Source organism: Podarcis filfolensis, assembly GCF_964270895.1.
Source record: "Podarcis filfolensis genome assembly, chromosome: 2".
Taxonomy (NCBI): domain Eukaryota; kingdom Metazoa; phylum Chordata; class Lepidosauria; order Squamata; family Lacertidae; genus Podarcis; species Podarcis filfolensis.
The window spans coordinates 68,542,198-68,600,914 of NC_139605.1; the positions used below are offsets into that span (position 1 = coordinate 68,542,198).

Here is a 58,717-nt window from a genome sequence, read left to right on the forward strand (position 1 = left end):
AATATAGAGTTATAATATGTTAAGATATAGAGTTAAGATAAATGAAAGAGGGTAAGGATTTGCTGATTTGATTATTTAAATGGGAATACAAAAAGGGGAGGTGTGAGGTGGTCAAGGAAACAAGCTAATGAGTTTAAAGTTACAAAAAACGGATTTGTTTTTAATTCTTTTTTATCTATTTGTTTTTTGTATTTTGTATTTTTATTCATCCTTTTTCTTTTTTATGTATCTTTCTATGTCTTCTTTTTTGTATTTTTTTCTTTCTATGTGACTTTTTTCTATTTTGTAAACTTATGTTTTTGTAAAATCTCAATAAACATTTTTTTAAAAAAACAACAACAAGATCTCCGAGATCTCAAGTGCTTCTGCCCATGGGCACCACATTAGTGAGCCCTGCTGAACTGCACAGGTACCACCAGAAACTTAGCACTTTGAGATGCTCGACCACATAAGGCTCCTAACTCTGCATAAGAGGAATAATTCTACTTTTAAGGCATTGTAGCGCCCAGGCCCGATCTTCTTCGTTACTCCTTTGCAGGTTCAATGTTACAGAAATGATAAAACTGAAGATACAAGCAACTTTTGTGACTAAAGAAATGCACACCACCCACGCCACATCTTTAAAAAGAGCACTTTGTATTTTTTTGGTTAAAACTGCACGCCCTAGAAATACAATAAAATTAATTTTTTTTACATTTAGAATAAAAAATATGGTTCGATGACAAATCTTTTAACATCTTAAAATAAAATATGGTGGAAGTTCAGAAGGCACGTGGCCAAAGTGCCCAAACACTTAAAGCATGAGCAGGGAAGTTTGGGTGGTTCTTTCAGAAACTGAAAGAGAGCAGGGAAACGAGAAACGGAGAAACAGGCACTGAGCACCAATAGTAAAAAGAGCTCCCTTCTTCCATCGATAGCCACTGCCTTTATTTATTTAAATAAATAGTGCCATCACTGTGTTTCATAGTAGAGTAGGAGTCATTTCTTAGAAATGAACTGGACGATGCACAAAGTTGTGGTGAGATGGGGAAACCAGCTGACTAATGCCCGGGATGGTTTCAGTCGACTTCTGTTGTCCCACATGGCCTTAAGAACTCATTTCCTCTTTCATGAAACCACTTGTTTGATACTGCAAACAATAAAAGTTTTTGTTAGAACTGGGGCACCAGGCCCGTATGCAACCGTCTCACATTGGGCACCGCGGAACAACATTTAGCTGAAGCAGCAAGGGGGAAAAAACTGGTTGAATTGCACACATTCCTCCATTTATTTCCCCTTTGCCACATAATATAGACAGTAAAAACGAGATAAACACACTGGAACCAACCCCAAATCTAGATCTTGTGATGCTTCAAAATTAAAGGTCTGATCCATCCCACATGTGCATGCAGGATGGGGACTGGGAAAGGACTCGACTGAGCTCTCTCTTTCCCTTGCTGCCTGGCCCTTGGCCACAAAAAACCATGGGCACTCATGGGAGTAACTTGTGCTCATGACCCTGGGGGTGAAGAGGGAGAGCTGGGTGCATCTATGGATCTTCTGTTATGATGGCACGCCACACCCAAGGGCCAGCGGAAGGGACAAAGGTTCCCCACTCCTGCCTAGTGCTTAGTGAGCCTGTCCTAAAACCAAGGACCTGGAAGTCCTACTTACCCCACTTGCACCCTACTAACACCGGACATGCTGCATGCCTTGTCCGGTAATCACCTTCTCCACTTCTGAAGAGGTTATACCAAAATACCGCAGTCCCCTGAAAGTAAAAGAAAAGTCTTCACTGAAATAAAAAGTACTATTTGTGCATGTTTCTGTGGGCATTTGCCACCAAACCTATAGCTTACATTAATAAAAGAAGACCACAATCACTTCCAGTCACCTCCTTGCTTATAAATTTCCCTGTTGACGCTTTTAACAAGCTTGCAAAGGTAGGATGTTTGGCCCAGTTCCCATGTCACACCAATCCACCTTTTAAAACAAACTATGGTTTACTGTGAACAAGTAGCATTCTGGTGCATGCCGAGTGCAGCCAATACTAAAGGGGACTGATGTCAGCACCAATCACTGGACAAGTGTCATGGGAACATCTGTGCAGCATGCACCAGAATGCTATTTGTTCACAGTAAACCATAGCTTGCTTTAAATGATGGTTCGGTGTGGCATGGGAACTGGGCCAATGTCTAGAAAGTTCCTGAAACAGTGAACATCATTCAGGCAGGGAATGATTTTAAAATTCAGGCAGATGCTTCCTGAATCAGATTTAGCAGAAGGCCTGATTGTATTTTTTAATTACGGTAGTAGTGCTGGAATGTGCTTACTTTTAATCATTTTGCATTGCAAATCTAAGCCCAGAAATCACTATCACATTTGTTAATCAAGCCAGTTGCCACACCATATGGTCAACTGGGCAGGAGGGGTGCGGAACACAAACAAGACTGGGAAATATTTAGAGCGAAAACAGTGGTCATAGCAGTTTTAGTGGGAAAACATGAGTAATAGACAAGTTCAGCTGTTACCTTCTTGGGCCAAATTGCTGCTCCAAAGTCTGGGAAAACTGTGGCACCTCCAGCTTCTACATCACTCATCTGGGGGGGGGGGGGAGAGAATATCCATAAAAGTCATTGATGATTTGTAAGACTGCACAGATTAATGTATCGTTTCCTCTATAGAAATGTTAAGTCAGTTACTGCTGTCTGACTTTTAAAAGCTTATAAATATGAGATGCCTAAAATCAATGGCTAACAAGGGAGTCTTAAAATGCTTGACAAACCACAATCCATAATCTAATTAATCAGAGCAAAGGGTCAATTAGATTATGGGTTGTGGATTGATCTGGATAAATAAAAGACCCCCCCTTGTTAGCCAGTGATTTTAGTTATCTCATATTTACAGGGTTTCAAAAGCCAGACAGCGGTAACTGACTTACAATCTGGCTTAAAAATAGGTATGGTGCCTGCTTTCAATTGAAATTAATAGTGGAATCCTAATCATATTGAAAGTCTCACTGTGATCAGCAGAGCTTATTCCCTAGCATGTGCGTTTAGGATTGTAGCCTAAATCCCTTCCAATTTTTTTTTTTATGGTACTCATTTGGTGAGAAAAAGCAACACTGCCATTTAGCCACATGTTTCCTTAGCAAATTTGAAGCATACCTTGGCACTGATAACACTGCTCAATTATACATGTCTCAGAGTGAGTCATTTATAGGTCTGACATGCAGCAATAAAACAGACACTGCTCTATTTCTGTGTTAGAGTAATTTCAGGTCAGTGAGCCACCGACTTGTACTGTAATGGAGTGACACTTATTTCCATGCAATGATTTGAATCCTAAGTTACCATTCTGTTTATGCAAGGATTTGGGGGGGGGGGGATAACCATTTTTGCCAACTACCCCCTCCATCTGCACTATAACTCATACCATTTCCAAGGTCCACCAACCCTCAGGAACAGATTTACAGGAGTGCAGTTGGTGCAGAGTGAAGTGGGAAACAGAAAATCACTGTTCTGCAAACAGAACTCTGTTCTGTTGATGGAGGTAAGTTAGGACCCAAGCCATTGTGTTTAATTAAGGCAAGGAAGTAAGAGGTATGAATCAGATTCAGCTCATTTCAAAGACGAATCCAAAGCCAGTGGCAGCAGTGAGAAGGAAAGTATTGTGGCTCTGTCTAGTCAGTGCTATGTGGAATAGCTGATGTGGAGATGAGAATTTTTGAACAAAACAGGTTTGAAGATTCGTATGACCCATTAAAGACTACTAGGTCATTAAAACACTTTCTAAAGTATACGGACTCCTCCTAGACTGTGAAGTCAAGGAGGAGGAGGTTACAGCGGCTATGATTAAGTGGTCACAAGATTTTGGGTACTCAATAAATATGAAGCAGTGGGAAAACCTGTGGAAAATAAACTGGAATTTCACAACCTGTTACTCTCAGAGAGAATTTTCTTAAAATGCAGCATCGGTGGTATTTACCCCCTTGGAAACTGTCCAAGATGTTCAAAACTGTCCCAAATAACTGCTGGAGGTGTAAAGAAAAGCCAGGTACTCTATTCCATATGTGGTGGCAGCGTAAAGAAATCAAGATGTTTTGGGAGGATATCCACAGAGAATTGGAAAAAATGTTAAAAATATATTTCAACAGGAAACCAGAAGCTTTCCTTTTGGGAATCACAGATTCAGATATTCTAAAAAGGTTAAAGAGATCTTCTTATATGCTACGGTTGCAGCAAGAGTTCTCATTGCAGCAAATTGGAAAAGTGATACAGTCCCATCAAGATTCAAATGGATTCAAAAATTGGCTGAATATGCGGAATTAGATAGCATGTCAGAAAAAAATAAAAATAAACCAAAACAGGTATTTATCTAAAAATGGGAAGTTTTTAAAATATACTTGAAAAATAATAATTGTAATCTAAGGTCATTTGCAGCATTCGAATAATTTCAGTAGCAGTGTTAAGAATGTTGTAAAACCTATGAATGGATCAAGGGATATTAAACTTGAACAAAACTAGTTATGCAATGGCAGTGAACAAAAATATTTTTTTAAAAAAAAATATATACTCCTAGGTTACCATATAGTGGCCGTTTTGATATATGCACAGGTATGCACAGCAAATTCAAAATGACAATGGCAACATAACACCAGGAACCAGCAGCAGCCCTCCGCAAACCCAAAGTCTTGAAAATATGCTCACTTGATTTAACTGGATATTACACAAACACAGAGAATCCCTATACCTGCAGACTAATTATAGCTATACCTGTTGAACACATTTTTATAATACACAAAGATACTGTGGTGGTCCCCAATCCTTTGGAACTCCCATTCCTCAGTAGTGCACATGCCCTTTACATTGCTGATTTTAAAACATTTTTATAAATATGTAGATATATTATAATTTATAAATAAATAGTACCTAAATCACAGCTCTTACTGAAACCACAACTATAGCAGTTAGCTCAGCAGAGCAGATTGAATTCTTTGACAAACAAGAAGAAGCACAATGAATTCTCTGTCGCAGATATTGTGACTATGTGTTATGCTGAAAAGGACCAAGGAAATCTCCACATTCAAGGTCTACATTGGATGGCCACAGGACTGAGACCAGGACCAGCTCAACATGTTCTTGAATCACCAGGGTCAGAGCAGACCTTCTCATAGTGAGACAGGTAGGCACCCAGTGCTCTCTTCTCCTAAAAAACCCCCTGAACTACATGGGTTGGTTGTGCCTGTCATGTAGAACATGTCGGACTTGCGTTCGACCAAGCGACTCTTCTGGAATCACCCTCCGACAATAATTAACGACCTGAGCCTTTGATGAGGCTCCAAGCATGTTCCCATTACGCGGAGTATCCAGCACAGGGAAGGAGCCGAGATAGTATGAGCTACATGGCTAAAGAGTTTTATTTCTAATTACGCAGACAGAAAAGAAACATCCTCTCTCTGTGAGAGCAGAGAGCAACTGAAAAACAAAGGAACAGGAAACCAGTAATGTTATATCCGTCTCCTGTCTTCCGTGAGACTTCCAACAGTATGGAATCTCTGGAATGTAAACAGAGTCTTGTGACTCCAAAGCACTGCACAGTGGCAACAAACAGAAACTAACGGAACAGAGGCATGGAAGTGTGATCTGGATCTGTCTGGTATGTGAGCATGTGGACCTGCTAAGCCCACTTTGGCTACATCCAATGCTATTGCTGCAAAGCTGACCCAGGCAGAAGGTGGCTCTTGGGCTGCAAAAAGGTTTAGTCTCCCCTGGTCTACAGCCTAGTAAATAACTACATTTCATGCAGTAAGTTGTATTTATGCCAGTGGCATGACAAAGAGGTCTCACTCCACATATACAGGATTGGTCATACTTACATAGCTTAAAAAAGTGGCCACGCGATTCCCAGTCCCTAAATGCTTGAAAACATCAGGTTCCTCTTTCTATAAAATTAAATGAAAGTGAACTGCAAACTTCAAGCACGCATAGAAGGACACAGAGGTACTTACATAGTTAAGAAACGTCGCTAGCCTATTTCCATCCGATTTGAGTGTGTTGTCAAAGGGTCGCTGAAACAAACAAGAACTTTAACCCAACTTCCAAGGTTCCCTGTTTGTAGCTTTGGAAAGCGGGGAGCGCAGCCCTGATCCTATGTGCATCTATAGTGTTTGAGAGGAAGTTGTCCAATGGGTGTTATCCTAAGGCACTGAATTGCAGCCTTTAAAATCCCAGGCTAAATAGTGGGCTAGCTCATTTATTAATGTGACATAGCATACAAGGCCAATATAGCAGCTACACAAAGCCAAAGCTTTGTGTTTCATCCTGTGACCAAACAAGGTTTATTCCACACAGGCACCATGCATGTTGGCAAGGTGTGAGAGAATTCTTTAGCTGCCCAGTCAGCATGTATGGTAAATTTATGGCTGACATCCTTGACACTATACAGGTAAGTGTTAACTTGGGACATCACTGCAATTGGCTGTGCTTTATTCCTCAGATCACAGGTAGCTGGATCACAACGTTTCAAAAATGTGGAAATAAACTGAACTGCAGAGAAACCTGTGGCTGATCCAACAGACCTGTGATGGAGACTAGAGAGGGTTGTGTGAGTGTGCGCATGTGGCTGCGTACTACTGGCTGGAGAGAGAATGAGCAGTGCTTGTAGCCCTGATCCAAAATCAGCCATGCCCGCACGGCTGCTCCTGAGTGCATAAAAATATGTCAGATCTCATTAGGAATCTCTCTTATCTCTAGTTTGACCCTTAAAGATTATGTATGCTTAGCAGGAACACAGAACAACTTTGAAATTGAAATCTTACCCGTGAGAAGTCAAAGTGTGGTTCGTACTGTCCTCCCATGCCGTAATTAGCAACCTAAGGTAGGAAGAAAATGACAAAAGAAAATGTAATGAAATAGAAATAAAAGATTTCTTCTGTAGGTTAAAAGAAGAAACCTAGGTGATCAGTTGTATTCAGCGCTGCTGCTCCACTTAAGCAACAGAAATCCACTTGCGTAACAAACTTGTCCCTCCTCTCCTTTCCTTTTCAGCCCCCAGCGCACACCCTCAAAATTTCCTCCAGAGAGCAGTTCGGTCTTGGACATATAGAGCAATGGTTGATTAAGTCATTCTCATTGAGCAGACTCATTGAAACCAATGGACTTCCAAGTAATTTAAGCTTACTGATTTCAATATATATCTCAGTTGGACATCACTCAAAAGTCTCAGATGATAATGCTGACATAATGGAAATATCAGACAGTTAGTTGGAGATGTAGGATGTGAAGAGGGAGAAAGGATTATGAAGTGAAACTGGCTTGTTCATGACTGAATTCCACAATTTTGTCCTGGATGGAGTTCAAAAAACAGCAGCTGGAGGAGACATGGTCTCCATCCACTACTGCATTCACAGTTCCCATTGGCACACTCTGCCCCATGAATCCATAACCTCCACTCTTCAGCCTGCTCTATCTGCCAGAAACTACAGCATTCCCTAGTATCTGGTACTCCAACACACTGAACTGAGATGAACCAAACCAATATGGAAACACCTCAGTGCTGAAAATCTCTACTGATTCAGATAAGGGCCATAATCAAAAGTGGTAATTTATATGTCAGGCTGCTGTGGGGGGTTGCTGATGCAGCACTCCTGGGTGCACATGTGCATTCAGAAACATCTTGGCGCCCACACGGTCCCTTGGCACCTGCGAAATTAAGCCTTGAAAGAAGCATTCTGTTGCAGCCGATAGACTAGGCTGCAGTGTGTGCTTGGTTGCAGGGGACATGTGGTTCCCACAACACTTTCTCCAAATTGCAAATGGGCCCATAGCTCCCCAAAGTTTGGTGACCTCCTGGCTACGACCTGCGCAGCAGGGGGCTTGTGGAATGAACATAATATTATCTTTCCCTTCCCTCGCCTCCTTTTTCGATTCTATTTCTGTAAGTTATGGTCCCACAGAATTAACAAATGCCCCTGCTTCATAAATTGCAGCATGGAGATTGCGGTACTGATTGTTTCCCATGCCTATGGAAGAATAACTGGCAGTGTGCTTTTGTACTTACCTGCAATAATTCAGCTGTTTTCGCTGTTAATCCTGTGATCTGCTCCATTCGATGATTCACTTTGGCGATAACAAGATCATCATTTTCCTCCAGCCATGAACTTGCAGAGGAGAAGATTTCACAGAGAAATTAGACAGTTCTCTCCAATCACTGTAAAACGAAGTATATTCCCCCCCCCCCAAATCCGCAGCTCCCTGCATTTTTGGCTATTCTGGCTGGGGTTGGTGGAAGCTGGAACCCAACAACACCAGGAGATGTTCCCCATTCCTATCTTTATCCTATTGCTAATCTTTAAAGAGAAGTTGACAAATTGCTTCTGTGAATGCTCAGTATGTGTTCAGTTTACAAAAAATAAAACCCCCAACTTCTCAAACTTTCACCTTTCATCAACAGTACTTGGAAATGACTCCGACAGCAATGAGAATGAGAATGATCCTCGGACAGCTTACCTTTTAGATACTCGGTAGTTTGCCGTAGTTAATACGCCCGTCTTGGGGTCACGTACGGTAGCTCTTGCCAACTGTTTTCAAAAGAAAGGCAAGGTTTAATAACTTCAGCAGCACACATACACACAAAAATTACTGACAAAATTAATACAAGTTGCACCTCCTGTCCTTCATTCACAGCCTTCCCATTTCTGCATCGGATAAAACTCTGTGTAAAAATGTTATGGGTAGATGATTTTATCATGTATACTGAGAAAGATGATATACTGCATTACTGGCAATGATAAATTTATCTCATATGAATTTTAAGCTCCATCAGAAGATTTATATAAACCATACTGTCTAAGAAACAGGTTTCGGAGAACAAAACAAGAGCCCCCAACCTTCAGCGGTGATAAACTCTTGAAGATTACATCTTGCATTAGTCAATGCAACGCAGAAACAAACAGAAAGTGACTATGTAAGAGGAAAGGAGTCCCTCTTTTTGTTTACGGGCAGGGTTGGGTAAGGGCTGATTGCAGAGAAGCCTCCATAACAAGCCTTCCAATGTTTTGTACTGAAACACCCCTCAGCTCTAGCTAGCATGGAGTTGCTGTCCCAAACCTCTGGAGGGCACCAGATTGGGGAAGGCTGCTCTAATGGAAGTGCCAGACACAATGAATGAACACACATTATATCTGCCAATAGGTCTGTACCAATCCTGGTGCCAACTGCTACTGACTGAAACAGACCAGTAAAACCAGGATGGGTGGTACAGTCACGGCACCTGACCAAGCATCACTGCACCAACGCCTGTGATAGGAATGGCTTCTTCTTTGAGGCAAATGCACTTAAAAGATGCTTCTGGAGGGCTGCTAGAGTTGGAAGCATCTTTAGTTTTAGATCAGGGGTGGGGAACCTTTTTTCAACCCAAGGGTCATATCCCCTTCTGGGAAACCTTCCGGAGGTCCTACCTCAGCGGCTGGTGACTCAGTAACAGGGCCTTGTTCATATTTGTACTGTATTCATATTTGTGCTATTTGTTTCTCATTAACAGATGCTGCCTGAACAGTTAAAACTGCATACGACAAGAAATATTAAATGCATTCGCAAGACTAGTGTAGCTCAGTGAAGCTGAGGATTAATTATCCTCAAAAAAAAAAAAGGGAGAGGATTCCTAGTATTTCTAATATATCAACGCAAAGGACTTAACTGGGAAAAACAGAGATTGTACAAAGATTTGGCACATAATTGCTCTGAAAGGCAGCAAATTCTAATAAGGAACAGCAGCCTGAGCCAGAACTGGGCTTTGAAGGATAGCATGGGGCCCTCAGTTGCTAACCCAGAAACAAGAGAAATAAGTGGAGGGAATGGTATTTATGAAGATGGAACTTGCCAGCAATCCATTTTGGGCAACAGTGAGGGGCCCTGGCCCACTAGCCTCCATCATTTCTCGAAGTGACCCTCCAGTAAAACTTGTTTCTGTTCAGCAGTTATGATGCTGCCACATTTATTTAAATCAAACTTAGGCTAAGATTTACTGTGTCCATTACAATCTACACAGCAATAGCTGTTTTCCACCTTATCATTCCCCCCCCCCCCGCCTTCAGTGTTTGATAATGTTTTCCTCCAGATTCTCTCATATGCTCTGAAATCCGCCTATTAATTTTCTTGTCTTGGCATGCAGTTTTTGGCACAACGAAGTGCCAGAATTCTGACTCATCTGCTAGTCTGTTGCAGGCTCTTGCTCCACAAATTATGGCCAGAAATTTGATCTGTTGAACTTTAATTGTACAATGAAGTTTTGCTTACAGTGATTAAAATTCTGAGCTCTATATTTATGCCTGCAATTGTCTTATCCTTGCCATACGGTTCCTATCTGAATGCTTCAGTTGCCATAAACAAGCAAGAAAAGAAAATATACAGCCTACATCCTAATATTAACTAGTGATGTGATATAGCTCCTCAGCAAAATTTGGAATCAAGTAAGCGGTCACAAGCATCACTGGATTACTGTTGCAGAAAATGTTCACTTCCCCCCTCGAGTTCTGCACTGACCTGTAGAGTCAATTACACCTTCTCATATTAAAATGTCATTGTCTTTATCCAAATGGTGGATGCTAATTTTACCACAAACAGAGCTAAGCAGAAGCCACCAAAGGCTTCAGGAATGATTGGGGAAGGCATTTACAGATCCTAAGCATTGGAGAATTGTGTAGTCCATGAACATTATTATGAACTCGGCAATTACATATTGAACTTCAGCAACATCACAATAGGCACTGGCATTCCTTTCAGTTGATGGTAGACGGTTGCCTCTGCAGTAAACACTTCTCTACACTCTACCGTATAGTACAACAAGTGGTTATCCAATGAGTACAAGAGCTAGATGAGAAATAAAATTTCCTAACCCAATCACATCTGCATTTGATAAATGTTTTGCAGAGATGATGCAATTAACATTAACGCCAAAAGATTTGTTCCACTATAAATCTTCATTTTTAGCTCACTTATACTACAGTAAAACGACTTTATTTTAAGTAAAAATATCCAATTTGTTTAGTCTTTTCCCCACAGGCTGAAATCACCATGGTTTCAAAGTAAAACACTTTGTACAGTCTAGAAGTAATGTGATCAGAGTGCATCTCAATTTCTTGCCTAAATACATCAAAGCAAAGTATGAAGAAGCTGTGCATTTTTTAAGACCTACACATCTTTCAATATCGAACACCCTGATGATTCTTAAAAATAAACCTTTCTCAAAACTAGATGTGCCTTCATTTAAAAACTAAAGTTGACTCACAAGTAAAATTCCATGTGATTAGGAAGTATCTTGGCAATACTGAGTGACTGTGACTTTATTGAACTGTACTAATTGTTTTGATGAATTTGTTGTTGTTTGCTTTATATGCTATTGTCTTTGACAGTATAGTGATTGCAATGTTTGTTGTTCTTTAATGCTATTGTGATTATTGTAGGCCACTTTGAGCTCAACATTTGTTTTTGGTAAAGCAGAATACAAAAATTAAACCTACTAAATCAACTCAAATATCATGCCAAAGACGGTCATTCTGGAAAAGTGTTGTGCTTCCAAATGCACCTAGAAATACACCTGGGAAGGATTTTTTTTAAACAACATACATAGAAAACATGCCTGCTGCTTTTCAACTATTTGGGTTTATTCAAAGCTAGGCTAAGTTGCTGTTTTCTAAGTATGAGGTAATGATGAACCATCAGGAAAACACCCCAAAGTTTACAGAGGTGAAAGCCGTGAGGCAGATAGAAGAATTTCAGCCAAGGCAAACTGGCTGATGAACAAAGAGTTATTACTTTAAAAGCATCTCAAAAAAAAAATCATGCTCTCCAAAAGGTATCTGTTTCTTATTCCATCTCCAGGGGGTTACATTCATTTAGCAATAAAGGTAGAAAAGTTATACTGACCCTGTGCTACCGACTTTCTTTTCTGTTACAGCTGCATGAGCAATAAATGCAATTATAATTTCAGTACCAGAGTCTTGTAGAATGCCACATTATGAAAGAGCTATTTTTTAAAAATTTCATACGAAGGGCCATAGCTCTTGGAAGAGAACATGCTTCAATGAAAGAGAACCTAGGATCATAGGGTTCAATTCCTGCTATCTTAAGTTAAACGGATTTCAGGTTAACGGGTGATATGAAAGACATCTGAAAGAAACTCTGCAGTGTGTCTCAGTCAAAGTAGACAATACCAAGCTAGACAGGGCAATCATCTCACTCAACGGTTTTCTTAGAATCTTATGATAAGGTATGGTTTAACATGAAGTCAGTGAGTCTCAGGCACTCTCTCCTTTCCTCTCTTTCTCTGGAATGGCTGCAAGGATGAGACTGGAAGTTTTCACTTCCATTAAAAAAAACCTATCCAAAATTCACCATTATGTTCTCATGTGAGAGGCCAGAGCAGAGTGTAACAAAAAATGATGGTTTATTGAAACAAGTCAACTTCAAACCATAGTGTATGAAGTTGGCTTGTTTCCTTAAAAGTTTAGGGTTGGCCTTAAACCAGAATTAATATTAACCTGTTTAGGGTTTGGACATAGCACTGAAAATGGAAGTGGCATCTTCCTTGGGACAGGGGTAGGCCGTGAGGGTATGCCTTGAAGAAGCGTTAGGCCATGAGGATGACTTCAGTGTTATGCCCAAACCAGGCCAATACAAGGCAGCTTCATATGTTCTATCAATTCAGTTTTCACTTCTTATTAGAATGGCTTTAAAACTATATGCAAGGGAGCTCAATAAACAACATAAAAAACAATGTCGCTGCAACAGTTATAAAAATGGTTGGGAAAGGAAGAAAAGGGGTCAGAGACTGAAAAAGGTCAATATCAAGTGGTCCAATAGAAATATTTCTTATTTCAGTTTTGTGCCAGGCAGCACAAATTATAATGAATAAAACATTCAAGTCAACATCACTGGTCTAGCGCTGCCACAAATCTCGTACTGTGTGTTTTAACGACTAAAGGGATAAAATATTAGCACCCAGGCCTACTAACTATGGCCTAAAATCTCCTTAACTTGTGCTGTCTGTGTCATTCAGACATAGTTTGGAGCCAAGAATGAAATATAGACAGCTATAAAAAGAAAAGGATAAGAAAAGAGTAAGGAGGAGTTTGTGCCTGGGACGAAAAATACACTTAGAAATGATTCTGCTGATGGGTCAAGGAAAGATGCTCCCTATTCCACAATGGAGCTCCAATGAAGTGGTTTGATTTGACTATGGGTTCACTGGCATATTGCAACTACAATATGATTGCATCCTACATGGTGGGGATTCTGCATATACAGGTGGCAACCATTTTAGGCATGCCCAATGGATGCACAATCACCAACACATGAATCCTTTTGGACCCGGAAAAGGGCAAAATGAAGGTGGAATGGGGTGGGGCGCACTTATGCATGGCCCGCTGACATGTGCGGGGGCCGGGAACAGAACCCTCATGCAAAATGGTCACCACGTGTACCTGAAAATTGCACAACCCAAACCCTTTGGAGACACCCTGCAGATAGCGGAGGAAGGGAAGAGAGCAAAAGAATCCCTAGTACTCCCAGAACCAGTGCGGTGAGCGGGCCTTGTCCCCCAACAAAGGTGGACCTCCTTATGTGCCTGCTAACTCCAAACAGACTCAGTGCGAAAAGAGCTTTTAAGCTCTCTGTCTTGCTTGGGTTTAACTTGTGCAACTTCAACCAGCTCACCTCCAAACACGTATGGCAGAAATTGCTCAAGATAAATGTGTGTAAGATGAGATTATCCTGTAACTTGTTACAACCACTCCTGATGTAGCTGGGACGAACTTTGCTTCATCATAGTAAATCACACTCTTGGAACTAAGACAATGGGTTCTTGACAACTCTAAGTCACCCAAGCTCACTATTTCAATCAAAATATCACATTAGCCCAGTGAAAGACTGACAAAGACTTGAAACACTTACTTTTGGTTTAGCCAGCTCCTTAATCTTCTCTATTTCTTCATCAGATAACACGTCATAGTATCTGACAATGTGAGGGCTGTCCCATTCATCTTCTTCTTTAAAAGGTGCTATAAGGAGGTGGGGATTTTGGTTCCCATTGTGGTACCTACAGAACAACCTCTTCTGTCTTCGAGGTGTCTATGAACAAATTCAGATAAATGTACTATTTTGAATGTTGAGTTTAGGTTCAGTCAAGGTTAATTAATCTCTACATATAAATAGACTTCAGTTTTATGTCGAATATTAATTGAGCAGTTATGCACTTATAATTTGTTGGGAAACCATCTTCAAGAGTACTCATCTGAGAAAGGTTTCAAGGGGAGCTTCAAGAACAGCTTGACAATTCAACTAATGACCAAGGAGTTTGGTGGGATCTCCCTGACTGGGGATACCATACCTCTGAGTATCCTGCACTGAGCAGGATGCTGAGGAGATGACCCACAAAGGGACCCTCCAACTCTTATTATTCTATATACCATGTTTGGTAGTTATGTCCCCAAAAATCAAATAAAGCAACATGATACTTCAACAGTTCTTCTTAATCATTTCTCACTAGTTAAACTCTTGCTTCTGGGGGAAAAAAAGGTCTTATCTTACAACTGGAGTCTCCACTGATACGAGCAGCAGCAGACAATCTGGCTTTAAAAGGGTTTGAGATTATGATTATGAATAAATTGTCGGGTATGATTCAAAGGATCATACTGGTTTGGGGGGATACAGATGACACCTATTCAGAAATAGCAACTTTGTGATTTCCAGTCTGATACTGGGTTTAGAATTTTGACTCAGAAAGATTGTTTTGCTTTTGTTTTTATTTGTTTTCATTAAAAAATGACTTAATGTTTAAACTAAAATATTCTGCAATCCTGAAATTCCCTGTGGACTTTTTCAGAAGCCAAAGGGTAGTGTCAGTTTGTTTGGGGGATGCATTCTCAGAAGATTTACTGCAGCACGATAGGTTAAATCTGCCTTTGGAATGGTCTTTCTCTCACCATTTTCACACCTTCTCCTCTGCAAAGAGCCTCATAGATTTCACGCTCTGGCAGGTAGTCCTGGGGCCTTTCATATATCCCACCCTGCGTTGTTGGCTCTATCATATCTGAGGTCTCATTGATTGCCTTGGCTTCTTTTTCTTTCTCCAGCAGCCTCTCAAAGTACCGCATGTTGCTGCCTGCCCTCTCGTGACTGGGATCTTGGTTGGGAAAGAAAGGCAAGAGAGAGAGAGAGGAGACAGATAAAGTGATACTATCTGAGGAATCTGATCAAAGGGGGACTTCAAGCCTACAACATTACACCAATTATTTTGTGCAGTCAAGTGTACTCTCCCCTCCTCCCAACACTACTTGAAAAATAAAACCACGGAAACCGAGCTCTCTGGAGTCAATTAAAGTTAAGATCTTGATTCTGGTTAAAAGTAAAAAAGCACACCAAGGGAAGACGCAGTTCAACTGACTCTTTCAGTTTGATAAAGAATACTATTCCGGCTGTACCACATATGGCAGAGGGAGCAAACATGGTCCCTCTAGGTGTTATTGGACTCCATTATCCACCACCATTGGCCATGCTGGCTAGGGCTGATGGGAGCTATAGTTCAATGCCACCTGGAAGACACAACATTATCTACCCCTGACATATAGCATCTCTTTACCTTTAAAAGGAGCACAAGCTGTACAGTAGAATAAAGGAAGCATCTATTTTCATGATGATCTACCCAACAGAACATGCCAATCAAGTAATGGAATGAGAAATTCTTTGCATTGCCTCCAAAACAAGGTAAATCTCTCTTTCTAGTATGTGGATGGTGGAGAGCAATACAAAGATTGACTCTAAGGTTCAGGATATTTTAGAGATCACTTGCAGAAAAAACTTCAGAACAGACTAGGGCAGGGGGTTGAAATGACAAGAAGTCATTCATTCTCCCCCACTCAAAATCTGCTTTCTGGGTTTAACTTTTTCTCTTGGAGAGGTTGCAATAGCTTTGTGGGATGGGAGAATCAGTGCTTAAAAATAAAAAGGCTGCCACAACAAAAACGGTATTTTGCTACTCATGGCTTAGCCATGTCACTCACTGTTTGTTTTGCACCGTTAGCCAGAAAAAGAATCCTTGCTGTCATTTAAAACAAAATCAACCCCTCAATCCACATAAATCTTCATCCCTTATAGAACCAGAGATACAAAGCAAAGTATGCATGTACCATTCTTCAGTGCAAGCACATGGGTTTGTAAGGGTGCCTGCATTGGGGGACATTGCAAATATCTTGCTTTAAATTTCCTGTGGATACAGAAGCAGTGAGAACATGGGTGTGAGCATTCCTTCTGTTGTTCAGTGATCTTTTCCAGTATTAGTTGCTGATGCCTAAGCAACCAGCCAAGGCAGCTAAGCTTTTGCCTCACCCAGAGTCCCTTCTCAAGCTGTTAGCCATGCCCCCAAACACTCTTTGTGAGCTGGGATAGAAATAGAGACTACCACGAAATTGAAGTGAAATGATGTTACTGAAATAATGCATCTTGAACTGTTACACATTGCTCCTCACCAGCCCTACAACAGACTAGACTGATTAAAAGGAATATGCCTAAATCAGCATTTCAGCGCTATCTCCCCTACTTCAATGCCAAATTTAACACCAGCATGTCATCATTCCTATAGGAATCACAAGTGAAGGCTGGTCCATTATGTCAAATGGAGCACTGCCCCCATCAACCTCAGCCAGCCCCCACCTGCCTGCCTTCTTACAACCAGTCCAGGGGGTGACATAATCTGTCAGCCTCTTCTTCCTCTGCCTGTGTTGCCCTGTTAGAACTCAGCAGGGGAAAGGGTGGGTACAGAGTTAGTTGGATCTGCCTGTCATTGGCTCTGGCTCCCTCTACTGTTGGTCTCCCTGCTTTCCTACCTATCACCGCCCCCACCCCCCGCAATGGCTTTCAAAATTTTGCCTGCTAAAAAAATTCCAGAACAATGTTCAAGTTTTCATTGTTGGTGTAAGTCAAGGAATACCTAATGTGGTTCCTCCAGAAGTTGCTAGACTTCAATTCCCATCAGCTCTAGCCAGTATGGCCAATGGTCAGATGTGGAGGGAACTGTGGTCCAACAACATATTGAGGGCACCATGTTGGCTACCCCAGTTTAAGGGATTGCTGAGAGAAATAGAGTGGATTATTGTTCCAGGTTAGATAAACTGAACTTTAATCCAAGTGACTGACTGATGCCAGATGTCACGAGGCAAAGGAGTGACTCAGAAACCTTCTATGTCTGCTAGTTTGCCAACACCACCATATGTTTCTGAAAGGAATTTATCAAATCTGTCCAAATGTGTGGGGATGTTGATGAATTATGCTCTCTAGACAATTCAGAAATCCTGCTGCAGGCAATGGTATTGCGTTTCCATTTTATATTCAGTGTAAAACATTAACATTTGATACAACATGACACCTCAGAGGGTTTTTAAAAGTTAAAAGTAAGTCAAGGATCATTTAATCATACATTTAGAGTGAAGCTGTAACAGCCAGCAACTAGCAAATGGCATGCAAAATGCATGAAATACCAGGAAAGGGATGGGGTACAGAGCATATAGGAGTGGAAGATTAAGGGAAAGGAGCCATTTCAGGTCCAGTAACTTAACTTTAAATGCCTGGCCTTGTGAAGCATAAGGAAATAGAAGCTGAACTATTGTGAGCTAAGTTGAATAGTTAGTCTAAGTGTTTATGTACCCGAGGAGACAGATTCTACTCTATGGGGACAAAAGACTTTTCACTTGGCAGAAAATACCCAAACAACTTGGGCAATCCTATAGTAAAGTATGCTAAATTCAACAGGACTTCATTCCAAGTACAGTGGTACCTCAGTTGTCAAATATAATCTGTCCCAGAAAACCGTTCAACAACTGAGGCGCAAATGGCAGTGGGCAAAGTCAATGGAGAAAAGCACACAGCAGAAACCATTCGACTTCCGAGGCGTGTTCGAAAACGGAAGCAATTACTTCTGGGTTTTCAGCGTTCAAAAACCAAAACGTTCGGTTTCTGAGACGCTCGAAAACCAAGGTACCACCATCTAGGCATATAACAGGGATGAGAAACACCTAGCTCGCCAGATGTTGTTGATTTCCACCTCCCATCAGTCCCAGTCAGCATCACCATTGGTCAGGGATGATGGGAGCTGGTAGTCCAGTCACAGGTTCCCCCTCCCTGGCACACAGCGGTGAGGCATCAGGAAAGAAGTGAAAATCTTGGCAGGATTTCAACACAGAAAGCAGGATGACTCTATGCAAGTTGGTCGGTTGTCTCCCACTCCCTCCCACTTATGGAAACCTTTACCGGATTAAAGCTGGTTCCATGCCCTCTCTGACTGCTTTTGTCTGTATAGAATGTGCCCTCCAAATGTGATGTCTCCTGTGTACATCACATGTGTACTGTAGTGGGGCTGGAATGTAGCACTGTCCCGCCCACTTTCAATTTAGGCCACGCCCACCTCTGGCACATGATCCCTGGAAGGTTCTCCAGGAAGGAATGCAGTCCTTAGGCTGGAACGCAGTTCCTCCACCCTGGTCCTAAATCTTTACCATATCACAAAAAGCAGAGCTTTATCCTACTTTGGCTTCTCCACTTGAGGTGCAGGTAGCTTTCCAGCGTGCTAGAAGAATGCATGATTTGTCCTTCTTACCAAGAGACACCAACCGCCTCGTGAGCTCCATAGCCCTTTGTATGTCGCCAAGTTGGAAGACGCCATAGCTGAGATAATCCAGGATCTCCGCCTTCGTGATGGCTGCCTCTTCACCATCATCGTGCTTTTTCAATGCCTGCTGCATCCAGAGCACGGTGTGGTAATAATCCGCATCATTATACGCTGTTTTGCCCATGCTAAAGCAGTCGTCCACTGTCAGGACTGATCTGTACTTTGTTCCTGAATTGAGAGACGCAAATGTTAAGTAAGACCTAGTGACTTCTACTCACATTTACAACTTTCCTGAATGTTAAAGCCATCTGGAATTATTCTGTTCCATTTATCACCCCCATGTTTTCAAATGGACACACTGAGCCGATGTCCCTGTTTCTCTGTCAGGTACAGGTCTTCAGCTCCAAAGGCTGCTCTTGCTGCTGAAGGCACCTAGAGACCATCCAGTTTTGAGTCCTGTAAAACCTGGCCTCAGCTTCTCTGGCTCATTTCCACCTGGCCTAGTCCAGACTAGCTTTGGGGTTGTAGCTGGGGGCAATGCCTTGCATTTGATATGTTGTACTGTTTTGCTGCTATTTGTAACACTGCGTTTGCAATTCCATGAGTGGATCATTTAATCTTCCTATATATTTATTAACAGGAGGAGTTTGGCCTATAAACATTTGTATTTCAATTTTATCATACTTATGTTCTTGAAATGTTGCTATATGTTATTATGCAAAACACTCCCGACTTTGTTGTGAGCTGTTTTGAGCATGGTTGAGCAATACTGAAAAGCGGCACACTAATAAAATGATGATGACAATCCAAGAAAACAATGGATTTCTTAAATGACCTCACCTGCCTACCCACAACACCTATAGAACCAACAATGTCTGTGCATGTTCACTGCTCTGATGCTGTCTTGGCACACTGCAGAATATTGAAAAAGCAAACCCAGAGAAAACTGACTTGGAAGTTGGATCACTCACTTGATTTCAGCCTCTCACTCACTTTCCTTCCAGTTGGGGCCTAAAGGGGGATGGCTGGAGCCAGGAGGACACATTCCATCCAGGACACAACCTCTGACCACAATCCGCCCCGCCCCCCCCCCTTTAGGATCCTTTAAGCTGCTAGGCAGGCCACTTGCAGTTGAAAGGACTGGGGTGGGGGTGGTTGAAGAAACTTATTTCCTTTTTTGCTGTGCAGCTGAAAGTGAGGAACCAAGCACTCCATTGAAGAGGACGTCATTCTTTCCCTTTTTCTAACTCTTGGCTGACATACATTAAATAACTTGAAAATGAAAAGCAGTGATGTGTTTTAATAATGCAGTGCTTGTTGCCACCAGTGGAGAAGAGGGAACATGAAGAACATTCAGAGCCCAAATTCCTCCTTCACAAAGGACCCTTTAAACTACAATGAAAGCCCTTCTGCTTTTAAAAAAGATGCAGGATGAACAGAAGAATGCAAAGAAAGAGTGTCCTGAAACATGCCTTCTCTGAGCCCAGCGCTTCCACCCACCCACCCACCAGGCCCTTTTTAACTTCAATGGGAGGGCTGCCTTTTTGCAGCTCAGAGCCTAGGCATGGTATGTCATTTGTGGTTTGTTTCTCTCCAAACCAGGCTCCCTCAAACTCGGCCCTCCAGATATTTTTGGCCTACAACTCCCATGATCCCTAGCTAGCAGGACCAGTGGTCAGGGATGATGGGAATTGTAGTCTCAAAACATCTGGAGGAAGCCTGCTCCAAACCATGAGGGATAGTGAAGGTTTGTTCTTCACTACTCACGCTTTGTTTGTTTCACTCAAACAAAGTAAACAAGTATGGATGTGCCCAAGTGGCTTGCCTGGCGAGGTAGAGCTGTAATGCTGGCTTTCCCAGCAGCAATGCCACTGCTTCTAACCAGGACGGAGATGGCACACTATGGAAGCCAGCCACTTCTGCGCACATGGATTTGGATGACACAACAAGTAAAGCTACCTGTGGTTTGTTGCTCCCAACACGGCCAGGAGCAAGGAAGGAGTGAAGCAGGGACTTCTGAGCAGTGTGCACAAGTACACTCCTCATTCAGACTTAAACAACAGTTAAACATTACTATGGCTTAATGTGATGTGCAAACACAGGCTGTATGTTCAAGTACTGAGTGCAAAGTATTATCCAAATAGCCTGGAGAACCTCACAGAACTGTTGTGAATCTAGATTTTGTCCACAAATGGAACAACATACCCCTACTCTAAGCTTCAGTGCCCTGATTTGGAGAATTAACAGATTGTGGGCATAATTCTTTGATGGTGAAACTATATTTATATACATTTGCCTGCGGACATTCATAGTCACTACTTTCCAAATAAACTGATCCATGTGAGAAACCAGAATGAGTTAATGCGATTTAAAGCCAAACATGTTTATACTCAACACGAAGCCTATGTGAGTTACTTTTCTTGCTTAAAAAATGTTCAAATGCATGAGAATCTCAATTATCACCAGAGTGTTAATACAGTTTGCCAAGTTCTTGTTCTGCTTGAAAATCCTACGTGGTGACCTTAAAATGCCCTCTAGTCCAGAAATACTGAGCTAACATACCAGTCTTAAGGAGAATAGCTCTACTTAAGCAGTGCCTGCATTTGCAAAAAGAATTCAGCCAACAATTTAGATTCTGTATTCTTGTTGGAAACATAAGCAAATTGCAACAAACTATGACGAGAGTATTATAAATCTCCAGGCTTGTTTCTGTGGTTTCATGTTGATGCTCTAGATATGGCTTAGTAGGCTTTTCCAAAATCTGGTGAAGATTACAAGACTTTCATGGCTGACCACAGGTCTGGAAATGCAGAAATACTGGCACGGTACCACCACCAGCAATTGTGTTTGAGAGGAAACTCACCATAGAAGAAAACTTTGCTTCACCACTTACTCAACTGTTATTGAACATATATATTGAGAAACTAAAACACAAGAATCAGTGTGTTTAATGAAGTCAACAAGTAGCTTCTGACCATCACCTGGAAATGCTCCTTTTGATATTGTTTCCGGGTCAAGCTTGTAGGTGTCCTGCAAACGCATTAATGCCTTGGCAGCTCCCGTCTCATCTTCTTCATTTGGGAAGAACTGACGATGAATTGTGAGATTTGCAATAAAACCTTTATTTGAACAAGACGGAAATGGTTAGCACTATGGGTCTCAGATGCATATAAGTGATACCAGATTGGTTGGCAATTGGAAACATTTATTCTATCTACAACAATCCCTTGTGGGATTCCAACAGATGAAATTTAAACATGAACTATCAATGTTCTCATCGGGCTCTGTAAAACTATAAATATATATATACACCGTAGCTTTTGCTATTTGGCATGAAGATAAAAATTCATGAACTAAACACGCAAGAGATATTAAGGGGGGAAATCTGAATAAGCAAGCAATTAAAAGTGGGTTTAGGCAACAGGGAAGGAATATTTGGAGCTTTCTAATGAAGTGTTCCATGTTCAGCAGGAATTGAGAGCCTGCATCCATTCAGTTGTTCTTAAGACTCCAACTGCCATCTACTCCTGCCAGCATGGTCAATGGTCAGGAATGAGGGGAGCTGGAGTCTAACAACATCTGGAGTGATACAGGCTCATCCCATCCAGAGTAATGGGGTCCAATACATGATGCACTCAATGGCTATCATGCTTTCCCAGTACCCAATGGTTCAGCTCGGATGTAGCAACAAAACTATGGATTGGTTATTGGAAATAAGCCTCAGATTTGCACATTGATCCTCCTGCTTTTCCTCACATGTTCCAAATCCCAACCTCACCACCTGGTTTAGACAAACCATACCATGCTATAGTTTCCAATTCTGGTTTGAAGGCTAACTGTGATTTGCACAAACCGTTGTTAGACCAATCTGGATATACGCAATGAGAAATCATGGCTTGCCCAAATCAAGAAATGATGCAGAGAATGAAGAAAGAAGAAACAAAGGTGGGGAGAAGAGGACACATGAGTCCAAGGCTCAACTCTGATGGCCAGACTATGGTTTCATTTTTGCACCTGAAATGGAGCGGTGACTTGCTGAGAGCATGGTTTCCAACCATCACACATAGCTGCCAAACCGATCCCACATGGAAGGAAAAATGCAGGTCATCTGAATCCATCTTAAATATGTATTCTAATTGTATCTCCTGTTTACAGATCTAATAACACCTCAAATAAAAACAAGTACAAAAGTTCAACATTCAGCTAAGGGCCACCAACCTAATGCAAGGGCGATGTATTCATTAACATGGCTTTATACATACAGCACACCTTCTCTTATGGGACTATCAGAAGCAATGGTTCTCCAGAAGCTAGTAGACATCATTTCAAGAAAATTCCAGGAATGGAAACAGTTGATAAAAATTGTGACCCAAAGAAAGAAACCAACAAGGTTTCCCAACAATGAGTGCTCCCTGAAAGGAATGATTCCAGAGCAGCCTGTCTAGCCATCACGGCTAATAGCCAAGAATGATGCGAGTTGTAGTTCACCAAAACATCTGGAGAGTACCAGGTTGCAGAAGTCTGCTGTAGACCAATTGAATTATGAGAAGATTTGACAACAAAAAGAGTTTGAGAGAAGATATAGTGGGGTAAGCTCAAACTGCCCAGCCTTTTCAACGGATCCGGTACCAGAAATAACTGGAGGAAAAGAAGCTTATGACTGGCTTTTTCCTTAGCTGTAAAAGACAGTTCCAAACCACCCACCCTGTTCCAATAGCTGTGATCCAGCAAACAATGTACAGAGCCAGATTTCACTGTCAGCTATAGAAGGCAAAGAGCTTCAAGCACAAGCCATTCTGCAGCAGGATGTGAGATAGGCCTGGCTGCACTCCCAGTACTCAGTCACATATGGCCAATATCTTAGAAACAAAGGAAACACGAAGCACCAACTGTGAAGCAACCATCATCCATTATCAGTTTTGCACAAATCCTTCATCAATAAAGATAGCCATCTTCTGTCGCTCTCAGAAGGCTGCAGAAGTTCGATTTTATTTGGAAAACCGCTGCAACATGTGCTATACCTCCTGGCTGAAAAGAGCATGTTTCAAAGTCTTTCCCCTTTAGCCTGAGTGCATGCACGCACGCCCAAAACATATGTGGTTGATTTCTGAGAAACAGCATTTCCTCCTTTATAGTCAAGCATTAGCAAAGTCTTTCTTGTCCCAAAAGCTGTCTTGCAAAATAGGTAAGCTTTAGTATATGGGACAGTTCTAGAAGAACAATGAAATAGTATTACAGATAGCTTCCCTTAACATGGTGTTTTAGAAAACAGCTTCCACAAGCTTTTGGTTCGCAGCAAACTCAAGAACTTCTGCAATTCACAGCTGGAGAAGAGAATTTAATTGCCATGCGCCACTGCGACCCAACAAAGCCAGCGACTAAAAGCATTGAAGCCTGTATATGAAAGGAAAAGTGATCCATAGAAGATTCAAGCATTACGTTCCAATGACAACGTATATTCTACAAGACCAGATTTGAAAGGGGATGGGGATGGGAAAACCTTCGCTTGGTTAAACCTGCTCTGGGTGAGTATCACAGCCATAATACCATACACACATGACCGAGAGGGTAGGAATATCAGTTGATTTGGTTGGAATGGGCCTTCTAGATTAGCATACAAACCCACTCACCTTGTGGATTCTGCCCTCTGCCCTCTAACTCTCTTGCTGAATTGTGCAGATCTTATTCCCTGAATACTTCTGACATTGTTTATGTCATGTGCTTTTGAACCTTTTGGAGAATGAAGACTTGGTGGGCACATGATTCCTATTTGTTATGGAACGCACTCACCAGTTGTGGGTGGTTTGCCAGGTGGCAAATAATGATTTTTAAGGACAGTTCAACACAGCTATCACTTGCTGGAGAGGCAGCAAAAGCAACATATTTTTGACCAAACATCTGATTAATGATACCCTGAGGGAAACATTTGGGACTTCTTTCCTGTAGAAACATCTGGAGTTGTTTCATTAGTTTTGAATAAAACATTGTTGCTGTGGTGCCAAGTGCTTATTTCTAAAACCTTGCTTTTATTGATGTCTTCTACTGTGATTTGCTGTATTATTATTTTTGTTGTTTTAATGAATCTATTTGCAACTATATGCATATGCATATGCATTTATAAGGAAGGGTGGTATACAAATATTTCAAATAAATGAATAAAAAGGAGAGAAAGGTTTTGGGCCACTCAGCACCACTCCACCTTACTGAATATGGCAGAAGCAGTCAAGCTGGAATGGTGTGGCTTGTGAGCCATCTATTCCAATCCCCTTGGACGATGGACGATATCAAGAGCAAGAGCATCCCCAGCAGAAGGCTGTCCACCAGCCCTGCTTGAAGACGACGAGTGAGGAAGATAGGGAGCCTACATACACATTAGTGAACACTCATGACTATAGTTTAGGACCGATTGGGAAGAGTTTAATGGCGATTCCTGGTTAGTGAATATTTCTGTCGCTGAATGGAATTAAAAACAAACCCAATGTTCTTGTGAATGGGGCAAGGAACTGAACTCATTGACACAAACATGGGTGCCCGTTGACACTTTTTTGAAAACAAACACAGATGAGGAGAGGAGGCTTCTTGAACAGACACTGTGGCATTAAAGAAGAAAAGGCATGTTGCTTTCCACACTGATTATTTCAAAAGCTTGGTTTCTTTGAGATCCTCACCTTTGGTTGCATCCTCAAGAACCAGATTCTCCAGCTGCAGCCATTCTGTGTTGAGACGCTTTACCAGTTTATATGCATTGACTGGGTGGGCAAGATAACCTTCTGGATCCGAAGTCGATTTAACAGTTAGGGATTCCATCTTCTCAGCCCAACTGGAAAACACGAGTATATGCCTCAAGTGCAGTTTTGATTTTATTTTTAGCCCAGGCATATGATATGCTCTGGGAGGGTTGTGATAGAGATACAAAAGCCCCAATTGCCTTCCTCTGTCCCTGTATCCTTTTTCTTTCTTGAGCTGTGTGAATTGCTTAGCTATCGTCGTGCCTCTTGCACTTTGCTAGTTAAACAATCAAATTGCAAAGTGAATCGCCACAGGGAAATTTATTTTAAAACACTTTTGTCATTGCTTTCTTACAGCCTGGTTTTTAAGCCTTTGCACTGACACAGCATCTGAGAAGGTGGAGTGCTAGAGCCAGTGTTTCTCAAACCTTGAGCCACTTTCACCTGAGGCTCAGTGCTGCAACCTCCTCTGTGCTTCCTCACTTACTCTTCTGGCTCAGATCCCAAAGACAAACATAGGGGCAACAATCTCCAGTGACAAGGAAGAGCAGAGGTGCTATGTTAAAATGGCAAAGTATCACTTTGTCTAATCTCACTTTACCTCTTGATTTTAGCAAGCTTAGATTCTTCTTCTTGAATATATGCCTTTAATGACTGAACCAGATCTTTTTCTGCATAAATGAGGTCTGTCATCTGGCCTTAAATGAAAAAAGGAAAGAAAAGTATTATTAGATACCCAAGAAGCCATCTGTATCCAGAAAGATAGGTTGAGAGCAAATAAATACTGCAGATCAAGGAAAAGACACAGGGAGACTATCACAGCAGGCTGGAATTTATAACGTCACTAAAGCATTTGTTCTAGTTCAGAACATGTATTCTGCCAATGTTACTGCAGCTCCATTTCTAACAATCTAAGGGTGGAATTCAACATCACATTCAGGCAATTATTCTACCAGCGCAAACGCTTCTGCTTGCCATATGGAATGATGCCTCCTTCTCTTCTCCCATGGGCAGTTCTAGGGGTTCTCCTGACCCACCTGAGCAGATCTGTGGAGGGTGAGGAGGGAGGAGAGGGGAGAAGTCCCATTGCACCAGCTTCCACTAGCGCAACAACTAAGCTGAATCTGGCCTTCAGAATCTAGGGAAGGGAGTTTTTGTTGCATTCCTTTTGCCATGGTTATTTTATTTCACAACAGCTTTAAGAGTATATATGTATATATATTTCATATATTTCATAGAGAGGAAAATGAAATTAATTCATGCATGAGGAATGGGAAACAGAAAACTATTTGGCCAAGGCATAGAACATTCATTGTAATCATTCACAGAACCATGCATATTAGCTTTCTCGATAGTCGAGGGAGTGCTGTTTTATCAGCACCACTTATCCATTCTACCTTTGTCTGCTCAAACACAGAGTTACTTTAAACAGTTTGTTCGGTTTAGGCCACTGTATCCTGAAGAAAAGGAACATGCAAGAGTAAGTTGGCCTTTTAAACTTGATATGGTGACACAGAGTCACAGAGCTTCAGACTAACTGTATTGAGTTACAAGCTTAATACTAGCTCAAGAGCAAGACTTGCCAATTAATCTAGCAATCAATCCTCAGCATGGCCTATTACGTTTAATGTGATGTTTTTGTTTACAACAGCAATTTGATCCTTCATGGCCTTTATAAAGCTGCCACAGTTCATGCAAAATCTGCAAAATTATATTTTAATCTGAAGTCACGCTGTATTTTATTTTATTGCAAAATGCAGTAATAAAATCTGAAAATGCCAAAGGCGTAACCAGTGCAATGCTCCAGAAAGGTTTTAAGTAGTGGTTGTCTCCCTCCCTCCTCCTGTCAAATCTGAGTTTCTAGAATTATTATGCTTACAACAGCTAATTAGTTCACGAAAATGAACTGATGCACACACCTCACACCAGTTATTTGGAATGGCATAACATCGTAAGCATATTTCCACAGATATTCTTCTAATGCAATTACAGCCCAACTCTCTTGGGACATTGTAAAAAAAAAAAATGGAACAATTAAAAACAGAAATTCTGGGACATTCTCAGAATTGCCAGGGGAGCATTCATAAGCACCCTCCACAACTGCAGCAATTTGTTCAGAGTGGGATAAATGAGGTGATTTTACAAGGAGGAACGTATAGCGGCAATTCTAATCTACAGCGGTGATAATGCGAGGTGTTTTTAAAGACAATGTCACATGTTTTTTCAAGTTAGCCCATAGCAGAACACTACTAATACCTAGCAATGGCCAGAATACATATAAGCCCCATGCACCCACATGCAGCCCCATCGTGTAAGCAGTGAAACAAACCAGAAAGCCACATAGAGTTTCCTGTTGTGCACCAACTGCAAAAGATGGTTAATGGGTTGCAAAGAATCCAGGATGAGAAAACCACCATTAAACCATTCTAAAGAGAGGAGTGGCAATTCTCATGTTGGAAATGGAAAGAGTAAAACACAACCAAAGAGTGGAGTCTATTCCAGATGATTGAATTAATAATATTGATTATGATCACACATTGATTGATATAAACTATGTTTCACTATTTTCCTATTTTGCCTGAGCTTTTTCATACCTATAGAAGTGAAAAATTCAGCTCTTGTCAGGCTGGTGCAAATAATGCAGGTTAGCAGTAATGGAATCATCCACGGCGTCATTCTGAATCAATGAAATGTCTGCAAGGTATTTAAAAATAAATAAATTAATGACAACTGAAGAAAAAAGGAAAATACAAGCCCCAAATTCCACAATCTGTAGTAAAAAATCAGCCACGTTTTTCGACTTTATTGAATTCAAATGTTCAGCCATACCAAAAGAAACCTACACTGCAATTCAGGCCCCTTTTTCCAATTCGGCCTAAAATGGGGAGGCTGCCATTCACAGCAAATCTCATGCAAACCAAATGCCCCTACTTAGTGTGCAGAAATCTGACACAATGAAAACACTGTGCCAAAGAAGTTAACCATTTCCAAAGATGAATTAGTAGAAAGTGATGAGCGGAATTCAACATCATGCTGTCACGATCGTTCAATCCATGCAAATATTTTTTGCTTTCTAGATAGAATGATTCCCCCCTCTTCCATCCCTGTGTTCTAGGAAATCTCCCAACCCTCCAGAGCAGATTTGGAGTCAGGAGAGAGAGGAAAGCCCTGTTAAACTAACAGGAGTCCTTGCACTGGCATCCAGGTTAGTTGAATCCAGCCCTTTGGGTTGTAGTTGACTAACTTTTGCTCAGAGTATATCCCATGAACCACTTCTTTCCCCTACTAAAGGAAACTTACTCAGATGTACCTGGCTTGGGAGTGGGATGGCAACGGTCCTGTGAAATGCACAGGAATACACACTTCCCACCCCCTTGTACCCATCACCACCAGGATTCCAGCAGCTGTTGGGCAAGCAAAGAGTGCTGTCACTCCCAGTTCTTGAACCAAGAGAAATATCCCCAGCTGCGCTCTGTCTCTTAAGCTATGCTGGCACTTGTTTGCTGATCCACAGGCCTTTCCCTACAGCCTCCTCCTGCCCATTATAATCATGGACTCTTTGCTAGTCCATAAAACGCTAAATGATGTCACACTGAAATATTTGCCCAGTGCCACTTAACAAGAGCTCCCTTAGGGGAGAGAGAAAAGAAAGAAGTTTCAGCTCCTAAACCAATTCACAGGTAATCTGAGACTTTTGTAAAGCTGAGTGACAAGTACCATGAAGGGGTCTGCCAAGAGCAATAACACAATAAGCGATATAACAGAACAGGGGAGCCAGCCAAAAGAATTCCGGAGGCACATATATTTGGATATATTATGCCATTGCAGCCCATCTGAAGTGCTTGTTCTTGTTTCCTGGAGACATTACACACATCTTGGCAAAGCGACACTGAAGGAATTTTCCAGCTAAAACGAGCAAACGCCGCTCTCATTCCCCTCCCCACCTCCTGCCTCACATGCTTCGGAGTTCAGGGTACCTGCCAAGTCCAAGAACATTATTTACTTCATCCAGTGGTCTGAATCTTTTGCAGCTTTGCCATGGTACACAAGAGTTATGAGCGTCAATAAGCGAAAAGTAAACACAAAAGATGGATTTCGCTGGGAAGAAGGAAGACACCTGGCAATGGAATTTTATATTCTTTCCATATTGTGCAGCTGTTTAACTTCAAACAAAAGCAAACAACTCTTTATCATCCCAGCATGGCTATAGCTTGGTGAAGAAGAGCAAAAGCATACATGTGCAGAGAGCCTGTTCAACTCCTGCTTATGTGTCCCCACATCTTCCTAGAGTCTAAAGTGGAAGGGAAGCTTATGAGGGATTTTATAAGTGTGTGAATGACAAAAACACACACACACAACTTGTTCAGTCAGGCAGAGAAATAAATGTTTTGGATTAGCAGATGGAGGTGGGGGAGGAGAAAATTAAAAGTCACTATTTTGCCTTTGTATGATACGTTTCGCTTGTGTTGGCCAGAAGACAGAAAGGAAAATGCCATGTTCTGACAGGTTGATTTAGAAGATCATTTTACATGCTGAAAAATTCCAAGTGCTTCATTATAATTTGAAAGCACGGGGACCCCTGGCTGGCTGAGACAGCAAAAAGAATTTGCTTCCCCAAACATGCAAGGGAGTCTTACTTCAGGAGGAATGTATGGGCGTTCTTCAGGGCTCCTGGCAGCATGAAAGAAAAGGTATGCAGCTTAATACCGGAGAAACAGTCCAAGATATCAAAAGAGGATAGGTATTCTCTCCAGCCCACCTGCAGTATCATTATTTTTCCAGCTGCTAAAATGCCTGTCTGCTGCATTAGTGACTCACTTGGGTGTCTAAGCATGTTATGGTTTTGCAAACCTCTATATTCTTATTCACAAAATGTATCACCCTGCTCATTCAGACTGTGCTTTGTTAAGAAATTAGCCTTTCACAGAGCATTGCACACAAACCTAAGAAAAAGTCTGGCCTTTTTTTATTTCTTCACATTCCAGAAAGCACTGATGATCTGGCACAGGAACACCAAGACACACACAACAACTTGACTTTGAGATACATGTGTCCCAAAATGGCAAATGCCTTAAATTACAATGGGTTTAGGGTTGCCTTGTATTTTTATATTTTTCCAAGCCAGAAATTAACCACTGTGCAAGGAAAAAATATCTCTTAATAATATTTGAAGAGTGGTAGAAAATCAGCCCATATTCCCATCAAATGATCTGAAATCCACTTGGACTAAAGGTAAAAGGTAAGGGACCCCTGGAAGGTTAAGTCCAGTCAAAGGCGACTATGGGGTTGTGGTGCTCATGTCACTTCAGGTTGAGGGAGCTGGTGTTTGTCCACAGACAGCTTTCTGGGTCATGTGGCCAGCATGACTAAATTGCTTCTGGCACAACGGAACACTGTGATGGAAACAAGAGCGCATGGAAATGACGTTTACCTTCCCACCACAGCAGTACCTATTTACCTACTTGCACTGGCGTGCTTTTGAACTGTTTTGGGACAGAACAACGGGAGCTCACTCCGTCGTGGTGAGGGACGCAGGTGGCGCTGTGGTCTAAGCCACTGGGCCTCTTGGGCTTGCCACTCGCACTACCCACCATGTAGCCATGATTCTTACTCAGAGTGCCAACATTTCTTCCTTCACAGAGTCAAATCTCTGCACAGGGATAAGCTAATCTTTGTTGCCTATACTCTGGTAACTTTTAGGTTAGATTACTGCAATGCATTATATGTGGGGCTGCCTTTGAAGATGGTTCAGAAAATGCAGCTGGTGCAGAATTCAGCAGCCAGGTTGTTCACTGGGGCAAGACAGTCTGAGCACATAACACAAATCCAGACCCAATTACATTGGCTACCCATTAGTTTCTGGGCTCAATTCAAAGCACTGGTTTTTGACCTATAAAACCTTATACTCCAATACCACATGGACTTACCTGGATCCTGCAATTGTCACCTGAGGCCCTTCTTCATTGTGCCCTCTCCACAAGAGGTCTGAAGGTTTGAAACTCGAGAACAGGCCTTTTTCAGTGGAGCCTCTCTGATTGTGAAACACTCTCCTCAGGGAGGCTCCCCTGGTGCCATCATTACGAATGTTTAGGCACCCAGGATAAAGTGTTTATTTTTCATCAGGCTTTCCGCCTTTACTCGTCTGAGGCCTCCTTGAGTGGGTGAGCTGGTTTAAATCCTGCCTTTTAAAAACAGGTTTGTATTTTAGTTTTTTTCTGTTTGTTTTATGATTGTTTTAATGTATGTATGTATTATGTTTGTTTACAGTAAGCTGCTTTGAGTTACTTTTGTAAAAAGTGACTAACAATTTTAATAAATAATAATAATAATGAAGGTAAAGAGAAATTAAGGGCTGTGGAAAAGGGACCAGCCGATGTGGTTTACTGATCCACCAGCAAAATAAATACTGCTACATTGCATCTGCTGCTCCAGGTGTCTGGTTTGTAACCACTTAATAGGATTACTCCCAGACTGGGGAAATCTGAGCAAAAACTTTCATGGATCAGAGTCCACATTGTTATATGAACGAAATGTAAACAGGAAGGTTAGAGGCAAATGAAATGCAGAATGTATAGACAGGGACAATGACATTCTATTTAAAATATGTTTAGTCTTGTTATGTTAACAGCAGCATTTAATTTAGTTGTTACATTCAATTATTCCTAATATTCCACATGTGCTCCCTGTGGCCACAATTCTAATGCATACAAAAGTGGCTAATAATCATAATATTTTCCTGTTAATCTTGTGGGTTAATCCATCAAGTCCCTTTGTGTCATCTTGCTCTTTACAGCATCTTTACAGCACATACAGTATTAGTTTAAGCCAGCATTTCTCAAACTGTGTTCCATAAAGCCGTCTAAGGGGTTCCGTGATTTCCACTGAGCTACAGCTATCAGGAATAAATGCACTGCTCAAGCAATTTCCCTGGAAACCCCTTCCCCTCCTTTCCTTCTCCCACTGTTAATTCAGGTGAGCAACACTGCCCAGCCCATACTGCCCTGCTATACTTGGGTGAAAAGTGCTGTTCAAGCTCTTGTCATGTCACTCCCTCATCCCCCTCTTAGCCTCTTCTATTGAGCTGCAGCCTAGAGGCAAGGGTAACGCTGCAGTGAGATTAGCAGGCTTCCTCAAACTCGGCCCTCCAAATGTTTTTGGCCTACAACTCCCATGATCTCTAGCTAGCAGGACCAGTGGTCAGGGATGATGGGAATTGTAGTCTCAAAACATCTGGAGGGCTGAGTTTGAGGAAGCCTGGATTAGAGCCACAGCCTAACCAGTCAGTGCATCTGGCTGTAAACCAGAAGGTTGGTGGTTTGAGCCCACCCAGGTAAAGCTTGGGCCAGGATTCCTGCATTGCAGGGGGTTGTACAAGATGACCCTTAGAATCCCTTCCAACTCTACAATTCTATGATTCTATGAATGTATGAAAAGCTTCTCCCATCAGAGGAGATCGGGAGGTCCACAGCAACCTTTTTCAAGGACTCAGTTGTTGTTTTTAAAAGCTCAAGCTGTTTGGTGTTGCCTTGCTTCCTGTCCAAATAATCAACCCCTCTCTCCGCCCCCTTTAAAAAAAGCATTTGAAAATATTTTACTGCAAGGGTTCCGCAAACATTTGAGAACCATGAAAGTCAACAAGTCCAAACTGTTGCAAATATATTTCCTCTTTCTCAAGCTAGTTGTATTATTTTGCTTAGCTTAAAAAAACAAAGAGGCTGATAAATTACATTTCTAAATAAAACTCAAGCTGGCCTAAAGCAACAGTCAAAATCACAACCGTCTTTCTTCCTGCCGCAGGAAAAGAAGTGGTCTCTTACATTTTTGCACTCTCTCTCTAAGTATATATTGCCCAGAAGTTACGTGTCACACATGATTAGCTAGAAAATATACCAGTACAGATGACACGTTTCAGAAATGCAGGATTTTAAGGAAGCTGAACAGTTCCGCATACCACAGCTGTGGAAACAGATGAACACCATGAAGAGTCTTATGTATTCCATATGGCGGTTCTGAATTTATTTCTTCAATGTCACCTGTTGCTCTAGAGCTCTTAGTATCTCCAAAACTCATTAGTGGATTAGCAGTGCAATCTTATGCATTTATACACTGAAGTTAAGTCCCACTGAGTTAAGAGTTTATTCCCAAGTAAGTGTGCAAAAGACTACAGCCTACAAGCATGATCTAGTCTATGGTAGCAACACCTTATTAAACAAGAGGAGTCAAGCCAAATCTGAAGCAACAACTGGACCTAACTTTGTATTTTCTCCCCAAACCGGAACTAAACACCCCCTGCTGACTTAAGCAAAATTCAGTATATCAATATCCAGCTCAGAATAAAAGTTTGACTTTTTAAAAAAAGTCTATAAATTGTTCTGGACACAAAACATTGGTTGTGTTTGCATGCCACAGTAGGCTTGCTGTGAACCAGCAGTGTACTAAGCAATGCTGCCCAATCCCTCCTGCTTTGCTCCTCCCGTAAGCAGAACAATCCACAAACCATGGTTTATTGTGTCATCAAACTGTGGTTATCCTTAAACAAACCACATCAGCAAGCCAAGAACAGACTTGCTCATTCACAAGAAGCCTACCATGGCTTATGGCTCAATGGGACATATAAACATGGCCACTCTCTGGGAGGTTTTTTATACATTTTACATTTAATCCGATTTGTACTGTGTCTGCTTCAAGAGAGGCTACAGGTGGGAGAGCAGGCTGGGGCCTTAATACAATCCACTGCAGATTGTGAAGATCAACAGGTTTTGGGCGAGGAAAGGACATAATAAAGCACCATGTTTGGGGCTTGTGTTTCAAGGAGATGGGAGAAGACATCACTTGGTGTATGAAATGCTGAGGGTGTGAAATAGGAGGGGGTTTTGACAGCAGCATGGGATGACAGGTGAGGGAGGATGGGAATTCTGTCAGTTGAGGGAGGGCTTACTACAAATCTGTTTTTGCAATGTTCCTCAAATAAACACTCTGTCTATTGTTAAACTTGGACTGTGAAACCCATGTCCAAAAGGTTTGAACACCTACCCCAATTTCTACATAGTGCTGTTAGTGACTGTGACAACATCGTTACTATACACCATAAGGTATACCTCCCTGATGCTGCTGTGATCAGTCACTTTCTTTAGCTATTGTAGTTGTTGCTGAAATGCACCTGTAGCTGCAAAACCAAGACGCCTTCATCTACCCCAGCTGCATGTCTCTCCCACATCAGTCTGTATGACCACAGCAAGCGCTGCAACCTTCCAAAAGCTTGAGCTCACCCCCAAAGGCACACCTCTCCATTGTCTCCAAGACAGACAGATGCCAACATAAGCCTGCAAAATCTGACCCTTAGTTATCTGAAAGTAATCGTTCATTTTCACCTTCCGTCCCATGTCTACATGAACAACCTTGTGGTTAGGAATCCCTACATATCTGAGCTTGTTTGGAGGTTCTAGCAGGGGAGGGCAGCTATCGTATACCCTTAACCGAAGAACAGTACACTCCTTCTATCTGGGACGGTCGTCCTCTTCCACCGAGCGTGCAGCTTCGGGAGGGATGCACATGGAGCAGTGAGCGAGGGAGGGGACACCCGCCCAGCCAGCCAGATCAACCAAATCAACCCTGGCGATCAATGGGGTGACAGATGTCGCAGCCAGATCGCCCTTACATCCAAGGGAATCTGCCCCCTTAGCTACTTCATTTCAGAAATCTAGAGAGGGACATAAATGGGTAAAAATATGGGGGTGGGACAAAGTGGATTTTTTTTAAGAGCGTCACATCTTTCCCTCCATAATTTGAGCCCTTTAGGTTCACTTTCTTCTGTTTTAGAGAACCAAGCACTCGCAGGTGAGAATGATCCTCTGCTTTAATAAAGCTGATACTTATACTGGGAAGCAGGAGATCTATATACAGCATTGCTTCTCAGTGTATCTAAATTTGAGCTGTATGACACAGTTTAACCAATCTTAATTTAGATAAGTGCTTGCCCTATATGACACTTAGTATTTGCTTCAGGGGTGTGACCCTGTGCTGAATCCATGAAGACATGTCTCTTACATAAACAACAATTTGAGGTTAGATTCAGGACAGGCCTTCCTCTGGGCCTGTTTGATTTCACGTATGGAAGCAGTGAGGAGAAACCCACAGCACTCTTCATTAAATTGTTGGTGGGGGGAGGGATAAACCAAGGGGTTTTGCTTTTTTAACAAGCCAAAGCCAATTAAATGCCAAACATGTGCCTCCTTTCTGTTAAGACAGCGTGGCTACAGTTCAGTGTCTTGGCGCCTGAGCCTATGTATGTTTACACAGAAGTAAGTCCCACTGTGTTCAATCAGACTTACTCTCATTTAAGTGTGCACAGGACTGAAAACAAAAAATATCGAAGCAAGGAGGCCAAGGTAACAACATTTAAATGCCAAACACATTGCAAATTGTGAGGGTGTGACATTGACAAAATGATCATTGCGTGAGAATATTATATTCTGTAAGCTGAAGGGGAAAAACCAGCTAAATAAAAACAACAACTCTTGTCTATATCAGCCAGGATCTAAAGAACTGTGAAATTAGTTCCATGAGCCTGAATAACTTGCTGCTTTTTTGGTTTAAATCACAGGCCCTTTCTTACTGGTGTAATATACAGCAGGCAGCAGCATGTCTCCTGCTCAGAGAAGAGTTAACTTTGCCCATTAATACTGAGGCTTAACATCTCTAATTGTGATGCAGTTCCAAGGCACTTTCAGAGGAAATAGTCAGCATTACACAAGGAGAAACTGTTTTGTTATTCCTTTTACATTGTGGTATCTGCCCTGGAAAGTATCCATCAGTTCTTCACCCTGTAATTACTGTCTCCAGAACATACTTCTAAATGTTTAAAATCGTATTTCTCATTTGCAGCCTTCCAATCGCACAGAAATCACAAGACAGAGCTTCCAGAATCTGGAGTCATTCCCAATCCGCTCCGTGTTTTCAGAACAATCTAGATTTGTCTGAGTGTCCAGCAATATGAAACCCAGGGGTCAGTATTACTCTTAGCCTTTTCTGGTCCAACATAGTGCTTTGATTAAAAGCCCTTAAGGAGCGCACTAGCATTTCCAGAGGACTGCACTCACCCATCAAATACAAGGGCCCTCATTCTAAGCCCCCCCCCGAGTTTTCCTGAAAGATATCTGCCTTCCAGCTGGCTCCTTGCTTCAGAGTTCAGCATTATTACACCCCTCAAAGCTTTGCATGCATCCACTCCACATGCCTGCATCACCACCTCCCTTGCCAAGTGCTTAATGTGCATCTGCAAATTATTAAAGCATCTAAATGCTAAACAATAATCAAATCCTTGGGGTGTGGCTTTCTGCCTTCTCCCTAACAGCATATGAAGACGTGGTGCTTCAAATGCTGTTTCTTAGTACAGAAATCAGTAGGGTCCTTATTCCAATAACGTTAGTAACCTTGTGATTTGTGTTATGTAAGCTTAAGAAATACCCAGAATTTGGATTAGCTCCTAAAGTCTCCTTCATGCTTCACTGCATTTCCTTAACAGCTAAAGCAATTTTTTTATTTTTATTTTTTGCCGAAGCCCACAGTACTCTGGGACTTTTAAATTCCACTGTTTGAACCTTCTCTTACCCTGTATATAGATGTAAACGATCACTTAAATCCAGTGCAAAGTACAGGGATGGATCTACGCTTTCTGAATTGTCTGCTTTATCTTCCCGGTCTGGCGCTAGCCAAGACTTATAGAGTACCAGACATAAAACTGCCTTTTGCTGTTTGAAGCCCAGAATGTTAATAAGTAACATCCCGACAGATGAATCTAAAAACAGTCTTGGAATAAATATATATATATATATATATAGAAGATCAAATTGAAAATCATTCCAAAATCCCAGTTCCAAAATGCTTGGAAGCAAATCCCAATGGAATGAGGTGTGTTGTAGACCATAGCTCAAGTAATCAGAAACATTTAACTTAACGACTATATTTAATTATGAAATGTTTCCTCTCCCCTACGGTCAAGGTGGGGAGCTCTTTTCAGTCCATGGGCAACATTCCTTTGTATATATCCTTCCATATATATCATTCCTTTTCAGTACGAGTAAACATTACAAGCATTATCCATAGACCTAGTTTTTATAAACATCAAATGAGGAGATTTAATCTGTTTCTTGATTGTACAACTTCAAGATGAACATGGAGATTAAAAAAAAAAGAACTTTCCTGCACACAGAAAACTAAATGAGGGACAGCTTTGTAGCGGTGCTTCTCTGTGGAAAGCTACTTTCTCTACGTAGGGAGAAGAATCCAGTAACAGGACCCTGACTTGTAGCCTGACATGGTACAATCTAGAAGCAAGCTTATTTCCTCGTTTGATGCTTGTGAGAACTAGGCCTTCATAATCACATTTGGCAAAGTAGAAGCAAGCAGCAGTCTGTAATAAGCACATGCCACATTAAAGAGTGCTACACCAATGTCTTAAACCAAAGTCTCTGGCAGCAAGAGGTTCAGACATCTTACTCACTACAGTACCGCAGCATCTTGCTAGAGGTAGGAATTGCTATGCTAGTCTGTTATCTGCTGCGCTGCAGTACCTGCACGGCTGCAGATGGCAAGAATATTCTCTGCAACTGCCAATCAGGACAGAAAAGGGACTAATGAGATTCTTTCTAGTCCTATAAAGTTACTGTCTGTTGGTTGGCTCCTACGTCTTACATTGTTCTGTTGCTTGATTCCCTGTCAGTCCTGAGTGAGACAGCATTGTTTGAATATTGTAGTTCTGTGCTTTTTGGTTATACATGCTCAAGTTAGACTAGATTCCTAGACATATGTGGCTCTGTGCCACTGCAAAGGGACAATTGCATCAAACCTAAAATGAGTCCGTGGTCCAATTACTAGAACTTAAGGTGATGGGAACACAAAACCAAGGTTTAAGGTCCACAAAACCAAGCAGCTTTCAGTGGTCAGAAAGCAAGTCTGCTTCCACAGAAACAACTGCTCTATCCCGGCCCTATAACAGCCCATATATTTATGTGTAAGTGCCTCTATATAGGGACAGATAGGTAGGAGGAGTGCCAGCGAGAGTGTCAGGCTCCAGGACCTGGGATTGCTGGGTTCAAATCCCCACTCTGCCACTAAGATCACTGGGTGACCTTGGCCCTATCACTGTTTCTCAGCCTAACCTACCTCACAGGGTTGTTGTGAGGATAACATGGAGATGAAGAGAACCCTGGATGACACCTTGAGCTCCTTGGAGGAAATGTGGGATAATAATAAATTAGATGTTAACACATATATAAAATTATATCCCTCACATTATCACTCTAGTCCTTGCTAGAGAATGTAAACTCTGCCAATGCCCAGATTTTTGTTAAAGTCTCAACCTATTGACACTGGCAAGAGTTTACATTTTCTAGCAGGGACAAGAGTGATCAGATTTTCTTCATATTCTTTTTAAATATTATAAAACCTGCAGGGGTTAGTCATTAATCCTTGGTGATGATTTCTAGCTATGGCTCTGAAATGCATAACTCTACATTCTGTGGCTACAAATTAATGGCTTTTAAGCATATGGAAAACCTCAAAAGAGTAATATATGAAATGTCCTTTATGCATGACTCATGTTGATTACGTTCAGTCATTGAACTGGCACTACTTCCAAGCAGCAGGAAAGCAATAGACTTGATTGAATCATTAAGCTTAAATGGATGTATAAAACTGTACCCATTTACGCAAACACTCTTCCCACTCACACAAGCTGCACAAATCAAAGAGGTTGAACAGGTAAATAAACAAAAATCATGCAGCTCCATAAACTGCCCTTAAGCTTTACCCATTACAGAGACAACTAGTACAGTACTGTGTGGTTAGGATTATGTGCTGGCCATTTCTGATTCAGAGCTCTGCTTAGCTATGAACTCAGGGGTGGTCTGAGACAGGCCACTATCTTGTACCTTCAATTTACCATCTACGTATATTATGGCTATACTGCAGCATTCCTGGCCTATTTTACAAATGAACACACATAGGACCAGACTGCAATGTAGCATGTAAAACACCTAAGGGGGAAAACACTACAGGCACACTGCGCATTAGTATCATTTTTGTCAAGATATGGCTCCCTGCTGGTCAAATAACCGCTGTGGTTACCTATAATTCGTTTAACAGAATCTGCTTGAAGAATTACCTCCTGAAGATTATTGGCAATTCTTCCACACAACCAACTCATCTCTTCCTAACATAGCTGCAAAACAGACGAGAGAGTCCACTGATGTAAGAGACCACTATACGTCAATGACTTGGATGGGATTTCTGTTTTCTTCCAAATCAGTAAAAGGGGGACGGGGGGAGAGGAGATGGTGGAAGTTCCCACTGCCACCCAAACAGTGAAAAAGTCCTGCTCCTTTTCATTCTGTTAAGCAGAATACATGCCCTTTCGCTGTACGTGGAGCTGTTAGAAGATAGGAATGTGGGGTGTGTGCATGTTTTCTACCCCAGAAACTCCATACTAAACATGGAGCACTAGGGCACTCATGCAGATTTAATGCATCTGGCGCAAGCAGCAGCCAGGTCATCTGTACTGTGCCAAGGAAGTTATATGTAATTTTGATGGATGAGGCAACTGCATATAAAGCCAGCTCTGTGCTCTAAGAATTCCACAACATTTCTACATAATTGCAGGCTGACTATTGCAGGGACCCAGGGATCCTCTTTCACGAACTGTCTAATATTAAGCAGCGGTAGGGCACAAAGCAATGCTCTTAGCTAGTCCTGTTCTGTGTCCCTAAAATCAAAAGGAACATGGAAAAATATATGTCTTACACTACCAAATGGAATAAGGAGGTAGGAAAGATATCCACTGGGTTTGTGTGTGTGTGCGCGCTTTAGATATCAAATGGACAAAGACAAACAGAGGTGATGAGGAATCAGAATTTAAAAGAGGAAGAAATGAAGGGGGGAGTGGAAAAATAATGAGGAAGAAGAAATATTGAATCTGAATATTTGTTTACTAGTGGAAAACAAGTTCACTTTCATATTTAGTTAAAGCAGAACTTCAACTTTATAGTTTGAAACTATAAATAACCCAACACCATGAAGTAGTTACATTAGCAGAAATGATTTCAGTTTGTACAATGGAACTTCTCTTCTCTCTTCTTTCCATGTCTCCCTGGTGCCCTCCCTGAATCTGTTCCAGGGGATTTGGGGGGGGGGGCGCTATCCGGAACAGGTTCAGGGGGTATTTGGGAGACTCACGGGAGCGATTCCATTGTGCAGCCGGAAGTCTTTGTGCTAATGGAGCTTGTATGAAAGCCAGTGTGGGATAATAAGAAAGACTGTTGGACTAGGACCTGAAAGACCAGGCTTCAAATCCCTATTTGGCCACAAAGCTCACTGGGATGACCCTGAGTCAGGCACTGTCTCTGTCTGGAGTGAAGAATTAACTCCTTATTGTCAAAAGTGCACTAACAAGTTAGCTGAAGGCTAACTCAGTCCTACATATCGCAGCTACTCCTAGGTGTACACCCAATGGAGCAGATGCTGTAACAGAGAGAACCCAACCCCGACCTCAGCTAATGTATCTCCCAACAGCAAACAACTTTGTTGGATACCACCAAGTATACAAATATGAACTACCAAAGAAAGAAAAATGACATTATGGTAGGTGCGGTAAAAGAAACCCATTACCTTGAATTTCAGGACATTGTCCCACCAGTGGAAGGAGGCTGGTGACCAATTCTGCTTCCTGAGAAGTTGCTTAACCGTTCACACTGAAATCAGTGGGACTGAAAAGTGTCCCCAATCTCATTTGGCTTCTTGGATAACGTAAACCACAGCACTCATGAATCATGAATTACAGACTGTGGTTAAATGAGATCATGTAGTGTAGAAAGGCATCCCGCTGGAATCAGAAGCAGCAGCCACCACTTCCTTTGGGAACTACTAGGGCCCATGGTGAATTACTGTTATAATTGTTGCATTTTGTCTCAACTTTGTGTGGACTTTTTCATGCTAATTTAAGGATGCTCTTATAAACCATCTGCAAGATTGCATGCACCCTAATCAAAGGAAAGTGGTACCAACATTCAGTATCCTGAAGACACTACCAATAATAATATTTCAGAGCCTTGATGGAACTATGATATTTATATTCTTATACATGCTACACAGATCCATTCTCTTTATCCCACCATGGTTTTGGTCAAAGAGGCTTGCAGGTTTTCCTTGCAATGAGCTAGGAAAAGTGAACATCTGTATCACAGTGGATTTGTCACTTTCCAAACCTCCCTGATGCTATTTTCTGTGCACAGCTTTTATCTGCATAGCCTGGGCACAAAAATACCACAATTTGCCAGTACTATTTCATGTACCCATGACATCCATCTCATGTAAAGCACAGTTAACCAATGTTTTGTCAGCTGCTGTAGGCCTACAATTCCCATTGTTCCTGCCTATTGGGCTATGGTTTCTGGGGTATGATGGGAGCTGAACATCTGGAGAGCTTTGTTGGCTACCCTGGAGGTAAAGTGGTGATCCATGAGATGATCCACATTGCTCCACTTCCAGACACTAGGAAAGTCTTATGTAACGAGCTTGGTGTGTGAGGGTGGCCTTATGTGACCTTATATGGGAGAAATCCAGAAAATGCCTTTCGTCTACCACCAGAGGACTTGTGTAAAATCCTAATGTAAAAATCCCTTTTCTCCAAAGCTCTTGAGAACTAAGAAGGAAAACAACACAACTCAATGTCGCTTTAACAGTGCAAGAAGAAATGCTTGTTGAATCTCTGATAAGCTTTTTATTTTTTTTATTTTGTAAAATGTATCAACCACTTAACCAAAAGGTCTCCACGCAGCATACATGATTTATCAATAAAAACAAGTATACATAACTAAATTATTGCTGAAATAAATAAGTTCTTAGCAGGCTGTCTAAATCAATATAGCAGGGAAGTTCCAAAGCATAGTTTTAATTCGAACATTGATTAATATTTTTTTTAAAATAATTGTTTTTTCAAAAAAGTTTTAGTTGTCTTATTTTTATCTGTAAACCGCCTTGAGTCCCTGTCAGGGAAGAAGGTGGGGTATAAATAAATATAACAGCAACAGCAACAACAACAAGTGCTGCAATGTTCAAAGATCCACTCCAAACAGTTATGCAGCAAACTTTATATGTCACTCTTAAAAGTGCAAGTTATACAGATTAAGGTTGGTCAAATCAAAGTCATTGGGAGGGGGAGAGTAATGAGCATCAGGCTATCCGTAGCACTCTATGCAGGTAGAGAAACTGGCAGATGGAAAGGACTATCACCAAGAAATCACTACCCTCAATTCCTCCTTTTCTGAGCAGCATATGATCAATCTGCCATACTTTTCATAAGACCCCTCTCATATTTTCTCCTGTCAAAGAACAGCTTTGCAAGGGAAAGGTGTAAGAGGTTCCTACTCCACATTGCCTCTTGAACTCAGAGATCCTTTTGGGAAGTGGGAGCTCTCCTGCCTCTCCCGGGGCTCCCTGGCAACACCAACCCCCCCAACAAACAAACAAACAAACAAACAGAATGGAGCTTTCCTGCTTCAATCCATCTACCACTGACACTGTCAGAAGACGGTTTGCATTATTTTTCAGAGCCACTCAATACCCGCTTCCTCCTCTCTGAAAATAAAACACATTTCCTTTCCTTCAAACCCTACTGTTCACGACCCCCCTCCCCAAACCATGCATGTACACAACTCTGGATACATGTGTCAGATGAAGTCTGCTTTTTAAGGTGCCACAAGACTAAGAGGACTGCCCCTCTCGAAATCCCCACAGGAGACATTCCAGGTTTTTTTGTGTGTTGTAAGAAGTCCACCTTCCCAGCTTATGCACACAACCATTTGCGTATATTGGAAAAAACAGGGATAGCTCAGTCAGTAGGAGCATGAGACTTTTAATCACAAGGTTGCGGGTTCCAGCCCCACTTCGAGCAAAGAGATTTCTGCATGGCAGAGGGTTGGACTAGATGACCATCATGGCCCCTTCCAACTCCATAGGTAGCTAGTCTATGCACCAGGTAAGCCCCTGAGGGTCGCCCTGTATTTACATTACTCCCTTCCCTTCGGAAATGCAAAGGATGCTGCCAAGAGCTTTTCTCTTGCTGTACAGATTGCAACCCCCATTGCTGCCGCTGCTATTGCTACTTACCTGAGCTCAAAGTTTCCCACAGACATTCCTCAGGTAGGAAATCGCCTACGGGGGGGTTTCGGGGGGGGTGTGGAGTCACACTGCTCCAAATAACTCCCTCCCCGCTAGCGGTACAGACCAGGGAGCGGATTTACCTGCCGCAGCCGCTGTGGCGACAAGTTGGCAGCGCCCGCTTCGTCCGTCGCACTTCTTGCCTCGGGAGCCTGAAAACCAAGTTAGGAAGGAGTTTATTACGGCACGAAAACCTCCCCTGCCGCCGCCGCCGCTCGTCCCAGAGATGAAGTCATTCCCGGCCGCTTTTCCACCCGCGTCTCGCCTCCTCGGCCGGCGGCCTGGGCTCTCGCCGTCGCGGGGGCCCGCGAGAAGCCATGCTAGGTCAAGCGGGAGCCATGCAGGTGCGCCGTCGCCTCCAGGCTGCAGCAGCGGGCGGGGAGGGAGGGAGGGAGGGAGGCACGGAAGGAGGCGGGGGGCGGGCGAGCCCCCCTGAGCGAAGGCGGAGAGGTGAGGAGCGCCAAGGGCGAGGAAGAGCCCAGCGGGAAGCAGAGGTGGGCAAGGGGCAGCGGGAGGGCACAGCGGCCGGAGAACAAGCGCCCCCGGGCGCGCCAGAGGCGACGGAGCGGCCGACTGAAGGCGCCGCGGCTGCGGGGAAGGGGTCTCCCGAGGCGCGCGCCAACCCTGCCCTGCCCGCGGGGCGCACCTTCCGCGCCTCGCCCGGGAACACGCCGCTTCCCGCGCCGCGCTTCTAGAACAGCCTTGGCGTTTCCAGCCGGAGCTGCGCTTCCCCCGCCCCTTTGGCGGAGGCCCTCGGCGTTCTGCGCTCCGATTGAGCGGCTGCCACGTCGGAAGCCCCGCCTTCGCCCGGCACGGAGAGAGCGCTACCGTAATGCTCCCAATAGCCGACGCCTCCCCGGCGATGATGGAACCTGAACAGTGTTAGAGCTGTGCGCTCGACACCCTCCCCGAAACGCACGCACCCAAGCAGCACCCAACTTGTCAGTGCGACGTCTCGTTGCCTAGGACGGTTAGAGCACCGACAAGAATTAGACGCTCTTGTTTGATAGGAAGGACAGTGAGATTGAACGCATTATTGGCAAGAAAAGGAAGGCCTTTCAGATCTGGCAAAGAGATAGAAACATTCGCAGGAAAACCCAAATGCTTCTTTACAAAGCTATTGTACTACCAATTTTACTGTATGCTTGTGAAACATGGACCACTTATAAGCATCATCTCCAGCTCCTTTATTCTATCAACGGTTTCTCCGAAAAATTTTACATACCACTTGGGAAGACAGGCAAACTAATGCCAGTGTAGTGGAAGAAGCAAAGATCGCCAGTGTCAAAGCAATGTTTCTTCAACATCAACTTCGTTGAACTGGTCGTGTTGTGTGGATGCCTGATTATTGTCTTCCAAAGCAACTACAGTGGTATCTCGGGTTACATACGCTTCAGGTTACATACGCTTCAGGTTACAAACTCCGCTAACCCAGAAATAGTACCTTGGGTTAAGAACTTTGCTTCAGGATGAGAACAGAATTTGTTCTCCAGTGGCGCGGCGGCAGCAGGAGGCCCCATTTGCTAAAGGGGTGCTTCAGGTTAAAAACAGTTTCAGGTTAAGAACGGACCTCCAGAATGAATTAAGTACTCTATTCCCAACTTAAAAACGGTGGGTCAGCAAAAGAGGTTTAAAGACTCTCTCAAGGCGAATCTTTAAAAGTATAGCATAAACATCGACAATTGGGAAACACTGGCCTGCGAGCTCTCCAACTGGAGAACAGCCTTTACCAAAGGTGTCATGGACTTTGAAGATGCTCAAACTCAGGATGAAAGGGAGAAATGTGCAAAGAGGAAGGCACGCCTGACAAAGCCTCACCATGATCAACTCCTGCCCAGAAACCTATGTCCCCACTGTGGAAGGAGGTGTGGATCCAGAATTGGCCTCCACAGTCACTTACAGACTCACTGTTTAGACTGTGTTCATGGAAGACAACCTTACTTGGCTATGAGTGATCGCCAAAGAAAAAGAGATGCTCTTGTGGGGGTGGGGGGCGTTATCGCATTCTCGGAGGCAGAACTGGCCCACCCATGAGGCAATGTGAGGCGACCGCCTCAGGCAGCAGGACCCACAGGGGCAGCAGATCTTAATCTAGACCTTTGTAGGAGGTCAGGTGGGAGCAAGGGGCAAAGAGACAGGCCTAAAAAAAGCACTGGCAAGTGTGGTGGTGGAGGGTCATACTTTTGTATCTGAACTGGAAGATGTCCTGTGTGCACGTCATTTACCCTGTGTGCATTTCATTTACCCTGATAGCCAGAAGGGAGAAGTCTGTTGTGTTGTGTTTTCATCTCTCTCTCTCTCTCTCTCTAACTGGTGTGTGGATCAGGGTGGGATCAGGGTGGCCTTTGAACATGAAGCATAGAATTGTGTTTTGAACATGTGCTCCAGGTGTCATTCTGCTGCCTCCTCCTTCAGTGAAGTTATCACATTATAAACAAACTGACAAGTGAACTGATTGAATGCTCATGTTAACAGACAGGTCTCACTTTAGTCAACCAACTGTCTACAGGACGCTGTGAGGAAAAACACACTCACTGTTTCCAAGGTAAAGAGGTTGTTTTACGTTGAGAAAAGCTTACTGCAGTGGAAGGTATTGAACCAGATGGTCCTGGAGCCTGCAATAAAAGAATGTGAAACAGAAAAGTTGATCCTTAAAGCACACTCTGCTGATCACAACCAACCTGCTTTCGGATGACAGTTAGAGCAGCGTGTGGGCGGGCATCTGTATAGCTCTACATTCTTTAAACTTGCAACATTCTATTTCTGCTGCAGCAGCAGCATATAGCACCTTTGGGGAATGAAAAACTTAACAGCCATGGACAACTTCATGCATGCTAAGGAAAAAAAGAGAGAAAGCTTTGACCACTTCAGACTAATTGCAGCAGATTAGAGAAGGGAATTCCTCGTGGTCCTTTATGGCCCTTCACCATATTCCTGGAAGCACTTCAGTCTGGGGAGTGATACACTTAACAGCATTAATTGACAGTGAAGAAATTATCCAAACCAACACAAACATCTTTGCAGTGTAAGGAATTTAATTCAGTGTTTGCCTGTCCATATAATCTGCATGCTTTGATTTTTGGCTTCAGATCCTGATGATTTTCACAGACGACTGTGTGTGGTTCATTCACGGAAAACAAGAGAAGAAATGCAGAAACTACCTCTAATAGAAACAACTTTCCACTGAATATATTGTTATGTGTTTCTGGGTGCCAGACTCCACTGGGTTACAAGTTTCTGGGTGCCAGACACTGAACCCCTGGATTCAGCAAATGTTAACATATAAGCCAGGCCAGTTTCCTGGTGAGGAAGTTGCTTGGGGTGATGGGCCATCAGGAGAACAGAAAGAAGGTGATGCGCCATTAAGGAAGCCAAGGAAAGGGCTGTCTGAGCCAGATGGCATATGGGTGGGGCCCCTTCTCTAGCTTGGAGAAAGTGAGAAGAACAAAAGCGAGAGTTGAGGGTTTGCTGTGATGTGACCTAGAGGAAGAAGCTGTAGGCTGGAAATGAAAAGAAAAAGGCATGGCTAATTCCTACTTGAATCCAAGGCTGTGACTATGGGAGAAACAAGATCCCCTGGGGGTGTTGATGCTAATAATAATAATTTATTATTTATACCCCGCCCATCTGGCTGGGCCTCCCCAGCCACTCTGGGTGGCTCCCAACAAAATATTAAAATACAATAGTCTGTTAAACATTAAAAGCTTCTCTAAACAGTGCTGCCTTCAGATGTCTTCTAAAACTCTGGTAGTTGTTTTTCTCTTTGAAATCTGGGGGAGGGTGTTCCACAGGGCAGGTGCCACTACTGAGAAGGCCCTCTGCCTGGTTCCCTGTAACTTGACTTCTCACAGCAAGGGAACCGCCAGAAGGCCCTCCACACTGGACCTCAGTTTCCGGGCAGAATGATGGGGGTGGAGATGCTCCTTCAGGTATACTGGACAGAGGCCGTTTAGGGCTTTAAAGGTCAGCACCAACATTTTGAATTGTGCTCGGAAACGTACTGGGAGCCAGTGTAGGTCTTGCAAGACCAGTGTTATATGGTCTTGGCGGCCGCCCCCAGTCACCAGTCTGGCTGCCGCATTCTGGATTAGTTGTAGTTTCCGGGTCACCTTGAAAGATAGCCCCATATAGAGCGCATTGCAGTAGTCCAAGTGAGAGATAACTAGAGCATGCACCACTCTGGCGAGACAGTCTGCGGGCAGATCGTAATAGGCTCAGTTTGTACATATGTGTAAATAAACCAAAAATCTTAAAGGCATCGGTCTCCACTGTTCCTCATTCCCAAAAGCTGAAGACAAGGGGGAAGGCGATGCCTCAGAGAAGGGTGTGCAGGCTGGAGTGGAGGAGCTCCTTCTCACTGAGCTCTCTACTCCCTGGGAGCCTGCTGTGAAAAATGGGGTGCAGGAGGGAAGTACTGCAAAGAAGGGCCAGCTGCCTGGCGCTAAGGAGCTACTGCTGATTTGTTTCCTCCACCTATCTCTGCTGTGTCTCATTTCCAGAAAGAAACACAATCCATAGGTGAGCACCTGGAACACCTGGAATCTCACACTTCTCTGAAACTAGGGTGGTGGTGGTCTTGAAAAACAACTTTTAGTGCACCTTCTCCATTTGTCAAACCACATAACAGCCTTGCTTTGTTGGTGGACTTACAACAAACAATTGTGCTGCTACCTGCAGATATATTGCAATGGGAGCATTTAAGTGGAAGGATTAGTATTTCTTCTACGTTGCTTTCAGATTACTATGCAATACAACACACAAGAAGAAAACACTTGCCTGTATACTATTATTAAATCTGTCAGTAACATGTTGACTAACAGCCAGAGGAAAAGCATTCTTAGTAAGAATTCTTCTTACTAAAGGATCCTATTCTTAAGGGTTGTGTTCATGTTAAATTACAAAACAAGAAGAGCATCTGGTTTGCAAATCATCCTTCAAACTTGCCTGGTTTGTTTTAGATTTTGAATTACTAATCAACAGCGGGCACTGTTCCTAGAACAATCACTTTTAAAACATACTGGTTATACTGAACAATGCACAAATCATGCTCGGAATGATTTTCAAGGTTCTAGTCTTTTCGTTTAATAGTCTTTAATTTTCTTTTATTGCAATTCATCTCCTCCTTTGTATTTCTCTTAACCCATTTTTTTTCTCCCTCTGTTAAGTATGTGTATTGATGTGACCCATGGGAAATGCCCAATGGGGTAAATATCAGCTTTAGATGGGGCAATTTCAATTGGGCAAATGGTGGTGAGGAAAGTCTTAAATCCCCTTTCCCCTCATACCATGATCCTACTCTGAATCAGGTGCCTGCCTGCCCCTACAACTTATTGTAAATTGCTACTATTTTAAAACAAACCCACTAGAAATCCTATTCACAGGTCTCCCTTGTCATATTCAGTTTGGCCCTCAGTGATCTATAAGGTAATTGTCTACATGTGCTTTCATTCCTTGATGGCAGAGATGTAACCATGAAATCAAATTGCAGAAATTACAGCAGCAGAATTACATTTCCCCCTTTTAACAGGTAGAAACAAGAACTTAACTGACCAAAACCAAACTCATATATGGTAGCAAAAAGCCCTGTTCAACAATAACATTCTTTTGCTTATGCTAAATTTAAGAAACCAAGTATTGGCTGGCTGCAAAGTAACGGAAGCATTTAGAAGCAAGCCCAAGGGATGGTTTTGGTGGCTCATTTAATGTAATTATGGTAAAAGCAAATGATTCTCTGGCAGCCTTAGAAAGCATGCCCTCCTGCACGTTCGCAAAGGCACCAAACTGACATTTGGAATACGGAAAGCCCCAGCAATTGCCTGTGGCTTGCTTTATTTTTAAAATGTCTAAACGTTACCATGTGGCCAGACATGTCTCTGAGAGGTCAGAACCCACGGTGCATGTAAGGAGAAGATGGATTGATTTGTCTTTTTATGTGCAACAAATATAGCTTAAACGGTTATCACAAATGTTAGCATTTATTGTTATTCCACACTGGCAAAACTTTAGCAACGTTGTTCATATCCTGTTTTGTACAAGGTCTGCATTTTAAAATTGAGACATGATCTGATTCTCTCTTCTGCAGGAGAACCCCAAGCTGGGCTCCACAATTTTTGAAGGTATATATCAAATGGAATTTTCCCATTGTCTTCAAAGCGATGTAAATTACAGCTGCTGCTTAAAAATAGGCATGACTACATTTCTCAGTTTATAGTTACACGCTACTCTGTGTTGAAAAGAGATTTTGGAATATCTGAAGGTCATAGTCTATTCTTTGCTGCCAGCTATGTAATATTTTAACAGTATTTCATAAACACGCCAGAAATACACACCTCATATTGTGCATGAGTGATGCCATTTTGGCCACATAAGGATGGCACTTGGAGACTGAGTTCACTATTAGTTGGGGGGGGGCGATCCCCTTAAATTCCTGGGTCTAATAAAAATTAGAATGAATCATGGTTTGATTAAACTGTGCCAAACTCTGCTGGATTCAGTTCATGCTAACAATCCAGCCCAGCCTGGCATAGCTTGCTGAGTGTGGGTCACTGGAGGAACAAAGCTAATAATGGCTGAGCCATTAACCCATCAAGAAAGCCATTAGGAGAGCAAAGACTATGCCAGACAAGGAGGGGTGGTACCCTTCCTCCAAATGTGTGGCTGTGGACAGAGACAAAAGGGTTTAAAGGGGGTAGGGATTCAGTTTGGATGATGTGAGCAAATAGGAAACAAGTGTCAGTTTGGGAAGCTGGAGGGAGGCAGAGAGAAGGTGGGCTCAGTGGCAGAACTTCATGCTCCGGCATGGAGGGGGAGAGCAGGCGGGGCTGGCACGTGCCCTGGGGGCATGGTACGCCGCCTGCAGGGGCGTGGCACCCAGCGTGGGTGGGGGGGCAGCCGCAATGACACCCCACCGGGATTGCGCTGCTGGGAGCGGTGTGCTCCCCCCGCACTCCTCTTCCTCCACCATTGGGTGGGCTGTCTGTTTTATTCTGCAGAGAGGGTCAGACATGATGTTTGGGGGTGGGTTGGAATCGGAGGCTGCAGCAATGGAAGGAGCAGGGCCCTATTAGCATGTGAATGCTCTGTACTCTCCATCTAGACGCAGATTGTATATATGTGCAAATAAACTGTATATCATAAAGACACCACAGAGTCCGCTGTGCCTCGTTGTCCAAAAGGAAACACAGACTCTGCTGAGCGAGCCTGGTACCCCTGGAATCCCGCACAGCTCGGAGATTGGGGTGACATGTAACACTACTATTATAAATGGCTATATGTAGTCCATATAGTCAGAAGTGGTGACTCATCACTCCCCACCTTAAATTAGCTCAAAATCTGATACAACGGTGTAACATGGAGAACCGTTCGGGATTTGGCTTTCCCTTCTCCTGACCACACAGCATTACTTATTTCCATGAGTCATGCTGAAATATTGTCATGCACTAAAGCTGTTCTCTGTGGAACACTGTAGTCTGGAGGTGTAGTTGATTCTGGGATGGGGGAGCAGTTGGTGGTTTTGGCTTTGGAAAGGGAGTTCAGTTTTGGTCTAGTACAACTGTGATTCTGTTTTAAAAGCACTTTTCTCTCTCTACACATGAGCAGAATCCCATACGTGTGCTACCCAAAACTCACAAAAAAATGATACTTTCAATATCCTTGTCCTCAGATCTGTAACATTTTCAGCAGCTTGGTTATAGAAAAGAAATTATTGCTGAGATACCCTCAAGGTTAAAGCAGTAGGTTTTCTTCATTGCCTTGTCAGTCATTAGCAGGGGAAGGGAATGAGGTAGATTCCTCGAGAAATGGTTAAATGATGGAGTTTGAAGAGTGCTTGCTGAAGTGTTTTTTGATTTTAAGCAAACTTCCTGGAGTTAAACTATAACGCCTTATTCCTAGTTGGCAATTCCTTGGGCCCTGTTTGCACAGCAGAAGCAAATAGTTGGATGACTGAGCATGTAGACTCTTCAGAGGGCTGATTTATTAAATAAATTAACCAGCACACTTCACAGGGGCTCTTAGAATACGAGAAAGGGATTTCCCCCCTCTAGTGTTCATACATCAATACACGTACAATTTCTGGATTATTTTGAAAGGGATTTATTTTTATGTTAATCATAGGACTTATGAGTAGAAATGCATACTTTGTAAAAAATAAATAAATCAGAGTTTGAACTCTTTCATAGTTATGTACAGTGGTACCTCGGGTTATAGACACTTCAGGTTGCAGACGCTTCAGGTTACAGACTCCGCTAACCCAGAAATAGTACCTCAGGTTAAGAACTTTGCTTCAGGATGAGAACAGAAATCGTGCTCTGGCGGCGCAGCGGCAGTGGGAGGCCCCATTAGCTAAAGTGGTGCTTCAGGTTAAGAACAGTTTCAGGTTAAGAACGGACCTCCGGAATGAATTAAGTTCTTAACCCGAGATACCACTGTACTTAAGAGTACATTCTAGAAAGTTAGTTTATAACTTTCCCGACCAATTAAAAAACTTTTTAAAATGGAACAATTCCTTCCTCTCCCTTGGGACTGTACACACACCATACCTTTAAAGCACACTTGGAGCACATACTGCCCCCCAAGAATTCTGGGCACTGTAGTTTGTTAAGGGTTGCTGGGAGTTGCATCTCTGTGAGGGGTAAACTACAGTGCCCAGAATTATTTGGGCTAAAGAACGTGTTTTGAATGTGTTTTAATGGTATAATGCATACACAAGCAGGGACTAAAGGTTTCTCCCCCTCCCCCAAATACATATCCTCAGCCCCTTTGGGGTTCCTTTTACCTGTACTACACTACAGTCACACATGCAGGGGTAATACAGGTTTTATTTACCACAGAAGCAAGCTCATCCTGCCAAGATGTCAGCTCCTGAGGGTCGAGGCACTTTCACACCCCCACACCCCGTGTTTGTTTTTTTAGGGGGCGGGGCCCCTCAATGGTTCAGAGGGCATTTGGCTCTGCCACTGGCTCCACGCACTAACACTAGCATGACTTCAGGAATCACATTAGGTCCCCTCAATCATCTTGAGAAGATGGCACCTCTGGCCTGTACCAAGGGCTTCATGCTTTCAGCATGTACCAAGAGTGGCCTGTGTGTAGGGGTGGAGCTGTGGAGCCACTTTCCTGACACCAAGATTGTTGCACAGCTACACCCATGGTAGAGCTGGATTGGCTCCCTCAAAGCACCCACACAATCCCATCTACCCACCACTCTGTCCCACCTTAACCTCCATCCAGGTGAGGTGCAGCAGTGCTGGTGTCAGAAGAGTGGCTCTGCCCCCCCCCCCCACGGGCCACCATATGTACGCGGCTAAATATATAACATGGGAATACAACACACGTGTCTTTGCAAACACCAGCGTTATGCAAATGCACTAGACAGAGGAGTAGGATAGGATATGGCTTCCTGTCAAGGGTCCATGTGGTGGCAAACCCAGGCATGCCCTCAGTGTCATGTGAGAGACAAGCCCATGGTGAAATGAAGCCACTGGGATGATGCTTATTGCATGATGCCATTTTAGCCAAACATTCATGCAAAACTAAAGATTCTACAGAGCAATCAGAGTACAAAATTAGAGTGGAAAATAATAAGTTTTTCACTGAATGTGCATGCTGTTGTCATACAGCAAGAGGCTCTCAATCTCATGGTCATGGGTTCAAGCCCCATGCTGGGTGAAAGAGTCCTGCATTGCAGGGGATTGGACAAGGTAACCCTCATGATCCCTTCCAACTCCACAATTTATGATTCTGTGATTCTGTGAAATGTAGTTAGTAAATAAATAAATATTCCTGAACTAAAACAAAGTAGGACAGCTCGGCTTCCTTGTGAGTATCACTCTATCATGGGCATAGCCAGGTTTTTTTAATTAGGCAGGGGCACTTTTGTTGGGGGGGCAGAATCAAAGTGATTGGTCAGTTAGTTAAGTATTCTACAGTGGTACCTCTGGTTACGTACTTAATTCGTTCCAGAGGTCCGTGCTTAACCTGAAACTGTTCTTAACCTGAAGCACCACTTTAGCTAATGGGGCCTCCGGCTGCTGCTGCTGCTGCACCGCCGCTGCACGATTTCTGTTCTCATCCTGAAGCAAAGTTCTTAACCTGAGGTACTATTTCTGGGTTAGCAGAGTCTGTAACCTGAAGCGCCGGTAACCTGAAGCGTATGTAACCTGAGGTATCATTGTATTGTTTTACTTGATCTGGGGGGCACAATTGCTCCCCTGCCCCCCTTGGCTACACCCAGGCACTCTATGCTATTTATGTATTGCCTATATACAAACAAAACAAGTTCTCATACTTTTAGAAACTCCCATCTGATCATGATACTTGACTGAACCTCAGCTTGAAACTGACTGCTGCTCTAATCCGGTGGTTAGCTGGCCCAAAGCATCTTCCCAAGGAATGAACTATGTGTAAATATAGCATGATTTTTCCACAAGGGGGCACCAAAACATATGGCACTATACTGTACAGTGGTACCTCAGGTTAAGTAGATAATTCGTTCCGGAGGTCTGTTCTTAACCGGAAACTGTTCTTAACCTGAAGCACCACTTTAGCTAATGGGGCCTCCCGCTGCTGCCGCGCCGCCGCAGCCACGCAATTCCTGTTCTCATCCTGAAGCAAAGTTCTTAACCCGAGGTACTATTTCTGGGTTAGCGGAGTTTGTAACCTGAAGCGTATGTAACCTGAAGCGTCTGTAACCCAAGGTACCACTGATATAGCTAAAACAGGGAAACAACTAAATATGAACTCTTTCTTGCTTGGGAAATAGTTGCAATTCTCTCTTCAGATTATAGGCAAAATACATTCATTCTATTCAGTATTTTGTTTAAGAACAGGACCAGAATACAGAACACTGCTGCAGTTTCCTGGGCTCTGATTTATATTTTCTATATCACTACAGGACTTTGATGGATGTGTATTCTTTCCTTGCAGACCTTGATGACGGGGAGAGCATCCATCCAGGGGGGGAAAAACAAGGGAAAGGGTGTGGATTCTGACAGTGAGTTTTCCAATCCAGTGCTCTGAGTAACAATATTGAAGGTACTGAACAAACAGAAACAATGGATGGCAGTCACAAATTACAATCACATGCTCAATTTAAAAAACAGGTCATTTCAGTGTCATATGTTGTGAATAACAATGGTTGTGCATTCCACAAGTGGAATTTAAAATATTATCATAGTAAGGTTTTATGTATCAGAGCAGCATAGCACAACATGCAGCTGAGTAATCAAGAATATATAGGAATGTTCTGGCAATATTGGGCTACATGAAGGATACAGAATAAAAATGAGTCAGAGGCCAGGAAGAGAACAAAAACCAGCAGAGACAAGTAGGTGGGTATCTGGGACACCTGAATTAAAACCCCATCTTTAGCTTCATCCTGTCTGGGTAGCCTTGGGGAAAAGCTGTTCTCTGTCCATTTTTATTTCCCCATCTATAAAAAGAAGAAGAAGAAGAAGAGTTTGGATTTGATATCCCGCCTTTCACTCCCTTTAAGGAGTCTTAAGGCGGCTAACATTCTCCTTTCCCTTCCTCCCCCACGACAAACACTCTGTGAGGTGAGTGGGGCTGAGAGACTTCAGAGAAGTGTGACTAGCCCAAGGTCACCCAGCAGCTGCATGTGGAGGAGCGGAGACGCGAACCCGGTTCCCCAGATTACGAGACTATCGCTCTTAACCACCACACCACACTGGAATAAAGTTAACTTAATTCAAATCGCAGGCAGTAGTGGCTGGGACTTGTGGGGCTGAAGGCAGGGAATCTGACAGTGGGTGGAATCAGTTTTAGTTTTGTCCCCATCTTTCTCCCTACTGTGTTCTACAAGGGCAAAAGTGAGCCTAAGAAATAAGAAGCCAGCAGTCAGGTCCACCAGCCCCTACCGTGAGGGCCAACGGAGGTTGGTGGGTCAGAGCCCTTTTTACCTTAGTGGATGGGTGATAAATGTGACCTCCGCTGGTCATGGGGATGTAAGTAGAATGAACAAACTACCGGATCGTAACAGTGCCATACTATGCCTAAGGCTGCAATTGTACAATTGTTCTGCTGAACTCCGCGGCGCGTACCTCTGAGCAGGTAGGAAAGGATTGCACCAGAAACCAGTCCAGCATTTTAATTATTACATGTATTAATAATGACTGATAGTCGGATAATGACTCGTCGTTCTACTGCGACAAGTTTGACGTGTGAATTTAAAATGCTAGGTTCTCTTGCATTCCAATATTAAGCCACATATGACTTGCTTATTTTTTATATTAAAAAACAACAACCAGTGTTTCTGTTGCATCTTCTACAATGTACACAAGGAGATGTTAACAGTATGACCATGAGGGGGAGCCTTGGCATTACTGATTCTCATCTGCAAACATTTCACTATGAAATGGTAAAGGAACAAAGAGCAAAGAGCAAGGCTTTACGAAAAATGCCTACCAACATTAATACTAAAATATTACTTCGGGTAACCCCCTCAAGGCTCTTTAATGTGCTCTCAGTTTTGTCCAGTGAATGCAGCTGGAGACATGGGACGCACGCCTGGGAAATGCAGGTACTTTTTCCTCTCTGAGAGTTCTACCTTCCAAACAGGAAGATGGGCAGACACTGTTTAGATCTGCAGCAGTTCCTGGCAATAGTGAGATCTGCAGTTTCTGTCCTGAGCTCCTTTGGGAGGAAGGGCGGGATATAAATTCAGTGAATACAAACAAACACTGTGGACCAAAAGGGGAGCAATGTAGGCAGCACTGCCCTTTTGGCATCACTGTAGCATGCCAGTTGCTGGGGAGCACAAGAGAGGAGACTATTGTTGTACGCGGGTCCTGATTTTGATCTTCCCAAAGACATCTGGTTGGCCACGATGGTCCTTTGGCAGGCTCTTACTAATGTTGCTACTGCAGTGTGTGTATATTATTATCATTATTATTATTATTTGAATTTATATACCACCCTATACCCAAAGGTCTCAGGGCAGTTCACATAAAAAGATCACAGTATATAAAATTAAAATAAAACAATAACTCAATAATACCCTCCCCCCAAAAAGAGCCACATTTTAAAAGGGTATGGGATGTTGAAACAGTGCAGCAGCTCCCTGCATCTGGGATTTGTGTTTGCATCTCTGATACAGAGTGAGGAGGGCACTAGGGAAAGCATATAGCTGATTCCCACCAACACAACCCATCTACACAGTTTTGCATTTTGCTCCTGTTGCAGAACAGCTATGCAAGGGAATATAGGAAGCTGCCATGTACCAGATTATTTGTTCATCGAGCCCGGTATTGCCAACTGTGACTTCTGAATTTCGGAGAAACATCTTCCTACCCTGGGAGAGGCCAGAGACTCTTTTGCATGCGGAGTGTGTGTTCTACCAGAAAGCTATGCTCTCCACAGAATGGGTACTTGTGTAGTATTAGAGGAGATGGGCCTGCGCCCATCAACTGTCCTGCCAGCAAGGCAGGGAAGCCAAAACATTTCCAAGTGTAACTGCCCTGAACATAAATGACCAGATATTGGGTTATTCTGGCAGATAGCAGAGCCAGGTGTCCCTGCCCAGCATGTCAGGTTTAGGATGCTGCTTTAGCAGTACAAAGCCTGCCTAATATGTGCTTGTTTGGACCTCCCAGTTTCTAAAATGTCAAGAATTACAATAAAAATATGAGAACAAAACAAAGAATGCCAATACATTATCCAGGAGCTATCTCTCCCAATCTCTTAGGAACCAACACAGACTTGTATTCTGTGTGCGCAAAGGGGCTGAATGGGGTTGACACCCAGCTGAAGAAATGTTGGTTAGTAGTGCGTATATCAATACGTTAATCGATTGGTCCGTTGATTCCGTCTGCAGATGTATATATGAATTGCAATAGCTGTAAAGAAAAACTGCATTTTGTTCTTCCACATGTAAAGCAGGAGGCGCCATCTTAGGAAGCATTCCCTCCTGGGAAAGCCACAAATGGCTATCTACATATTAGCATGTGGGTGAATGGTAGTCATTTGCAGCACTTTTAAAAAGATGTGGGTCTCTTTCAATGAAACCTAGCGGGTGGAATTCAAGGATGCATGCTTCCGCTTGTTCCATCTGCACAAGCATCCCAGTTTGCCAGGTCTGCTGCCCTACCCCTGTACAGTCCTGGAGTTGTTCACACCCTTCTGAAACAATTTTGGGGTATGTTGGTGCAGGGTCCATGGGTTGGGGGAGAGAAAGATGGAGAAAAGCCCCACCGGGCAAGCAGAAGTCCTTGCGCAGGGATTCCACCGACAGGGCTTGTCGGGTGAATCCCGCCCAGTGGCTTTTCCAGAATATTGAGAACTTAACTCATTTCATAAAGAATTCCAAGGCATCATGTGGATTTACCACCACTGGTATGAATGAAGCTTAAAGATTTACAGCCACTGCATTTAAACTGGTTCTCTCTTATGCCATAGAGAATTACACCAATGCAGACACATAAGCTGTTCTGACATACTCCCCTGATGCTGATCAGTGCCTTTGATGCACTCTCATAAGTGCACTCTCATAAAACCTCTCTTTGTGGAACTAAGCCAGGGAGTTGTGGCATGAGTACACAAACAAAGCCAGGTCATTGAGATGTGGCTGACAGCTCATTTATAAACCTTGGCATTGCGTCTCACTTGTTATTTGCATGCCACCGTCAGGTTTGTTTATGAAATATTTCCTGAGATTCAAGTCATGGGACTCTCTTTGAAAGTTGTGGGAGTCCTGAAACAAACACCACACCCAGCTTTTTGAAAATGGCTACATTCCATCCTACCTCACAAACATTAAGCTTTTGTCTCTTAATGTTTACTATTGGATAAATCCTATGGGCCTCAATCAATATTTTCTTCACCTTGGAAACAACTCTTAACTCTATCAAAATGGCTGCCAAGCCCAACTATCAGTGCCTCCTTGAAGACCAGTTGCGTGTCGAGACCCAGAGACCACCCCCTTGTTGATGAATAAGACACAAGGACACAGATATTAGGTTAATGTTATTGAGCAAATTTAGGCGACAACTTTATTGGTTACAGAATGTGAGCGGTATTGGCTTAGGCACTGGAACTGACCCAACTATATCTGACTCCTGCCCGTCATGCAGGGAGTCCAGTAAGGGTCAACCACCAGTAGGGGGAGCCCCATCAATGCAAAC

The 58,717-nt window shown here is 42.9% G+C and overlaps 1 protein-coding gene across 11 annotated transcripts; it reads right to left on the reverse strand.

The window, feature by feature from the left end:
- Window positions 1-617: 617 nt before the first annotated feature.
- Window positions 618-46,303, reverse strand: P4HA2 (prolyl 4-hydroxylase subunit alpha 2). 11 transcript variants are annotated; one of them, XM_083600149.1, is made up of 16 exons: window positions 46,262-46,303; window positions 43,664-43,732; window positions 27,962-28,061; window positions 25,969-26,065; window positions 25,308-25,459; window positions 21,621-21,758; window positions 18,628-18,867; window positions 14,963-15,162; window positions 13,932-14,108; window positions 8,490-8,560; window positions 8,041-8,140; window positions 6,800-6,853; window positions 5,858-5,923; window positions 2,511-2,579; window positions 1,654-1,750; window positions 618-1,129 (listed from the first exon to the last, which is right to left on the reverse strand). In XM_083600149.1, exons 3-16 carry the CDS (start codon window positions 28,041-28,043, stop codon window positions 1,059-1,061), a joined length of 1,614 nt encoding a protein of 537 aa, XP_083456275.1. In that variant the 5' UTR covers window positions 28,044-28,061; window positions 43,664-43,732; window positions 46,262-46,303; the 3' UTR covers window positions 618-1,058. The 11 variants fall into 11 exon arrangements, with proteins under 11 accessions (XP_083456275.1, XP_083456269.1, XP_083456271.1 ...); XM_083600143.1 differs by lacking the exon at window positions 5,858-5,923 and adding an exon at window positions 5,990-6,049; XM_083600145.1 differs by lacking the exon at window positions 46,262-46,303 and adding an exon at window positions 46,160-46,238 and having other exon boundaries at window positions 27,962-28,065; window positions 43,667-43,732.
- Window positions 46,304-58,717: the final 12,414 nt, after the last annotated feature.

Excerpts from the sequence above, each read along its gene's own strand:
- P4HA2 (XM_083600149.1), bottom strand. The coding sequence starts at position 28,043 with ATGACGCCGTGGATGATTCCATTACTGCTAACCTGCATTATTTGCACC. Across the intron at positions 21,759-25,307 it reads TCTTGAGGATGCAACCAAAG|GTTTTATTGCAAATCTCACA; the intron begins GTGAGGATCTCA and ends GTTCAAATAAAG. Across the intron at positions 8,561-13,931 it reads AGGAGCTGGCTAAACCAAAA|TTGGCAAGAGCTACCGTACG; the intron begins GTAAGTGTTTCA and ends TTTTGAAAACAG.